Here is a 60,948-nt window from a genome sequence, read left to right on the forward strand (position 1 = left end):
GCCTAGCCACCTAAGTTTTTATTACCGTTTTTAATTACTGAGCCAATTGTAACAACTTCGATTTTACATAAAGAAGTAAGACCGACCGAGAATAGATGGCATAGGATGTGGAAGATTAGAGAATGAAATCAGTGGATTTTGGATTCCAATATATCCATCTACATAATTAAAGATACATTAACTTTAGACATCATCAACAAAAATTACAGTAAGAATTCAGTGAATTTTGTCCCAATAACACCTGTTTATGTCTCTAGCCACAAGCATGTGTTTAGCTATTGCATGTATGTTCTAAGTCTGACCTGTTTACATCTCCATTCACAAACATCATTTACTTGTGTTTGAGCATTGAAACATTAGATCTGTATACAAACCTTGAAGTCTTTTCTTGAATGGTCTTTTAGATACGAGGTCAATTTTGTCCTACAATTTATGTGGGTGAGTTATTCCTGAATTAATAGAAAGGTATGTTAGGAAATAAGATATATTGTTGATATCATAGCTAGGTTAGGTTTTACATTTTATTTTATTTTAAGTATTTTATTCTTTCTTTTATTTTTATTTTTATTTTTCATTTTGGTTTTCCCCCTTGTTCTAGCCGTTGGGAGTTCCAACGGCTCTTTTATGAGCCGTTGGAACCTCCAACGGCTAAAACAGCCCTCTCTTCTTTCTCTCCTTCGCTCTTATTTCTTGTATATATTCTTTAGCTGCCTATTGTACCAATTAGGTTGTGTTTTACAGCAATTCAATATTCAATCAAGATGATTTACATATTTTTCACTTGGCCTTAGTGCCTTTTCTATCATATGCTTCTTTAGTGACTATTATAGTCACATTTATATGGTATTAGAGCCATTGGGCTGCTTCTTGAAGATTTATTAGAAGCTGTTTTTCGCTGCTTATGCTGTTGGAGGAAAATTTCTGATGTGGTTATTGCTGCTGATCATCATTTCTTGAAGACCTTTTGCTGTTGCTCACCAACTGTTTGGTGAAATTTCTAGAAGGACTTTCTTTTTTATTTTCTTGGAGATTGTTACTTTAAATCTTACTCTCATGGAGGACTCCAAAGTTTCGATCGAAGGAGGAAGTTATCATGCTCCGTACAAGCTTGATGGAACCAACTACACATTGTGGGCAAAATGCTTGGAAATGCACATCAAAGGGAAATGTTTATGGGGTTTCATAAGAGGTACGTCCACTCCTCCTTCTTTCAAGTTAACCAAAATAGAAAATAGAGTTGAGAAAGACTTAAATGAAGAAGAAAGACAAAATGCCATGAATGAATACTATAAAATCTTAGATGATTGGGAGGCCAAAAATTCTAGGATTAAAGAATGGATTTATGGAAGTATTGAACCTAGGATTGCCCAAAATCTCATGTATTATGAAAGAGCAAGTGAAATTTGGGAATATCTCAAGGGGATGTTTACCCAAAAAGTATCTTTTGATTCAAAAAACCCAAAGTATCAAACAAGGTGAGAATAATGTTAGAGATTATTTTATGAAAATCTCTAGTGTACAGAATGAGTTGGATCAACTTACTCCCAAACTAGGATTGGATTGTAAGTGCCATGAGATTAGAAGGAATGAAGCCGATGAATTTAGGTTTTTTCAATTTCTTCAAGGCCTACGACCCGAATTTGAACAAAATAGGTCAGCCCTACTTTCTTTAGCCTCTCTTCCACCCATTCATGAACTTGTTACGAAGTTAAGTGGTGAAGAAACTAGAATGAAATTACCCAAAGAATTGGATAGTGTTCTTATTTCAAAACAAGAAGAAGAAAATGTTTTAGCTGCCTCTAGACCCTGGAACAACATCAAATCCTTTAGACCTCCTCACTTTAAAAATCAAAATAGAGGGGAATTTAAGGTTGTTTGTGACTTTTGTCATGAACCGGGTCACATAAGACCTAGTTGTCCAAAGTTGAATAATAATAAAGGACAATCATGAAACTATGGAGGAAATCCTTTCAAAGGAAGAGCTTCATATCCTTAAGGAGGGCCACACAACCATGAAACTTCATATTCGCAAGGTGGGCAATACAACAATAGACAATTTGATCAAAGGAATGTTGCAAGTGTTATAAATGGAGGATGTGATCTTTCATCAATGTCCACAACATTGAATCAAATCATGTCAGTCCTTCAACCCATGATCAAGGAGTCGAGTTCCGGAGTTCTAGCAACAACGACATCCACCTCCAACACTCCCGGTATATTTCCTTGGCTTCTAGACTCCGGTGCATCTTTTCATATGACACCAAATATATCACCTTTGACCAATTTTGAACAAACTAGAAAAGAACCCAATGTTGTTACCGCCAATGGAACATCTTTGAGTGTTAAAGGGATTGGGGATTTTGAAAAAGAATTTGGAAAACAAAAATTCTTTGTTCCAAAAGTTAGTTATGTCCCTAGACTTAATCTCAACTTGCTTTCTGTATCTCAAATTTCAGATCTTAGTTTTGATGTTGTTTTCTCATCAAATAAATATTTGGTGCAGGATCACCAAACCGGGAGATTGATTGGGGAAGGTTTTAGAAAAGGGGACCTTTACTACATGGACAGCTTATGTATCCCCAAAGAAAAGTTTTGTCAATATGTGAAAAATGTGGACATCAATGTTTGGCATCAAAGATTAGGTCATCCAAACATTAAGAAATTGTCTATGATGAGTCCTACCAAGCACGTTTGTATTGAAAACTTTAAATGTAATGATTGCATACATGAAAAAATGAAATCCTTATCTTGTGGACAAAGAAACTTTTTTTCCTCTTTTCCATTTGAACTTGTTCATTCCGACGTATGGGGACCCTCTCCTATCATGTCAAAAAGAAAACTATCGTATTACATGATATTTGATGATGATTTCACTAGATATTGTTGGATATATTTACAAATCTGAAGTTTTTGACGTTCAAAAATTTTCACAACCTAGTACAAACACAGTTTAATGCTAAATTAAAAATTATAAGGACTGATTCTGGGGGTGAATACATTTTAAATGAGTTTAAAAGATATTTGGAAAACCATGGAATAGTCCATCAAAAATCTTGTCCAAGAACACTTCAACAAAATGAACTTTTTCAAAAGGGCTGGTATTATTTAAAGCTTTTGGGCTGAAACAACCCTTGCTTCTGTTTATCTCATAAATAGAATGCCTTCAAAAGCTTTAAATAATACCAGCCCTTTTGAAAAACTATTCAAATATGAACCAGCTTTCAATAGGCTTCGTGTTTTTGGATGCAAATATTTTGTTCTTAATGACATGGCTGATAAATTAAGTTCAAAAGTTATTGAATATGCATTCATTGGTTATTCTGGGACGCAAAAGGGCTACAAATGTTATGGCCCAGTCAAAGACAAGATCATAGGTTTTAGGAACTTAAAGTTTTGTGAAGATGAAAATAGATTTAAAAATTGTGGAGAGTCACAACACAACAATGATTATTCCTTTTTATTTAAGTATCTCTCTCAATGTGATGATGAAATGCATGATGTTGATTATTATAACACTGATGATAATGATAATGGAGTAGCCAATGATATAATCACATATCATAGAAGAAACCGACAACAAGATGTTGTTGAAGAAGAACATCATGAGACTATTGATCTCCAACCAACTTCAAGTGAAGAGAACCTTAGAAGATCCACTAGAAATGTGAGACGACCCAATAGATTTGTGTCAAATGAAACTTTTATTTCAACACATAGATCTAGAATTAATGTCATTCACTCTCACTTTGAACCTTCTACTTTTAGTGAAGCCTCCAAATATATTGAGTGGAAGAATGCCATGTTAGAAGAATTGGATGCCTTGAGAAAAGCCCAAACTTGAGAAATACAAGATTTACCTATAGGAAAAAAGACTATTGGATGCTAGTGGGTATACAAGGTGAAAACTAAAAGTGATGGATCTCCAGAAATATATAAAGCAAGGCTTGTTGCCAAAGGATACACTCAAGAATATGGTATTGACTATGAGAAAACCTTTGCTCCTGTAGTTAGAATGACTACTGTTAGGACCCCTATTGCTTTAGCATCTATTAAAAAATAGAATATCTACCAAATGGATATTAAAAATGCCTTTTAAATGAAAATATTATGGAAGAGGTTTATATGGAAGTACTGAAAGGTTCTTAGACTTAAGAAGGCTCTTTATGGTCTCAAACAAGCTCCTAAAACTTGGTTTGACCGTTTTAATTCTGTTATTTCTGATTATGGATTTCATTCATGTTTAATTGACACTGCATTGTTTGTTAAGAATACTACCGCAGGTATTATAATCCTCCCACTGTATGTTGACGACATGATCATTACATGTAATGATAAGGAAGGTATTAGAGAATGTAAGAAATTGCTATAAAAAACTTTTGAAATGAAAGATTTAGGTTTTATAACGTATTTCTTGGGTATTGATGTTGCATATTCTACTAGAGGATATTTTTTGTCACAAACTAAGTTTGCTGCAGAGATCATTGCTAAATCAGACATAACAGATGATAAGGTCACAAAAACTTCTAAAGTAGTAGGAAACAAAATGAAGATTGATGATGAAGTTCTACTTACCAATCTCACTCCTTACCGACAGCTTGTGGATTCCTTAATGTATCTTAGCATCACTCGGCCTGACATTGCTCATGCAGTTCATACTGTGAGTCAATTTCAACATGTTCCATCAACTGTTCATATGGGAGCTGTTTTTTGTATCATTAGATACATTAAGGGAACAATAAATAAGAGAGTATTTATGTTCTTTCTCCTTAAACTTGATTGCTTATACTGATGTTGATTGGGGAGGATATCCAAATGATAGACACTCAACTACTGGTTTTTGTGTTTTTTTAGAAAAATCACTCATCTCATGGAAGTGCAAGAAGCAACAGAAAGTCTCTCTATCCTCTACTGAAGCTGAATATCGAGTCATGACTTCTACAACTATGGAAATTGTCTGGCTTCGTCAAATGCTCTTTGATATGGAAACAAGAATAGAAGAACCCACTTATTTGTGCTGCGACAATGAGAGTTCTATCTACATTGCCAAAAATCAAATATTCCATGAACGAACAAAGCATATAGAGTTGGATTGTCACTATGTTCGTGAAAATTTTTTGAAGAAGACTATCAAGCTTCCATATATCTCATCTGATTCCAACTGGTTGATTTCTTCACAAAGCCTCTATGTTCTCCCATATTCAACTTTCTTTTAGATAAACTTTCGGTGATAGCACCGTAAGTTTAAGGGGGGCTGTTAGGAAATAAGATATCTTGTTGATATAACTAGGTTAGGTTTTACATTTTTTACATTTTATTTTTTATGTATTTTATTATTTCTTTAATTTTTTTTTCTTTTTTGTTTTCCCCCTTGTTCTAGCCATTGGGAGTTCCAACGGCTCTTTTATGAGCCATTGGAACCTCCAACGGCTCTTTTATGAGCCATTGGAACCTCCAACGGCTAGAACAACCCTCTCTTCTTTCTCTCATTCACTCTTACAACCTCCAACGGCTAGAACAACCCTCTCTTCTTTCTCTCATTCACTCTTATTTCTTGTATATATTCTTGAGCTGCCTCTTGTATAGATTATGTTGTGTTTTACAACCATTCAATATTCAATCAAGAAGATTTTCATCTTTTTCACTTGGCCTTAGTGCCTTTTCTATCATATGCTTCTTTAGTGACTATTATAGTCATATTTATAAGGTAGACATCAAGATAATATATATATATATATATATATATATACATACACGCACACATATCCTACCTATGGCTGGATTTGTCATATATTTGGGCCGAATTAAATTGACGATCTGCCACCGAGGACTTTCACCCACTGATTAGTGTAAATGCTCTTTTGTGGTTTACATGTTCTTATCATTGTTTATTGGACAGTTGGATAGCAGGCACGATGCGTGGATGCAGGAAATTGGTTTAAGAACACCAACACTGCAGGTTGTTGTTTTCCTGCTTGATTCTGGTGCTTTAGAATTTTCATGGTGTCCTTTGTCCCTTCTTTGGCATGTTGTTCTTTGATTCTAGTGATGCAATATATACCTATTTGTCTCCCAACTTCTTTTGAGAAGAAATAGGAGAGCTTGTTTACGTTCAATTGGCCTGAATGAACTGATTCCATCCTACAAGACATAATCATGCCTTTGGTGTCTTCTTCTTTTTTTCCTGAAAATTTTCAAAAATACATGTTAGTTTTATCAATTGCAAATACATCTCTGTTTGTTAATCTCATTAGAAAATCAGTTTGCTTTGGACCACTATAAAATCACATTTCTTTTAATAACTAGGTCAGTTTGCTCTTGGCCTAGGATCAGTTTCTTGGTGGCCTTGGATCAACTGCAGTGCTTGAACTTTTTTGGTTCAATATGTGCAAATTTATTCATGTCTAGGTTTATGCTCATTTATCATGAATTGTGTCCTAGTTGTGCTCATTATTTGTAGTTAAGACTTAAATGCATTAAACTGGATATTATTGTCCATATAAATGATGACTAGCATTCTCATTATGCAGGAAATTGGTGAAATGTATGAAGCTGGTCAGGATCTTGAATAGGCAATTGCATACCTAGAAAAATCTGCTGACCTGTTCCAAAGTGAAGAAGTGTCAACTTCTGCAAACCAGGGAAAACGTCAGTTCTGTTAAAGCATAGAGCAAATTGAAAGACATGGAGAAATAGGACAATCTCACCTAATTCTTCTTTCCATGGCCTTTGCTTCTTGTGATCATAGGGCAAAAGATGTTGCATGGAGATGTTTGGAGGCAATCAACATTTATCATGATTGTATAATTTGTATCCTCAAATTTTAATTTTTGTGCTCAAGTTTAAACTTATGTAGTCACTCAATATATATCATGATTGCATAATGAGATGGCATCCTGATTCTAAAGAGGAATGCTTTATAACTTTTGGAACTAACTGTATACTACTATTGGTTGATGATACATATCACTATTAACTGAAAGTGGTTTTTAAAGCCACAATTAAAAACCAATTTTTTGTCATCCAAACTAAAACCAGGTTTGAAAAAGAAAACCTGGTTTTTGTGTTTGCATCCAAACACAAAAACTAAGTTTTGAGGGCCTGTCAACCAAACAAGGTCTTAGTTTCCTCTCTTTCATCTCCCTCTCTCCCCATGGCCATCAGCCACTGCCCATCATTCTCTCTCCTCTATCCTGTAGTCGTCATTGTGTTCCACCAATGCTTGATCAGCCACAGCACATGAGGTCAATAGTCTCACAGGGCCTCACGTCGCATGCTCTCTCTCTCTCTCTCTCTAGATGATGCTGAGGGGCTTCCAAAATGGAAACACTTGGCAACACCTATAAGCCTAGGCATCGGGCCGGCCCGGCCCAATAAGGAGTTGGGCTCGGGCCGGCCCGACACTTGAAACCTGGGTCTAGTCCAACAATTAAAACTTGAGCCTAATCCCAATCCGATTAAATTAAAAAAAATATTTTAAATATATAAATATAATTAATTATAATAAATATTATAATTATATATAAAAATTAATAAAATAAATATTAAAAAATTATCGGGCCCACCTGGGCCAGTCCGATGTGCCCTTTTTGGGCCTGGGCTTGGGCCCTAGTCAGGTCAGGTACCAGGTATCCACCGGCGGCCTGGCCGGATGCCCAAGCTTACACACCTAATGTTTTGTCCCCAGCATCGCATAGGCCTTTTTTAACGATCAGGTCGACACCATGCTTGAGCTTTACCGGCCTCATCCAATCTGATAAGTGGAATGAGCTGGACCGAGGCTGCCGTCTAGGATCAGCTGGGCTGACCTTTTCTGATGTTGTTGGGCTTGGGTAGGCTCGGGGTAACCCAATGCCCAGCCTTAAGTTTACTTAAAATGATGTGTAATGAAAAAAGGTGACGTTCTGGTGTCTTAAATCTCATACAAAGTGTCGAATATAATCCAATCATTGGTCTAATGCTGTCATGAATCATCAAAATCAAGTAGTTCCAACCCATCTCATAATTGGTGAAAAACAAAAACTAAGAAAACGGTCGAAGTATGTTTGACCTTCACACCATTTTGTGGCACTAATCCCAAGCCTCTTCTTACATCTGAATTGTTATGTATTTTATTCTTAATTCCTTGTTTTTGAGCTATTAAAAGTTTCAGGGAAAGTTGAGAAGTTTCTCAGCAGGCCATCTACCGGTTGGGACTTCAACTAAAAACTTAACGCAAAAAATGTGTCGTTTGACAAAGTTCAGTTTGTTATGAATATTATAAATACGAACATGAAAGGAAAAGAAATTGACAGTTCAAGTGACTGGGGTTTGACTAATCACTCAAAAAAGATTGGTTTATGCTCACAAGGCTTGATTTTAAGTAATATTTTTCTTTTAGACAACCCTTTCACCATGGAGCGGAAAAATCCATTATTCCGATCCCCTAGCCTGGAGACATTGTGCACGGGACCTCTGCTTCCAGAAAACTTCTTCTTCTTCAAGAGGCTTATGAAGATCAGACCTGTTCTCACACCACTGACCATCACCTCTGTCATCCGCCATTGATTCTACTCCACCTCCTTTCCCACCAAATGAACTGGTTGATCATGCCTCAAGATCAGGCTGATGCTCTTCTTGACCTTCATTGCGTAAGAACCAAAAACAAATTCTCCCTCTGGTTGGTTCCAGTATTGTGAGACCAACCAGTTTCTGTTTACGTTTCACCATCTTAACATGAGTCCCTCCATCGACTGGAGGAGGATCTACTGCAACAGGTGCCTCCAAGGAGCACAATCACTATCAATTATCAATTTTGCATGCATAAGTAACCAGAGAAAAAATAAGGGAACCGAAATCAAAATCCTAACGAATCCATAACTGGCACACGCTTTGGAGTGTTATTTGTTATGTGCTTCAACTTGCGCATCAGTGACAAAACTAATGGCCTGCTCACTCATCTCAATTTCATGCGCAATTCCGTATGCCAAGCCCCTTCAAAATAAGTTTTAGATAATGCTGAAAAGATGAAAGCTTTTGGGGTCTCACACGGAAAATTGCGGCCACCGGTTTAGCCGTCTTCTGAGACTAAAATGTACATAAGGGTCATTTATTTTTCTTTATATATACCGATAAAGTTAGGCGCCTAACCCCGACTTCATTTTCATATCAACAGTGCTGGATACTTCCGGTCGGCTCTGAATCTGACGCCCTAGGGGCATGCTTTTTTGCTTTGACGGTTTATGTGAAACTTTTCAGCGTCGTTCCGAAATATGTGGAAATGGAAGGACTGAGTCAGAAATTTTGACGTGAAGCTCCGGTCCCGTTTGGAAGACGTCCTTGAATTTAGGGAATTTATTTGAACTCACGAGATGTTTTTTCTTTACTCTGGCGTTGACGTCTACCTCCCTCCTCTCTCTTGCTCTCTGAGGTGGTTTCCCTCTCGAGCAGGGCACTCTCCTTTTAACCTCTCCTTCTGCTTCCCTTTAATTTGTTGTGAACAATGCGTTATTCACTTCTTGAATTTGTGAATTATATTGTTGATTTTGTTGGTTCTGTTCTGTAGGGGTCCATTGAATCCCAAGAGTTTCATTTCCGTTGGATTTCTTTGTCGTTGCAATTCGAGCTGAAACCTGGTCGAACTTGATCTAGGAAATCTCTGGTCGGAATTTTGTTTGGCTTTGTTGCTTTTTAAAATTTCTTTCTACGTGGTCGAATTAAATGCCGGGGATTCCTGTTTCATTGGTGTACTTTTGTTTTTCTTTCTTGACCGATTTGAATCGCGAGTTTGCTATCTAGGATCTAGTGGTTTCAGTTGTGAAGCAGTTGTTTGTTCGACCGGTTTTAATCCGTTGGCAACCATATTCATGAATTTGGTTGCATGAAGTAACAAGTTCTCCTTTTTCCTTCTTTTGATTTTTTCTATGTCAGGAATTTCTTGGTGCCAATCTTCCCCATAGTTTGATCGATTCCGTGAGGGGGATGCTGTATCTGTTAAGGAATGGGAGGGAAACCGTTGTTTCAGCCGTTCGTTGGATGATTTGTCCATGCAATCGGTAGGGATCTTTGGAAGTTTGTGCGTACCTGATGGGGAATTTGATTCCCTCAATGCCAAGAATGGTTAAGTCCCGAGTATCATAATTGTGAAGTGATTGAGTTGAAGAGTTCCAGAATGGTTGTTAATCGAGGCATTGGGCGCGTTTCGATGTTTCTGCTGGTGGTGGTGGTGTTGGGGTTCTTCTTTGCGTCTTATAACATGATCGCCATGGTCATTCACCACCGAAGAAAAGGAACGGATAAAGGCTTGCATACTGTGGCTGGCGGCCGGTCTTCAATGTTCATCGATGCTATCACTGAGATGCCAGATTCGTTGAAGAAACATGAGGGTGCGAAGGCTTTGTTTCATGTGGCGCTTACAGCCACTGATGCACCGTACAGCCAATGGCAATGTAGGATAATGTATTATTGGTATAAGAAGATGAAGGATGGACCTGGATCAGAGATGGGTGGATTTACTCGAGTTCTGCATTCAGGGAGCAAGGATGATCTGATGGACGAGATCCCAACTTTTATAGTTGATCCTCTTCCACCAGGTCAGGACAGGGTAAGAAATTGGTGAACATATCCTTTTCAAGTTTATCAAATTCACGCATGTGTTCACGGACTGTATTTTTATGTGTGTGGCTGTAGTTTGGTTGATTGGCACCAAATGTGGAATTCTGCAGTTTTTCACTTAAACCGTGACCAGTTGTTGCTTGAAATGACATTGTGTTTTTGTAGGGCTATGTGGTGTTAAATCGACCATGGGCATTTGTCCAATGGCTACAGAAGGCAACTATTGAGGAAGAGTAAGAGCTTATATAATCTGTCCCCAACTCTTGATGTTTTTTTTGCTGCTACTTCATAGCGACTGAAATTTTTTGAGTTCTTGACTTGAATTATGCAAAATGCAGCTATATAATGATGGCAGAGCCTGATCATATATTTGTTAATCCGCTGCCCAACTTAGCAAGAGGAGAATATCCTGCGGCATTTCCTTTTTTCTACATCAAGCCGAATGAGAATGAGAAGCTTATTCGGAAGTTTTACCCGGAAGAAAAGGGACCTATAACAGATATAGATCCTATTGGAAATTCTCCTGTAATCATTAAAAAGGTGAGTTTTCTTTCTGACCACTACCATGAAAGATTGCTTTTCAAATTATCTCCCTGATGGTTTCTCCATGTTGTTGACATTGTTGCTATATTTGTCAGCGATTCTGGAATTCTGTCCATCTTGACATTTACTTAAACCTTTTTTTTGCTACCTCAAATTATGAAATGTTTTGTTGAAGGTGCTAAGTTAGGTGGCTTTACTTTTCAGTCTCAATTGGAAAAGATTGCTCCTACTTGGATGAATATTTCACTAAGGATGAAGGAGGATGAAGAGACCGATAAAGCTTTTGGATGGGTTCTAGAAATGTATGGAAATATTTTTTCCTCTTTTTGATGAACTCTCATCACTATGCAATGATCTCGACTCTGTGTGCAGTTCATCATATATTTTCACAATTTCTCTGATGCTGCTTGTTAAAATTGTAGGTATGCTTATGCTGTTGCATCTGGTTTGAATGGTGTGACACATATTCTTCGGAAAGATTTCATGATACAGGTACTTTTGTTTATTATTCATTTTTTAAAATTATTGTGAATGATTTTTTTTTTCTTATTTGCTCTGGAAGGAACACTTATGCATAGTTTTCAATTCATTTGTTCAGCCACCTTGGGATTTGGAGATCGGAAAAAAATTTATTATACACTATACTTATGGTTGTGACTATAATATGAAGGTAATAACAATGTATTTTTCTATTTTCTGTTTGGAAATTTGAATGTCTTATTTGTGTGCTGGTGTTTCACATTGCCAAGGCATGATCTTATACTTGCAATTTGGAAGTATGCCATGTTCTTCATGCTCTCAGTTCAGTTATGTTAAATAGTGAAATTTGAGTTTTTTCTTATTCAGGGGGAGCTGACATATGGAAAAATTGGAGAATGGCGTTTTGACAAAAGATCATATCTTCGTGGTCCTCCACCGAAAAATTTATCCTTGCCTCCTCCTGGTGTTCCTGAAAGTGTGGTATGTCATAGACTTTCTTTTCTTCAGAAATGAGCAACCTTATCTTTTTTAGAATTTAATTAAATAAGATGATTTGAAAAATGAAATGGTTTGAGAATGAGTTACTTTCACATTCAAATCTTGAATTAAGTGCATCATATATATGTATGTATGTATATATATATATATATATATATATACACACACACACACACACACACAAACAACAAAATTAACAAATTAACATTATGTCTTTCTATCAATAATTCAACAAAAAAGAAAGCAAATTGTCTCTTGTAAGATCCCATATCTGAGTCGTATCGACCTGCAGATATCAATTTCTTGAAGAGTTCGTGTTACTTGGAAAGTTAGTTTACTCTGCTGTGTAGTAAATATTACTAGGTGAACTGATCATGTAGCTTGACATTCTGTCCTGTGATTCCCAATTCTTTTCTTGCAAGTGCCCCATTTTGCTGGGATTATTTTTAAACTGCTTTTGTTTTTGAAATGTCTTATGGCAGCTATTGGTCTTACTTGTGACTGGAGTTTGGTAGTGTTGACACTGAGATCTTTATTCAATAAATGCATTCTGCTGCATGATAATCTAGATGTGTACTTTATGTGATCCACAAACAAGCTGGTTTCTGTTGCAGTCATGAGAAATTAGTCATAAGAGTTGTAAATTTGCTGAATGGATTGTTTTTAGTTTTTACACTTCATAGGTCTATACCAGAATTAGTAGAATATAATGTAGGCATAATGAAAACTTGGAACAATTGAAACATATCTATTTCTATTTATCATTCTTATATATTTCTTCTGATAACAACCAGATGGATTTTGTTTGCAACACATGGCACAAAAAATAAGCTTGAAGACTTATGAGACATAATCTGAAAGCCTAATAAAAAATGTCACTTGAAACAACTGAACCATGTTTTTTTCTATTTTACTTTCACATATATTTATTTTGCTAGCAAGGGAATGAATATTGTTTGCAACATATGGCACAAAAAAGCTTGAAGGAAATAATGAAAGGAAAATTTTCCACAAACTTAACAGATGAGGTAGAGTAGAAATATGCAAAGGATAACTATGGCAGTGTTTCAAGATCCGGTCATGCTTATGTACAAAAGCAAGTTTGGGTATATTTGCTTGATGTTCAAGGATCTCTAAATTGGATTAGCTGATAGGTGACATTGCGATATCTCCTACAGATTGTCTCAAATTACCTTTTTTTTCAGTAGCATATAAAATCTTCAAGAAAAGAATATCCCAATATTTAAAAGTTTGTACTCCTCTGGTGGAAATCCCATGAAAATGGTTTGTGCATACGAGATGAAAAAAAACACAAAAACCCAAAAAGGATTACATACATCTGAATAATATTGTGACAAAAACATGGTATCTAATAATCATTAATTTTGTGAAAAGTGTCTCACATTTTGGCATTATATCAACCGCTAAAAACATGAGGTTAGAGATGGAATTATTGAGGAAAGGCTGATATTTATTACCATGGGTCTGTGTATGTTGATCAGGTTTGATAAGCCAGAAAGCTCAAAACTGTTTATTTTTAAGATCCTTGTAAAAGAATATAATCTTCACATTCTAGATACTTGACTCCTGGATCTTTGCTTTGTTTTGTGGAAATGTTACACCTTATGGTTAGTTTTATTAAAGCATTATTCCAATATGAGTTTAAGCTATAATGCAGGTTTGTAAGTTCAAGCTTAAAGGGTATCTTCTAAATATATATACATGTGTGCATGCGTGTACATGCACATAAGCAGGGATAGGAACCTGCATGTGCATTCGTACAACAAATTCACGTGCCTTATCTTCTCCGTGTATGTAGGTGTGGCGTGTGTGCGCATGTGCATTTGTGGTGTGTGTGCAACTGTGCATGCATACATGGTGTCTGTGTGTGTATGTTGTAAATTACCTATCATATGTTTAGCAATCTTCCTTTACCTTGTGGTCTGGTATGTTCACCGTAAGTGCAGGCATTTTATGTTGTTAAATTATAAAAATATGTAATGGATCAAAAGTGATCCTTTAGAAACACTGGACAGGTCTAGCAGATAGTTGCCAGTACTTATTTTCCAAACTTGCAAATAAACAAACTTATTTTCCTTTTCTCAGTCGCAGAGATTCTTTGTGTAGCAGTTTTCATATATCATATAAAGAGGTTAAATTTTAGCCGTTCTTTAGACCTTTTCTTTCTTTAAACGTGGTCTTACTTTGCATGGGCATCTTCGGAAGCTGGAAAGCTCAGATTAAGTAATGACTTTTATGGTAGTAGCTAGTGTTGGCCAGCAGTATAGGCAGTGCTGTCTGATTCTGTTAGGTGAAATTTACAGCAAATTCAGGTATTCAAATGTGTGTAATTCTTCTATTGGTTCTAACTTCTAAGCAATTGAATAAATGGAACTGTAGTTCGCCATTTCATGAACATGAGTTTTTTCTCACATTTCATATGAAGAGGTTAAACCTTAGCTGTTCTTTAGATTTCATTTTATACTCTCTTTATACTGATGGGCCTTATTTCGTTTTGCATCTTCAAATCCTGGGAGGTTGTAATTCAATCATAACTTTTGTGGTTAATTTGATGTTGGGAAGCAGTTGACTATGATATTTGGTCCTAGTTAGCTGAAATTTATAAAAGTTTCAGTTATCCAGATGGAAAAATGGTTTAATTGATTCTAAGCAATTCATGAATGAGAATCTATGATTCTACATTTAATGGAAAATGGGTAGTTAAATTCATGGTATTTCAGTCAACTCGGAGACATTGTTGATGAAAACATGCTTAACAGCTATGTGGTGCTTGTTTAACTATGTAGCATAAGTCTAGGGATATGATTCTTTGTTCCTTTTGCAGCAGCATTCTAATGGAATGCACCATTTTAAAATTATGAAAGGTCGATGAGTTTTATTTAACAAGTTTCTAGTCTTTGTAGTATTTTACTAATTGGTGGTAATCAGAGTCAATTACAAGCAAGTAGTGAACTCGTTTGGGTATACGAACAACTTTCAAATTGATTGTTTCTATCAGGGGACTTTCTTGATTATCGTTTTCTGTCACTGCAATTGCACTTGTCCATTCTGCCCTTATTGTTAAATTTTCCTCTTCAAACTTTATTAACTTTCTTTTGAAAAAAATTAGTAGAAAGCTTTGATTGTGCATATGTTTCACAAGTTAATTGTAACTGCTTTTCTATTTTAGTCTGCTGTTAGTGATGGTACCTCAAGTTTGTGACTTTGAGAAACTAAATTTTCCAATTTATAGCTATTTTGGGATTATGCATTCAGTTAACTATATTTACTTAACCCTGGTAATCAGAGTCGTTGCCAAGCTAGTGGTCAGCTCGTTTGGGTACATACTCATTGATTCTATTCAAAGATGATGTTGATCATCATTCTGTCATTTTATGGTCTTCCATGTGCTTCATAAGTTTTTAATCTATTCAAGCAAGTCTTTAGTTTCACAAAAATTGTTATTTGTTTCAAAATTTCTTGCTGATGCTGTGGGTGTATTGACAATAGCTTTGCAACAGGTGCTGTACTGCTATTTATATCTAATTCATATAATAGGTCTAAGGAATCTCTGTCTTCTCAGTGTGTATTGCATATTACTGAAAACCAACTGCAAAACGTAGCTACCAATATGTTCTCAGTGATTTCTCAATCATCCCTTTTCTGTTGATAATCTCTGGAAATGTTGAAAAATATATGTAATCTTGAAGATATGAAGTTGGAAAAATATAATTATATAAAAAAGATCTATCCAATGAACATAAATGAAACAAAAGCTAGATCTGGTCTGCAATCTGATTATTCTTAACTTCGGTTAGTTGATGTTTACTTTGAAGGTTATATATATCAAATTTCACGCTATACTTTTAAAGAATATTTTTTGTACACATGCTGTTTCTTATTTCAAGTTATTTAGGCCGCATGGTTCTCTTGAAACCAGTGTGCCTTTGAATGGATTATTAACTTTTTCACAGATCAATGAGTGCATAAACTTAGTTTGTATTTTCTTTGATAGGCTGCAGTTGCAGTCTTTTGTTATTTAAATATTTGTCTCTTCTTGCAAAATAACGTGTAGGTGACACTGGTGAAGATGGTGAATGAGGCTACAGCGAATATAGCTGATTGGGAGAAAGACAAATGATTGCTGATGGTGAACGAGGCTGCAGCCAATATCGGTGATTGGGACAAAGACAAATGATTGCTGAAGAAGTACGGGAAACATGGTTCATTTTTGCAGAATTTTTCACCAATAGAGGTCTCCAACTGTACAAGCTAGATAGATGTCTTGTTGCAATCGTGCAAGATGGAAATGAAAATATAAAAGTTTCGGCTTTGATACGACAGAGAAGGTTGAGAAATATTTCATGACTAAACTTTCTCGTTAATCAACCCTGGAGACCGTCCGATGCAATTCAGATCATCTTGGTTGTGTACAAAAGTAGTTTCCTGTTTAAACATATTTTAACAAATAAGAAGCTTTAGACAGGATGCCTTGTTTCTCTCTCGAGCTCTGCCAAAGTTGCATAGTGACATCCACTCTTTTGAGCCATTGGTGGTGGTTCTTTCTTAAAAACTTTTGTACTTTCAGGCGTCGGTTTGTTTGTATTGAAAGTAGTGATGTGTGACCTTTTCCTATGTTGTTCTCTTCACAAGAGAGTATCTTTTATAATTTGCAATTTTTGGCAACTTTTTCCTGAATTTTTTCACCTGCATCAATGGAAGTTGATTCAGACGGCTGGTTACTGGTCAGGGGCCAGTGAGTTGATCCGGCAAGTGAGGTCATAAATTCTTCATAGAGAGAGAGAGAGAGAGAGAGAAATGATTTACTCAACATTGCAAAAAACCACCCACCAACAAGTTGTTGGGCGACCCAAGAATGTCCCCATACAACACAAGAGAGAATAGAAAAATAAAACAGAGATAGAGAGAGAGGCCCTTGGAATCCAACGCCCTTTCCTTCAACTTAATTTGGCTAACTTGACCTATAGAAAAATTGTCGTAGTTCAGCAGCTCTTGCCCAAAGAAAGAGATAAAGAGAAAGGAGAGATTGGGGACAAAAGCTGAGATCAAAGTTGGCTCTAAAACATGGATCCAACTAAGCACCCTCTACCGGAAAAGAACAAAAAATCAACAAATGGGTTGTATCGTGGACTCCCCCACATAAAACTATCCCCGAGATCTATCACTGGAAAATTTTGAAAAATGTTGGAAATAACAAAGAATTTAATGGATAAGAAAAATAAATAAAAAAAATCCTACACTGCTTGTTGGGTGCCTCGCCGCAGTCGTGCGCGGGTGACCACAGGCCTGCCGGAGGCAGCCATGGCACTTTCTGTCTGAGAGGGAACTCAAAGAGGGACAGGGAAAGACGAGAGAGAAAAGACGAAGTAAAAGAAAAGAAAAAACAAAGGTAAAGCGGGTGATGCAGTTAGTCAAAGGGTTGGATTAAATTTTATAAGTCATTTCAGATCTGCCCCATCGTTTTCTGTATTTGCTAGAAACAGTGTTATAATAAAAAGATGTCAATGGCACATCGTTTTCTTAAAAAATAATTGCAAAAAGTGATCTACAAAACTTTTGAATGGTTCCAAGTTTTCATCGTGAAGCTTAACACTTCGCCTCGTTTCCCAGGCTTAGAACTGTGCTTAGCTTCGTCGCTTTTAACAAACATTGGCTTGATAGAGCGTGATTGTTAGTAGACATCTCTGACATTACGGTGGAGCAGCTATATTATGAAATGAAATACCATTTTTAAGTTGATTTAACTATAGTTTATTTATGTATGGTAGCTGTTAAAAATCAGTATTTAACAATCTCATCGGTGTTTCAATCAGAACAATCTCCGGTTCTTGTAAAACTCGGATGTATGTCTCAACTTTATTAAGCTTGGTTGAAATTGGTAGGAAACGAATACAAAGATATCTTGTGTCTAGTTTTAGATGGAGATATGGGCTTGTGCGTGGCTCCTTAGCGCTTCTTTATTTTCACATAAGCTTCAGATGTGAAAATATGTGAATGATTGCCTCCTGCCACTGCGTCTCATCATGATAATAACACTGCTCTGCTTCTTGAAGCTAACAAGTCGAACCCTTTAGCTAGTTACACGAATGTTTCAGAACTAAAAGAGTTTGGATCCGCAATAATTAAAGTTGAAGTTGAACTTTTATCAAAATTTGTCCTCACATTCAATTTCAAATTTATGGTCTTTTTCTTGTTTGCAATTGTTTAATTTTCTATTTTATCTTTAGATTTTTGTAGCCTGCATGTTTTTAGTTGGACGTACATGTTATGTAACTTTTCTTTTTTTTCAATCCTTAATGTAGGTCTATGTTTGTAGTCAATGAATTTGAAATACTTGGTTGGTTTAAGTTTGCCTTCAAATTTTAGATATTTGAAACTTAAGAATTTTTAAAAATTTAAAGTTTGTACTTATTTACATTCCTTTTTTCCTGTTCAAGGTTTGAACAGCAATTTCAACATTAGATTCGAGTTTCCTTTATGTAAATGAAAATTTCATCTTATATTGCTACATGGTCTTTTATTTCTCATGTTTCCTTCACGTAAAATTTTCCATTCTTGTATTTTATTTTTTTCTTCAATTTTTGAAGGTTCTTGCTTTAATATTTTCATCCTTGTAATCGAAAAACTCATGTTAAATAAACTGTTTTATCCATTTCATTTTTTAGTTTAAGTTTACATTTCAAAGAAACGTAAATTATCTATATTTTTAACTTTGATTTAAATGTAATTTCACATTTTAATGCATATTTTGAATTTTGGGCCTTCTTGTATGTTGGACTTTTATCATTATCTATACAAACTTTAACTTTTGAACTTTGCTTCAAGTTTTTGTTTTATGTTTCTTATTTTTAGATTACAATTGTAACAATTTTGTTAAAATTATGACTTTTTTCAAATTGCATATTGAGATTTCAATTTTCAGTTACTTATTGTCTCTACTTCTGGTTTTTTTCTTCAACTGTTTAATTTTTTCTTCAACCGTGTGTGAATAGGACGGACAAATGTCTATGGTAATATCTTACTGTATGTGATTGTAGCATGGATAAAAAAGGGATTCACAAAAAATGTTACCGTTAGAAAACATGTCTATAGTAATCCCACAAAAACATGTCATACAGTAAAATAATCATGTTCACCCATCATCGTTAAGCTCAAGATGATAATTAGCATCAGGCCAAGGAGATGCCAGAAATAAAAACAAATGCAAACCTGAGAAGATAATTGGACCCAGTTTTGTAAAAGGCATACGCTTCACCATTGAATTAATTCCATTCCCAAGCATCTCCTGTTCCTAAGCTTATGTAGACAACCCCTAAGCAAAAAGCCTTCCAAGGGAAGGAAATTGTTTTCATTATTAAAGCCTCAGGTTAATGATAGACCTGAGGTAGGACTAGAATAGCCTTTGAAGATCCCCACAGAAAATTAACTTAGACTGCATCTGATTTTGCTGCTGCACGAGAGCTAGCATGCTATTTTAATGGCTCCACAGTCGTAGAGTCGCTAATCTAATTCTTGCATGTTAACTAGTCCCTTTTGAGTTGACATAATAATCTACATTTATTCGCAGTCAAGAAGTTATATTTTATCAGTTATAGGTCTAATTGGGTTAGCTTAAACTAAAAAAAGTTTCACATAATCTGATGTTATGAGCAGTAAATCCTGATCATTTAGTGTCATTTAGCCTTTCTTTGATATTCTCTAGATTCTCTTTCAGTTAAGTTGGACCTGCAATTGAATGAAGAAAAACAAAGGAAGCAGCAAGGGCTCCAACTAACCCTCTGATCGATCTTGTATGATGATCAATATCATTTTCAATGGTTATTAATTGTTGATTCAGTGATGTTAAACTTCAATCAGCATTTCCTGATGTTATTTCAGATTTCAGAAATGTTGTCTTTTTTGTTTTTTAGATTTTACGATGATTGCAATTTGTTTAGCGTTATATGTTTAGGCCTTAAATACACATTCTAGGATATGGTTTGATAATACTGGCCATCAATTCTTTTGCTTGGATTACCTAATATGTTCTTACTTTGTTTTTTTTTTTTCAAATGTCTTGTTATGTTTATAGTCATGATATAATTTACAAATTTGGCCATGAAGCTTACGCTTCAGCCAACGCCTCACCTCATGAGAAGCTCAATGCCTCGCCTCGCTTTTTTGCCATTTACAACATTGATCGGACCTAACAACATCATCAAAGCTAACAAATGAAAATAATGCAAAGCTCAAATGCCCATCAGAGGAGAAACTAACAAGATAATTGGAGGAGAAGTTAACAAGATAATCTAACCTAACAAGTAACAACATAATCAAAGGAACAAATGAAACTGTTGAGAAATCAAATTCCCAAAATCGCCGTACGCTGAGCCAAATGGAAAGAAACTCTGAACTATTGCACCCTTACCTTCCGCGTTTGTTTAGCGCAAAGAATTTCTGTATGGAAAAGATATAAATCTGCCCACTACAGTGTCGTCCACAAACAAACACCTCCTTATATATTGTAAAAAGTGAGATTACAACACTCAAGTTGAAAGGTGTACTGTATTTCACTCAGGTCTCGACACAACCCAAAGTCCTAGAGGTAGGAGAAATGTGGGGAAGAGGGGGAGGGAGCTTCGGGCCTCACTCTGGGGTCTAACCTCACACTCACTCAAAAGACAAAAATGTATGGGGTAGTGGGAATCTATTTCAATGAATTGGTGGCAGGTAAAGATAAATAAAGAAACTCTATCTTCAAGCATCTTTACAGAATATGTTTTGTAACCAAGAGGTCAATGTTTCAGTTGTCATGAACATTAGACTCCTTATAAGATAATTTAGCTTTTCTTGACACAAAGGCTGAATTGGTGCCTGGTGAGGAGATAGTTAACCATCAACATAATACCACACTCCACCCTATAAGAAATAACTGATACACATTTCTTCTCATCCTACTAACCTAACCAGCTACACTATGCCCACTTTGACAATCTTATGTCATGTTAAATTGCATGAAGACATATGAATTTTGACATAATTTCTTCAGCTAAAAAATGGGTGTCTTATACATTACTCAAAAAGAGGACATCATATTTGTTCTTCTTAGATGATACATTAACTCGTTGAAATGTAAATAACACAATATTTGAGACCAAGGTCAAAAGTTGGCTCCTTAGATGAAATTTCCTGTAAAGAATAAGAAGAAACTAAAAAAATGCAAGGAAGAAAAAGTATTTTAAGTAATTGGAAGGATGCTTATAATGCAAATTGGAGACCAAAATTGTTTACCATCATTCCATAAGGAAAAAATGTATTTTAAGTAATTGGAAGGATGCTTATAATACAAATTGGAGACCAAAACTGTATACCATCATTCCATAATGGATTAGGATGGGCATTTCCCCCATCCAATATTAGTGGATGAAGCTTTTTAAAGACCTCCAACGTTACGGTACCAAGTGTTGTGGTTTCCTATTCTTTTTATCAAAGATGAACATTTAAAGTTTTTTAATGTTGAATCTTTTGAAATTAAGGGGTGCTTGATTGATTGTCCAAATATTATCTTCAAAGATGTCATCTAACATGGGGCTCACCTTAAATTTATGACTTCAACAAACTGTAGATCATTTGAAAACGACAAACTTATGATCCTCATTGTCCCTCAAGTTCATGAATCTCTATTGGAAGGAAGCAAAATCCACTTGAGGTCCACAATGCACCTTTCAAATAAAGATTGAAGATTCTTGTTAAAATTCAAGTATCTATTAATATCTATGATCCAAACCTCATATCAAGTTAAATCGGGAGTACGAAGTAATCAAACGCCTTCTTCACACATACATATATAAAATTGACTGCAGTACTACTACATGCAAAAAAACTAGTACACATGCATCTCGTGAACAACAAAGGCTTCCATGTTTAGGTTCAATGACACTTAGCATGCAAAAGCACTAGTAGCAGACATATAAAGGGGCTGGTGTGGGTCATTGTCTACCACAGCCCATCAAAAAATTCATCAAAAGAATTCAAAATTTACATTGTGAGAGATCTATTCCATGCATAAGGGTGTGCATGCAACAAGTATACACTCCAAGAGAAAATGAAGGGGCTTTTAGGTATTTTTTGAAATTTTTTATAAAGATATGTACATTTTAAAATTTTAACATTTTTATAATCTCTCTTTATCGTTCTAAAAATCTCTATTTTTTTACTTGATCAAAGGTATTTTGGTCATTACACACCCTTGTACATGCACAAGGGTGTGCACATAACTAGTCTCAAAATTATGATGACTTAACCATTACATTGAGCACCCTGTTGGGAAAAACAACGACAAACCAAATGAATGAGCTGCACAATTGTTGACGATGGCTCACAACAACATGTAAATATGCACTTCTATCATGTGCACAAGAAAAAACTTGAAATTGCTTCCTTTTCAACTATTATGTGGAGGATCTCGCCAAAAATCGAGCTCCAAAAATAAAACTCTTATAATCAAAGAGATCTTCGAATATATATATATATATATATATATATATATATATATATATATATATATATATATATATATATACATTGATGTACAAGAATAAAACAAACAATGAAATGAGAAGCTCAAACAAGATAAATGAAACACCAATTTTAATGTAGAAAACCCTCTCAAAATGAAAAGTAAAACCATGGGGTTGACGGCAACCCAACAACCAGGGGCGGAGCCAAAATTTTCCACAAGGGCGGGCCAAATGGGAACTAGGTTTTGTGGATTGAATTTGGGTAGGGCCAAATTGAACTTATATTCAAAAAATACATTGAAACAAAAAAAAATCAATTTTTACACTAGATTTTTTTAAAAAAAAATTGATTGGGGTGGGGCCATGGCCTAGGCGGGCCCTCCCCTCCCTCCGCCCCTGCCAACAACCAATCCACTACATAATTAGAGGAGGAAGTGGAAGAACATCACCTATTGAGAGTGATGACCTCTCACAAAGGCCCTCTTTCTTTTATCCTAATCTTCACTAAACAAAGAAAAAATAGTGAAAGAAAAGCGCCAAACAACAATTGAATTTTCTCTCTTCTCAATCTCTCACTTTGTTTCTTTTTAATTTTTCTAATGGCTTCAAATAAGTGGAGAACAAGAACTCTTTATCTCTTTATCTCTTCTTTCTTCAAGAATGACTCACAAAGAAGAAAAGAAGAAAGCTCGGCCCAAACAAAATCATGTCCTCTTTTATTTAGGCCCTCATTTTGAAACTTTTTAATTTTAGTCTATAATTACTTGAAATTGCTTCCTTTTCAAGTTTTCTTCAAGTACGAGTGATGCTTTTCCTATTTTCCTTTTTGGCTTGTACCTAGATCATCCACATGGAGGGGATCCAATCCAACACATCCCCCCTCAACGATTATGTGGAGGATCTCGCTAAACCAGCAATGGAGAAACACACTTGACAATTCTTTGGTCATCATATCAGTATCATTATTATCCATATGAATCTTTTCAAGCTCAAATTGCTTTGCTTCTAACATATGTATCCAATTATACTACTGTTTAGGTGCTTACTTTAAACCATACAAGCTCTTCCTCAACTTGCAGACATAGTCTTCCTTTCCTTTTTTCAAACTCTTCAGGATGCATTATATATATTTCTTCTTAAAGATCACCAAGGAGAAAAGTTGTTTTTGCATCAATCTGTTCAATTTCTAATTTAGACTACCAAACTCAAGACAACTCTAATGGAAGACATTTAACAATGGGTGAATAATTTATTCAAAGTTAACACATTTCTTTTAAGTAAAGCATCTCACAACCAACCTAGCTTTATATTGTTGGTGTGAAAAGTTTTCACCATAGTTTACTTTTAAAACCCCATGATTTTTCAAAGTCATTTTACTTTTAAGAAACTACATAAGCTAAAAGGCATAAAAGCATGGTTGTCATATAAATGTTGCATCTTATTTCTTATGGCTTTAATCCACTTCTCTTTTTGCACATCTTGTATAGTTTTTTTATAGCTCTCAAGTCCTCCACCATTTGACAACAAAACTTACTCATGTGTTAGATATCCAGTATTTGAAGAACAAACTTCAAACTACTTGCTATCATCAACATCAAACATGTATGATTGGTCAACATTTTATTATAAATCTTTAACATTAGCATGTGTGTCATCTTCAACTGAAATTGGATAATAATATAATGGAACATGATCTACATCAACTTCTGTGTCTTTACACTTGAATGTTTTATCAATATATTCAATAGTTTGATTCTCAACAAAAACTACATTTATGCTTTTTACAAGTTTATTCTCAATAAGAAAATACAATTTGTATCCAAACTCCTCACTGTCTTCCAAAAACATATACTGACATGCCCTTGCTTCTAACTTAAATCTTTAATCCTTTGAAACATTGATTGTATCCCAAAAATACATATTGATGTATCTTTGCTTATAACTTGGACTTTTTTTTATCTTTTAAAACATGAACAAATACTTTGCATCTTAAAATATGTAAATGATCATATGACACCTTTTTACTAAACCAAATTTTATTTGGAACATCATTATTCAAAGAGGCATAAAAAGACAAATTAACTATATGTGGAGCAATGTATAAAGCTTTACCTCAAAAAAAAAAAAAAACCCACAGAAGTGTGCTTCAGACAACATATATTTAACTCTTTTAATAAGGGTTTTATCCATCCTCTCAACTATACGATTCAACTGAGGAGTCTTAGGAAGAGTTTTTTTATGTTTTATGTCATGCATCTTGCAGTACTCATCAAAGGGACACAAATACTCACATTCATTGTACTACATATGCACTTCAAATTTTTTGTCTATATCTCAACAAGAACATGAAATTGCTTGAATATATCAAACATTTAGTCCTTTGTTTTCAAAATATAGACCAACATCTTCTTGAATGTCAATGAAAGTGACAAAATAAAAGTGAATCACCATGTATATTAACCTTTAGTGGACCACAAACATCTGAGTGAAAAAGCTTTAACAATTTCTTCTTTTTTGAAGATGAATGATTTTTAAGTAAAACTTTCATTTTCTTCCCAGCTAAACAATGTGTACATCTTTCTAGCTTATATTTTATGTTTCAGGAAGTAAATTTTTTTAGTCAAACAATCAACACTTTTCTCATTCATATGACCCAACTTCTTGTACCACAACTTGATAGATTTCTTATTTTTTGTCACTTGTACTACATGTTTTGTAATTGATACCTACATAACATACAAGTTACACTTTTTGTCTCGAACCATAATAAGTGAGCCTCTAATAAACTTCTACTATTTATCACTGGAGGTATTACATAAGCCACCATTGTCAAACTTTCCAGTTGAAATCAAATTCAAGCGTATATCTGGCACACATTTAACATCCTTGAGTTTTAGCATAGTTTCGTAGTTGGTTTGCAAATTTATACCACCAAACTAACAGCCTATGACAAACCATCATTATCCATTTTCAACACTCTATAATCACTAAAAGTATAAGCATAAAGAATTTTTTATTTGAGGTAACAAAGAGAGAAGCACCACGATCAATCGCCTAGCTCGTATCATGACTTGTCAAGTTCACAACATCTCATCATAAACAACAAATAAGCCATTGAAACTTATTCAAGTGGTCGGCTATAGAATTTTTTTTTTCTTACACTTAAACTGCATCATCCATTTAAACAACTACAATTTGTTTTGTTGGTCTTTAAAGCATACAAGTTTACAAAATTGGACCACAATGTGTTCGCATGAGTCTCATGTTGAATATGAATATAAACATTTTCATCAACAAATTGTCTAATGAAACCATGCACTTGCTCATGCTCAAATTCTCATTTTTTATCACTCTTAGATTTGAGCTTTTGAGTAGCAAACACCAAAAGATACATAACCTTTACAAATAAGAGATCATTTCATTTTGTTCTTCCACAAATTATAATTTGTGTCATTCAAACTAATCATATGACTTGTGCTAAAATTCATTTTTGAACTAAGAGTTCTAATACTACTTATGTTGGGAGAAGCAACCACAAACTGAATGATTGAACTACACAATTGGAGTTGATGACTCACAACAATTTGTAAATACACACTTCTATCTCATGCATAAGCAAAACAAGAGACTTCTCTCACCCAAACCCAAAAAATAAAACTTTTATCATCAAAGGAATCTCACAATATATATATTTTGATGCACAAGAATGAAACTAACAATGAAATGATAAACACAAACAAGATAGACAGACAGCAATTTTAATATAGAAATCCATCTCAAAATGAGAGGCAAACCCCACAAGATTGAGATCCCAACCACAAATCCACTATGTAATATGGAAATGGCTACAAGAGAGCAATATATAATAACTACACTCAGAAGGCCGAACAATCGCCAAAATAGAGAAAAACAATATTGCAAATGAAGAGGAGAAAGTGGAAGAATATCACCTAATTGAAATCAATGGCATTTCCACAACAAAAGTCGTATTTCTTTTGTCCTAATCTTCACTTAACAAAGAGAAAAGAATGAAAGAAAAAAAAACTCAAACAACAAGAGAATCTTCCCCCCTTCTCAATCTTTCACTTTCTCTCTCTTTTTAATATTTATAGTGACTTCAAAAGAGCATAGAACAAGACTTCTCTTTCTCTCTTCTCTCTTCAAGAACAACTCACAAAGAAGAAGAAGCCCCAAAGCTCTACCCTCCCCAAAAAAAAGAAATCAGGTTCTTATCTTTAAGTCATCATTTTGAAACTTTTCAATTTTAATCCATAAAATTGCTTGAAGTTGCTTCTTTTCAAGTTTTCTTCAAGTATAAGTGAACTTTACCCCATTTTCCTTCTTGGCTTGGACTTGGATCCTCCACATGGAGGGCATCCAACCCAACACACCTTATCTAACCAGAGCTGGTGGCTAGCTACCTCTCAACTAAAACATCTTAGCTATGCCACTGATAAGTAACCAATATGTACGTAATAGTAGCACATGTTCAGCTTTCAATTTTAAATTTTACACGTTGAAACAACTGCTGACACTCTCGAGACTTTGCATTGGATTGGGCAACCGTCAACTTCGGGACTCAGACAAGATAGATGAGTGACTTAGCCATGTCTGCACTTGCTATTTTCATTGTGAAAAAACAAATAACAGGTTACACAATTCTTGCTATGCATAAGCTCCACATATAGCATATATTGTAGCATATAATAATAATATATCTAATAAAAGCTCATGTGGAAATTATATTAAATTAAATTAAATTTGTGCCTCACAACCATTTGCATACTTCTATACAAAGAAAAATAAATACTCAATGAAGTAGTAATGAAGGCATCTTTATAGTTATCAATTTTCAACATCACAAAGAAAAATTTTTGTACAAAATACTTTTTTTTTTTTTTTGAGGTCAAGAAACAAGTTAAATTACTTTTGTGTTGAGAGACCCGATTCGCCAATTGGGTTTTATCTGTCAAAAATAATAAAAGATCTATTATTTCTTAAAGAATAAATGACTAATTATTTACAAAATTATTAAAATATTAGGCACTCGGAATCAGCCACTGGTTAGAACACACGAGCAGCTTGGTTAAGAATTAGGTTTCTTTGAAAGCTTAAATTATATATATATATATATATATATATATACTTTTAAATGAAAATAAAATAGAACTAAAATAGTACGATATATGTCGACGCCATATTAGTGAGGAATTTCTAAAAGACACCGAGTCTCATGCTGATAACGTGGTGCCAATACTCATCTGACTAGTTAGCTTCTAAAGGTATCCAGCAACCGTGGAAATGCCAGTAAATTTGATTTGAATCCAGTATTTGATCAAAATGCTTTAAAAAAAATCAGATATAGAAAAAGCTTTTAACATTCGGTCAAGAAATCAGATTAGATTCAGATTTAAGAAATGTCATCCAATTAGATTCGGACTTACATTTCGAAAGACAGTTCTTAATACGGTAAGGATTCGGGTGAAATGTCGGATTTTGATTTGGTTATGAATTTAAAAAATCAAATTCACGTCAGATTAAAATTTAGATTTGGATATGGTAAGAACCTTTATTAATTTTTATTTGAATCCAAGTACGTGAATGTTCGAAAAAGCATATATGATAAAAGAATACTTCCCACATTGACACCCTGGCTAAAATGAACTATTTACAAATACAAGCTCAAGTTGTGATGAAATATAGATATATATATATATTTCCTTCTTAACTGCTTGTTCTTCATAAAACCTAAGGTTATTAATCCATAATTCTGTAAATTAAATGTTTAAAGAAAACGAGCCAGATCAGGGGTCAGAGACACTTGGCCTTATATACATAGTAATATTCATGAGGAGCATTTAATAACAAAAACTACAAGGTCGCAAATTAATCTCCATTCAGGTGAAAAAAGTCATAGCGTCAAACCAGGTTTACGTTAAAATCGGCATTATTTAAGCAATTCCTGAAACATTAATTGAAACGCATCCTTCTCTTCTGAGCATTAGATGCTGCTGAAACCGTCGTCACCAACAATGAAGAAATCGGCAGCTATCCTTCGGCCCTCGATCGATCCTGCAGTACTCTATATAAAAGGGGGCGCTTTCTCAGATTGACGACCTTCAAGGTGGTGGTGGCAACGGGGTAAGGGAGGGACCAGAATAGGAGCAGAGGAAGAAGAGAATGGCTACCTTCATAGTTCCTGATCCGGTTCCTTCAGCAACAGAGGATGCCGAGAGGCTTCGGAAGGCTTGCCAAGGTTTCTTCACCGCCATGGCTCTCTTTTTCTTCTTCTTCCTACGCTTCCGCAACAGCATGTTTCACCCTCTCCTGCATGTTTTCCAATTTGTTTTCCCGTTCTGAGGTCTCCGTGATTTTCGTTGCTCATGCAAACTGGATATCTAAAAGAGCCAAACTTTTTCTTTACGATGTTTAGTCCCCTGAAAAGACCCCGAGGCCGAGGGTCGACGCTGTCGAGCAGCTGGCTGCCGTGGTTAATTCAAGAAATTTCACGGCGGCTCCCAAGATCCGACTTGTTTGCCGGGAAAAAGAAAAAAAGAAACTAACTGATTCACGTTTATACCTACAATTTAGATTTGGTGATCATGAATTCTTGCTTGTCATGCTTTTCTTTTTCTTCTTTGTCGTTCTATGATATTGTACATAACATTTTCTTTGATCCCATGCTTTCTCTCGTTCAATGGGACAGCACAGTATTTATTTATTAGTGTCATAGTGGACTACTATATATAGTTCGTCATTCTTCTTGAGCTTTTGTAAACTTAATTAGGTCCTTTAACAAAATTTGTTGCACAACTTTAACAAAGTGGATTATTTGTTACATGGCATTTCACCAGCGACCATTAAATAGCTCATCCACGACAATAACAACATATAACACATGTCGAATTGGCGCCGGTGAGCTCGAATCCTCCCCTTGCACGCCGACGGCTACGGTTGACTTCCAACAGCCGAATGACCACGTTGCCCTTGGAGACTTGAATCGGGACTTTGATGGCCTGAGGGCAGGCTTGTCTTCTTCGTCTGAAGTTGCAGCGGTAGCCGGAATAGTAGCAGTGGCCACTGAAAAGCTGAGATTTCGACCAATGGCCGAAAATGACTTGTAGCGGTCCGATTAAGCTTAAAATTTGATATTTTGATCATTTCTTCTTGGGGATGCTTCTGGTATGATTTGGTTGGTCATGTAATCGAGTCATTTTACTATGAAAGATCGGGGGCAGAGTTAAGGTAGGGCTCACTTGGGCTCTGGCGCCATCTTAAAATAAAAAAAAAATTACATGTAAATTTTTAAAAAAAAATCATTTTTTTATATAAAAATTTTGAAAAATGATATTTTGAACCTAGTTAAAATTTAAAAACTTTAATTTAGTCCATCTCATCAAAATTTTATGGCTCCACCCTCATAAAAAAGTCCATAACACTCAAGTCACACTCCAGCTTTATCTGCAAAAATATGAAAAGCATGCATCACTATTAATTTAATTGATAGATCCGCCGATGCATACAGGGTGGGGCACGGACGAGAAAGCCATCATATCGGTGCTTGCTCACAGAACCGCCGCACAGCGCAGCCTCATCAGGCAACTTTACCAGCAACTCTACGGCGAGGACCTCATCAAACTCGTGCAATCAGAACTCTCCGGCCCCTTTGAGGTTAAACCTAAGCTTCCTCCTTCTCAACTATATCTACACCACAAAGTGTGTCACCGAAAGTCCTGCCACTGAACCCTTCGTCAGTAATTAAGAACTAAGGTGCAGATGCAGAACATTGCAGCACTGTTGATTTTAGTGCAGGACTCATTATAACCGTTTAAGGGCAGTTTGGCATTAGGAATATCATGTGCATATACTTCAAAATTGAAATAGATTCTTGAGAATCTGTTTCGAAATTAGAGTAATTCATGAAACCATCGAACAAATGGTCCATGAAATGGATTTAGAGAACACACGCACCACGTTCCTAATGCCAAACAAGGCCTTGGATTAACTAAAAGGTTATTCGGACAGCTAAGTGAGCCGTTGTTCGTAATAAAAAGTGCATGAACAACGTTGACCTGAATCATTGCTTGACTTAATGCTTGCTGTTGTGTATGGTTCGACAGAGAGCTGTTTCTCAGTGGATATTGGAACCATATGATAGAGAAGCAGTGATGGCAAATGTAGCGATTGTTCAGAAGGAGATTGATTTCAGAGTGATAGTGGAGATTGCTGCCAGTCGCTCGTCGTCGGAGCTGCTAAAGATAAAACAGGCTTATCTAGCCCGCTACAACCGATCCCTGGAAGAAGATGTTGCTGCTCTCTCCTCAGGCGACTTTAGAAAGGCATGACTACTTTCCTACCATCCATGATATATATATATATATATATAGAGAGAGAGAGAGAGAGAATTAAAATGACCTGTTTTTTTTTCCAAATTTTGTGTCACTAAAAAACATCTTAAAAGGTGCATTTGGTGATGACTAATTACTCTATAGTTTCCAGCAACAAAATGCACATTTTGCAACTGATTTGATAACACAAAATAAAAAACAAACAACCATAAAATTTTTTGGTTGATTTATATATATATATATATATATATGCTTACTTATAATACCAACAAAAAATAAATAGCGGAAATTCCTACTCACCGACTTTTAAAATTAATTATATTTTTTCAACCAAATATTTTAGTTGTTCTTTAGAAAGCTATGACGTTCTATCTTCCTTTTTAGAAAACAGACATAAATATTGAAATCTTAACTATATGAAGTTTGAACGTCGATCCCAACTAGAAGTGAGATTTGCATGATTAAAGCTAGAAATCAGTATTTTCCATGTTATGGAGCTACTAACATGGGGAAGATATGTTCCCTCCTTCTATCAGAGGGGCGTTTTGGTAATTATATAAAAAAATGAGTTCTACTTTTACCCATGTCGGAAGGAGGAACTTCATGTAAGGGTATTTTGGTCATTTCAAACTCATAACATATGGACCAGAGAAAATCACCCATATCAGTTGGTCTAACTTAAATAAAGCAACATTAATCAAGTATAAATTTTTTGGAAGGGGAGCAAACTTAAGGGTTTGATACCCGAAGACTTACGGCTAAGTCCAGATCTGGGTCCATGAATCCGATTGAATGAACCAGGTCAGATTTGGTAATGAATAAAGGAAATACTGAAATTTGGAGAGCTGTGGATTATTGGCAGCTGTTGGTGGGGCTGGTGAGCTCGTATAGGTATGAAGGGCGAGAAGTGGAGCTGAACCTGGCGAAATCGGAGGCGAAGATGCTCAAGGATGCGATCGAGGGGAAGGCGTGGAGCGATGAGGACCTCATCCGTATCTTTACCACCAGGAGCAAGGCGCAGCTCAAAGCCACCGTCAACAAATACAACGATGATTATAACACCTTCCTAACCAAGGTCTCTCTCTCTCTCTCTCAACAAAATAAACAATCTTTTGAATATAAAAAAGCACGAAATTAAATGTATTGATATTCACCTACTGTCAATATAGTTGAGTGACTCATACATGGCACATGCATAGGTCATAATTAAGAGAAAACGAGGAAAAGGTATTTTCATAATTTATTAAAAAAAATGTCCTTAATAGTTTATAAAAAAAATTCTTTTTTAGTGTGAATTACGAGTATTTTAGTCATTAACCATACTTTTGCACGAAAATTTATGTACAGTATGGCGCATATAACTAGGTAGGGTCATAGTTGCCAGTACCATGGTTTTACCCATTTGAAAGTCATTTCACTTTACTCACCAAATAGTTTGTTGATATTTCTAAAATGAAAGATCCACAAGGAGAAAAATGCGACCAAAGATTTCAGTCATCTAGCATTAATTAATTATAACTTTCTCTCTTTCATTATATATATATATATATATATATACACACACACACGTGGCCTTTATGTAAAATCTTTGTAATAAATTATTTTGGTTGTTGATCTTTCTAAAATGAAAGAATGGAAGAAAATCAAAGAGAAAAATGAGACTCAAATATTTCAGTCATCTAGCATTAATTAATTATGACTTTCTCTCTTTCATTTTTTCTGAGTTTTTCATTTTTTAAATATCATCGACTAAGATTATTTCTTAAAAGTCATGCACATGGGAGTCTTGTACCTACCAATTTTTATCTTGAAAATATCAAGAGCCAAGATGATTCATTGTAGATCATGGACCTAAGGGTCATGGACCTACCAATAGAAAAATTGGTAGGCAGTTGACCCTTAGGTATATGACCTGTATGGAATCATCTTAGTTGTTGATGTTTTAAAGATGTAAAACTGAAACAAAATTAATGAGAAAAATGAAATATAATATTTTAATCATCTAACATTATTAGCCATTTTTTTCCTTGAATTCATGTTCTTACGTTTCTTCTTCTTACATGTTTTGATTTTCTGTGATCACTCTCACACTTCATATCACACAATTTTTTGTCTTTCTTTCGTGCTAAGGACTACCGACCCCACGTATCTGTAACTGCTCTATTTGATTCAATCTGGCATTTTTCCATGCCAATAGGATTTCTTGGTGGAAATTAAGAAAAAACTGCAGCGATTGATATTGTCCTATGCACCTGATTATTATTTCAGGACTTGAAGGAAAACCCAGATGATAAATTTCTCTACGCATTGCGGGCAGTGATCAAATCCATCTATGACCCTCACAAGTATTTCGCAAAGGTATGTGTTCCTTCCTCTTCTTCCCATTGCCATACGTATACATGTTTAGCCGTTCAATCTTCAGATTTCATGTCATGAAGGCCAACGTTCTTAACTAAATGTAAGGATAACTTCAAATCAAGCAGGAAACTCAAAAATCAATTTTGAAGTTTAATATGGCTCACGACATAGATTGCACGTATTCATCTCTCATGTCAAGGGTCTGTGTAGATTGCTTCTTTATACTTTGCAACATATATATGTACATGCATATACATAGACAAATACATCCCAGGCAAAGGAGTCTAAAAATTTTTCTTCAAGAGGACAAACTATCTTTTTTCCAAAATTTTTTGTGGGGCTAAATAATAAGTTTACAAAAATTTTACGTTAGTCAAACTCATAATTTTAAAAATTGTAGCATGTATTTTTCTTTTTTCCAAATTTCAGTTCATTTACCCCGGCATACACCGAATGCAAAGAGCCTGATAAACTTGAGTATAAGTGTGTGTGCGTGTGTGTGTATATATAAGAAAATTGAATGGTGATTCTAGTTTTTTAAAGTCACTCAGTCATCTAATGTACACTGTCTAATCCAACATAATGGATAGCTAAGAGGAAAATAAAATGAAAAATGTGATAAACATTTTTATCATTTAATATTAGTTCACATATTTTTCTCCTGGTTTTTTCTCTCAATCATCCATTTGCATTAGATGAATGATCTTGGTTAGATGACTTTGTGATATAAATATATATATATATATATATTATGTATTCACTTTCATCACCTTCCACGTGTTAGTCATTCGTTACCCCATGTGCGTGAGACCGAATAACATTCTTGTTCCGCAAAGCTAAGGTGCTTTATTTGCCTTTGGGCTTAATATGTCAATATTCACGACCAATTAGATACATATCAATCAGCAAAACCTTTAGACACTTTGATTATATGCACTAATAATATGTGCGCCTATATTAGTTTCTTCTATTGGAACTGTTTGATTCTTATCGGGTTCATGAGCTGCATCAAACAGTGACTCTCTCTCTCTCTTTGTTCATCGGAACATAGGTGCTGCGACAAGCAATACACCAGAAAGGAACTGATGAAGATGCACTGACGCGGGTGATAGTGACGCGTGCCGAGTTCGATCTCAAGGAGATACAAGAAGAGTTCTTCAAGAGAAACAGTGTCACTGTTGATGAAGCCATTGGAAAGGTTACCTCTGGTGATTACAAGGACTTCATCCTTGCCTTGCTAGGAACTGGCAATTACTAGTTCTAAGAAGCATTGTCACAAGCTCAAACGATACTTCTGTGTTTCTTTTGATGGTTATAACTATATTAGGGTTTCGGACTTTTTGTTGGGCAGTAAGATGAATTGCTATTTTTGCTATATCTTTCTTTTTGCTGTATCTTTCCAAGTATTTGTAACCATTGGTAGTCATGTATGAGCTTTAGCGTAATATTATTGAACACATTGTTCCCAGCACAAAAGTTGATGCTTAAACTCAAGCGTCCGATCATCATATTGTATTTATCCAATCTGCAGTACGGTCGTCTGATCTCTCCAGATCGGATGGCTTGGATAGGTGGATGCATCGGGATGATTTCACCATCGGGCAAAATCGATTCCACATATATATATATTTATATATATGGTTTAATTTGAATGGAAATTGATCTTGGAAATAATTTGATGGACAAATGGTTTAAGACGATTCACAGATGCGTGGTCAAATTTGTCTGACGTACAAACGGTTCTACACAAGTTCGTGGGTAAAGTTTGTACGTAATTCCAACAACAGAGTTTGAGGGCCTTCAAGCACTTCGAAAATGGATATGGTCTTCGGACGTGTTTGATTGCCCAATAACATACCCATTCAAACGCATATATCATGAGTATATCCTGTAAGATTACGCTTGGCGCATAACGTGTGCAAACTTTCTAAATCAAGCCTTGTTCAAGAGGACTGAACACGTAGAATTTTAGCCATGAATAATTCATGCATTTGAAATCAATTACACATGCTTCAAGCAGTGGTGGAACCAAAACATTTAACTAGAGGGGCACTCGTTTAAAAATACTCATATCTGGTAGTCACACACACACATATATATATACATAAACACGTATAATTTTAGCCATGAATAATTCACGCATTTGAAATCAATTACACATGCTTCAAGCAGTGGCGGAACCAAAACATTTAACTAGAGGGGCACTCGTTTAAAAATACTTATATCTGGTAGTCATATATATAGATACTTATTTAAAAATAAAAAAAAATTAAAAGACTGATGTGGACAACTGCTCTCCACTGGCTTCAAGAATTTAGTTCTTTGTGACTGATGACATGGCAAGCAGGTGGTAGGAAGAACATGTGAAGCATATCTCTTGAGGAGGCATAGCAGTAGAAAAAAGCATGAGTGGGGAAGCCAGTTGTCCATGCACAAGTCTTGTAAAATGTGTTTATTTATATTGGTTTGTGTTTTATTCTTTTGAAACCAATACAATTTTAGAATCATTATTTTCATTTTTAAAAGTTGGGAATCGCATTATCAAACAAACAATTTTGATTTTGGAATTATAAGCTCATTCCAAAATCAGAATTCGAAATAATGATCCCATCATGGAGCCCCTTCCTACCAACCACTGACCCTTCGTCATATTCGAAAAGTAATTTTTGTTACCATTATTCTTTTTATTGTTTATGTTCAAGATTTTAGTTACGGTAATAAGTCACATTTTTTTTTTCAAAGAAACTAGTGAAAATACAATTTTTATTGACCCGTTTTAAAGGGCCAAACCACAAAAGAAGGTGCAAATGAAGGGCTTAGTAATGTCAAGGTTTTATGTTGTTTTCTTGTATCAAAAGGTATCTTTTTATGTTAAGAGGCACAACATGGCCGGATTGCGTACATTACCCAGTGGTGACATTATCTTTTTGTGCTTAAAATGCAATAGGAATTCTATATTAACTAACATATATTGGGTTCATATCAGATATAAAGATTGATCCATAGTTGGTTAAAACTCGATCAAATCTTTTTTAAAAGTTTTTCACAATGGAAAAACAGAAAAAAAAAAAAGTGTGGTACATGAAGTTCTAATTTAAAAGATATGAGACAAATATAATTGGCTTACCATCCAAGTTAATTAGTTTATTTATGCTAATAAAAGGTCTGATATATTTTATTGAGAAGCTAAAGAAAGAACTTGGTGCCATTAATTTATGGCGGAATTATCATGCATATTTTAAAATTTATTGAAAATGGTCATTGACAAAGTGATGAACTACTAAAAAAAAACAATGCTTATGAAGAAACATAATACTTAAGTTGTTTGACTCTATAAAACAAAAACTAATGCCGGCAAAGAAACGTTATTCTTAAATTACTATGAAATCCACGAAACAATTAGGAACGGAAGAATTGCCAACGGTCTACCTCACTCGTAAGAGAACGACCTGTATAATCAGTCGAGCAAATTCAAACTTGCTCGGTTAAATTTAAGTCAGCTCGACTTTTTGTTAAACAAATCGAATTCGAGTTTAACTGAAAACTCAAACTTATAAACAAGTCGAGCTCGAGTTGGCGTGACCGGTTATAAAACCTTACTTTTCAGGTGGCACTGTCGATTAAACTCAATTATGAATTATTTTTTCTCTTTTATAATTTTCAAACTTAAAATGAAAAAAAGGTAGAGAGATTAGGTCGAATGGGAAGTTAATAAAAAAGTCGAGCTCGAGTTGCAATTCTGTCTATGAAGTCAAGCTCAGGTTGATTGACTCGAATTTGAGGCGAGCTCGAGCTAAGTAAGATCAGAACAAGATACGAGTCGAGTCAAGTTTAAGAAGTTCGGTTAGGCTCGTATAATGGGGACTTTCGGAGGAACGGAAATTTGAAGAAAACGGAACACTGTTTTGGTAAAATCGTGCGGCCAGAATATTCGATGAGGTATTCGGTAATCTTATTTTTTGTGCGGGAGAAAGAGAAACAAGAGGCGCAAAAGAGAAAGGGGGACTACCGCTGCTTGTCCGTCTCCATAAATTTTCTTCTCCATTTTCGTTTTAATTATCAAAATAAATAAATAGGAAAAAGAAATAGAGGCGGTAGTTTATAAAGGAGATGTCCTTTCCTCTCATGGTCGCCAATACCTCTCTGGTTTGGCCAACCCCTAAACGCTCTCTCTCTCTTGCTCTTCCTTTCCCTCTCCCTCTCTCTTCGGTTGATGGGCAGGGACTGAATCTCCCTCTCTCTCTCTCCACCTCTCTCGTCTGTTGATGGGCAAGGACTGAACAGAAGAGCGTGAACAGCGGAATAGACCTAGTATCGCTTCCCCTTTATTTGGTCCATTTCTATACCCTGTTGCCCTATCCTTAATGGAGCTCATCACCGAAGGAATCTCTCTTCTCACCGTAGACGAGGTAAGATTTCGATCGCAATCACAGCATTCCCTTCTATTTCTCTAGCTTTCTTTCTTTCTTTTTGGGGCTAGGTTGGCGTATTTCTTGGTCCATTGGTTGGTGCAGAAAATGAAACTTGATTTGCAAGATTTGTGTATGGAGAGAGAGTTTTAGTGGCATACTTTGGGCAGAATTTGGTGAAATACATGAATGGTGGTGTCGGATGTTGAAAGATCCTAAAGCATATGAATTCGCAAATTAGTTGTAGACCTATGAGCTTGCGTGGGAACCCACACGAATTGGGTTTTTCCTTTTCTTGTGTCTTACCTTGAAGAAATTCGTGTTATGATCTTGCTAGGACGATTTATTGGCTTTTTATCAGGGGATTCTTCCTCTTTCCTCGGAGTTACATCTCATGTGTGGTAAAAGAACACATTATCTCATGGTATTCCTCATGCACCCTGAAGATCTTTACATGGAATAGATCGACGGCACAAGATTTTCTCTTTCTGAATTATTTGAATATTATGAAGATCAGCATTGGTAGAAAGGGAAACTTAGGAAGCGTGGTTGTTTCAGTCTTATGTGAGACGAGGTGAAAAGATTTCGAGAAATGAAAACAGGGACGAATGTTAAACCATAAGGGACCTTGCTGTTTTGAGTATTAAAAGGTTTAAAATTTAACATTTTTTTCTCAGCTTATCCACTTAATATATATTTCAGAAAAAGTTTGTTTTGGAAAATTTTAGACCTCAATGAGAACTCCGTATATACAAGAGTATCAATTTGCACAAACTGTGCTTGGTTAACATCATTACAACTTGTACACATCATTAGATGAACTTTTTGACAAAATAGGTGGCTACAATGCATATAACCTTCTAAAAGAAGCTCAGCGCTAGCCATGTATCATGAACTTTAATACGCCAAGGAGTTGATTCTATGAAATTCATAAGCAAACAAACAAAATTCTTTGATGTAAAATTAAGTTTTTAGGTTTGATATAGAGATAATAGATGATGGACAGAAATAGATGCACGGGCATGCATGAATTCTATCAAACACATGCATCAGATGCATGCAACTAACAAGAATCAGGTGAAATGAGTCGGCTGAAAATTAAGACATTAGGGTGTGGGACAGAGATCAGGGATGCAAGATATATGCAATGATCCTGTGGTTACTTAGTGAAAAACCGCTCTTCTTCATCTATAATGTTATGTCCTCTTTTAAGACTAAAATAGCATGCACACACACACTCATATCAGCAACACACGTACAGAAACAATGATGCATACTACGGTAATGTGTGTAAGCGTGGTTTATTCCATTCTTTGTCTAAAGAAAACTTTAACTTTAAAAAGAGAAAATAACTTTAGCTCATGTTGAATAGGTTTTCTGATATTTTCATGAAGGGAATTATAATATTATTAGCTGACTCTTGGAAAGCTACTTTGTATGTATCCATCTAAGAGTAATCTGATCAAATGTTTTTCATCAGTTAAACATGTGAGCATTAGTGTGTGTGTATATGTGTGAATGAGAGAGAGAGAGAGAAAGAGGTGTGGTAAAATGGAAAGGTGAGCATAGGTTTGTGTTTAAGGCAATCTTATCAAAGGCGTATCATAACGCGTATCGGTCGGGCCAACCTCTACACCATACCATAAAGTATTATAACGTATCATGAACATATCATAAACTTATTTTTTAATTCATAAAAAAGAAAAATAGAAAAATTTAAATAAAATATAAAAAATCATGAAAAATGTGATCTGCATGAAAAACTCATGACATGTGCAATGAACATTCATGATTCATCATTTGTAAGCCATAATATGTTAACAACACATTAAGAAAATAAAACAAATACCTTCATAAAGTAAATAAAAACTTATGGTGACTTTAGAAGACAATAGAAATATACATAAAACTTGAAATTGGGAGATTTATGCCTTTTCCAGAAGAAAAAACAGAAAAGCGTTTTTTCCCAAAAATGATTAAGTTTCCCACAAGCAAATCTCCCTTCAAACGGATGATTTCTCTATCAAAATGATGATTTATTTGGCAATTTCTCTCCAAAGCCTGCAAAAACTCTCCATTTCATAGCTCTTTATGTAAACATAGAATGTTTCATTTGGTAGTTTTTATTGATAGCATTTTACCATGGTTTGTCTCTACCACTTTTCCATTTGTGATCCTAACCTCTGCTTGTAATTCTTCTATACTATGGTGACTCATTTTTTGTTCAATTCCGACTCCTAATGATGTTCTCTGTTTTGTGTTGTTAATTGTGGTCTTTCATATGGTACTGTTTTGTGGCTGAGTTGTTGTTTCCCTTTTGCTGGCTGCTATTGCAGTCTTAGAGTTTGCTTGTGATTGTTCCAGTGTGCTTTCTCTAACAATGGCATGACTATATTATCTAAGTGTGCTTCCTAAGTGTAATGGAGAAAAAGGATGTTCCTAGTTTCTCTACATGCCTTATGAGTGGACGTGTGCATATGGTTTCTTGAATTTATCATTTGATAGCTTATCCATCACTAAGGCGTCTGCAATTAGTTTATCAAGGGGGTTGATCTACAGTCATCATGTTTTCTACATCAAAGAGCTAATGTACACAACATAATTATTAGAACAATTTGATAACTTTTATTAACTTTTTGTAAACCAAGAAATATGTTTATTGTTCACTTGTCTAATGTTCAAAAGCTTTATGAAGTTGGGACCTGAACGTGCTTTATGTTTTGCATAAATATTGATCAATACTTTTGGGATTTCATTTCAAATTTATCAGGTATCAGAAGGAACATTAGCCACTGTGAGCCATGCTTCGTCCAAAGTCTACTGTGGAACTTGTGCAATTTGTTTGGAAGAGATATTGCTCGAAGAAATGGCTCACGTAAAAGGTTGTGAGCATGCTTATTGGTTTGTCTCCACATCTCAACCCCACTAAGCTTATGTTATCCTATATTTATGTATTTCTCTTGTTTAACAATGTTTCTTAAAAATGGAAGGTAGAGGTATAGCAGGACTAACCATGGACATGGTCAATGCTGTGTTGGCTGTGGTCCATACACCTATAGCTAGAAGAATTGAATAATGAACTTGGTCAACTTTGACCAAGTAACATTTCCATATATCTTTAAGTTTAAATTGGAAGAGTTTATGTTAATTTGGGCATGTTTATTACTTGGTCAGTTTGTGATTGTGATTGTATCACTTGCTATTTTGCTTGCTTAAAATTTTTGAAGCCATAATTTTATTTGTTATAATATCTATAGGCTATAGCCGTTTCTTCACAACCATGTGACAGAGAAATTTAGGAGGATCTGTCATTGTATAAATATTTGTGTTTCTAGTGAAAAAGAATATTACATGTAATTTCTGTTGTCTGAACATGAGTCTTTAGAATTTGATCGATATGGCCTTCTGTGTAGAAGGCAAAATCAGAGATCTGGGTGTAATAATTTTCCAGATTGTCTTATTTTTCTTAAGTCTTCTTTTATGGTTTCCAACGTTTTTGTGCTCACAAAGCTTTAGTTGGATGTGAGATGTAAATTTTTTGCCTTTCATCCTTTGGTGAGTAGAACTAGGTTGGCTTATTTTTGCCCTCTTCTTACATGTGCATTTGTCTTGTACACCTTCATCTCTTCTAACCTGAGCATGCGTAGAATGTAATCTCATTTTTCAGACATTACCATGCATACAGAAACACTTATGTAGATCGTACTATTGAAGCCCCTTGGCTTATTCTGATGGTTGGTTGAAATGATCAAACTGGTATATGGTAAGTAAAAAAGATATTCGAGATCACACCCACCCAGTAACTTTTAGTCTTTAGACTGTTCGGTAATTGTATTTTATTTCATCTGCATACTTATGTTTGAATCTTTGATGGATAATTTTTTTTATTCAGATGCACCAGTGTTTAGCATAAATTAGAGTCAGAGGATTAACTGGCCGCTTCTTATTTGTACTTGGTCAGCTTTCACAAACATGAATACAGTTTTGCTACTGCATCTGAGTAAAAACAGGAATTGGTCTCAATATGAAATTTTGTGGCAAGTGATACATGTCATTTTCTCTGCAACTGGACACAGGAGTAAACTGGGGGAGGCTTTTTTCTTGACTCGATTTCACTTTTCCTCTTCCTCTATACAGTGTGACTTGCATTTTGAGGTGGGCATCATATAACGCAGTACCCTGTTGTCCACAGTGCAAGATGCCTTTCTCTTCTCTAGGTGTCCACAGGTCCCTTGATGGCTGGTAAGTGTGGCTGCTATTTTTGCTTTTCTTTTTTGTTGTTTTACCTTTTGTGAATGGACAAGGTTTGGGTTGATTGTTCCCTCTGTTGCATGATGTTCATTCTTCGAGTCTTTTGTTCTTATCCTGCTATGCAGTGTCCATGACTATCTCGTCGAGGAAAGTGTTTGTCTGTTGCTACGTGCACATTGGTTTATGCCCTTGGCCATTGAATCACCACATGAGGTTGTTGAACAAGAGGATGTCGGGCCATATGAATATGATGATGATGAAGATGATGATCATGATGATTACGAGGAAGCTTATTTTGGTCGTTCATCTAATTTACGAATTGGAAACAGAAGATGGGGGGATAGCGGTTATGTTAGAGGCGGACGAAAAGAAGCAAGGCCTATTCAAGATGTTGGGGCTGGTTCATCTCGTGGGCCTCGTAAGAAAGAAGGACCAAAGGGTAAGGCTGGTAGACGGGCTAGGAGAGCCTAAACAAATGGCAAGTTCAGCCTGAACAAAGACAGGGAACAGTTGATCTTTCCGCAACTTGCAGATTTATGAACTTACTTCATTACTCGATAACACCATTGTACATATAGTTACTGCATTTTCGTTTCTGTTACTTCTTCTTCATGGAGTTCATTAAGAGCCCATTTTCCTTCAGCTTTGTGCTTATTGTTGGTAGCTTAGAACTAGGAAGTAGAGCAGTTGTAACTTGTCTATGGCAGAATGGTCGTTGGAGTTTCATGCATGTGGACCTGCTCACTGCAAGTTGCTTATGAACTTTTACGGTCAGGATGCTGAATAATGCAAATGCTTTCTTGTAGATTGTTGGTACTTGTTCAATACCTTCCTGTGCTTAAATGGCTGAGCGAGTTACGACATTGACATGTTTTCTGCATCAATATTGCACGGCGTTAAATACTCTGCACGTCCGACTCCTGGATTGACTCTTTCCCTGCTTAATTCGTGTGATATATAAGTTGTTGGGGCTCATCGTAACAATAAAAGAAACCAACACAGGTCAATAATCAGTACAGTTTTTATAAAACCTCTGGCTTTATACAGCAAACCTCAATGACAAAATAATGTTATAAATTCGGAATCCATTTCTAAGCTGCGACTTCGGCTGCCCACTTCTAAATTGCGTCGTGGGCTTTAAACTTTCAAACCAGAATTCATAGTGAAACCATTCTGCTTACGGTTGCTTTTGCAAACCCGAAAGGCAAGTGCTATCCTCGGCCGTCACAGTATCATTCTATCGTTCGGCGTTGTTGCTGCCGCCATCCTGCTCATTGCCTGTCAAAGCAACACGTCACCGCCTGTCGCAGCTGAAACTCCATTTGTGCTATTGCAAGGCTAAAGCCTTGAGCAAATTGATCCATGTACAGCTTGCTTTACATACTCACCGCTTCAAGAGCTGCTTATCACCGTCTGCATCATTGAAGCCTTGCCTCCACAATTGCTTTGGGGCTTTTGCCCGTTATATTCTTCGAAGTCTTTTAATAATTGTTAATCGTTGCCCCTTTCACCTGCTCGCCCGTCTGCCGGAGCAGTCCATGACGTCCGCCATACCCAAAGCGTCATGTTCCGCTTCTGCCTTTGCATTGTTGAAGCCCTGAATAGACAGATACACGTTGTTGCTGCTACTCGCCTCACCTGCGTAATGCCTGCGGTAGTAGCCGGTCACCGTATGCCGCAGCTAAAGCATCTCCCTCTATCTCAATAGCTGCCAAAGCAGAAGTCGGAACATGGCGATGCCTCCCCTCCCTGCTGCCATCCGCCCAGCTAGATTATCTCTATCCATTTAACCGCCTGTCTAGCAAAATTCCAACTGATTTTGCTGGTTATAACGACTCCCGTTCACTTTCCATATCAAATCAAGAGGCTTTATCCTGACAGTAAAAGATCAATCTACTTGTCTTGGTCAGGATCTTGTCATCTTGCGTATCTTTGTATACATCTCTTCCAGTATTTCGGCGGAAAATTAGACTAGAAAAACTTAACTGCTCCAGATAATGGAAGGGAGGAGGAAGCATGACTAGATTTGAATTCATATAATAGTGTAAATTAATAGACTGTTGATTTTTGAACTTCTCTTCGATTCTGAAATATAGATCCGCCCATGATACGCAAGACTGTTCAGACGCCCCTCAGTCGGTGGGAGCGGTTACATGTGGAAACAGCCCATGTTTATCCATATCTGAGCTTTTCTTTCGACTTTCTCTTTATAAGCAAACCAAGAATGAAGAGATTGTAGGCTGCTTTTCGTTGAGCGAGATGGATATACAGGAATAGGCTGTACGCACATAAAGGGAGGAGGAGGAGGAGGAGGAGAAGTGGTTTTAGCAGTAAGCTTCCGTTGATTTCCTCCTCGGTGCGTTGCTCAAACCAGAATCGTGGAACTCCGGCGGTGTTTCTATTTCTAACGCCGTTTTCCGGTCGACCTACAAGAGTAGCGCGCCCATTTCATTATGTTGTATGATCAAGAAGGTATGTTCCCACAACCTAACAATGGAATCAACGCAAGGTTATGCGATCTTGCGGCGGTTAACTCCTCCTGATCCTCCCATCATGGTTTTGCTGAACAGTGTTGGATGGAGGATAGCTTTCTTGTATGAAACTCAGGGAGTACTTCATGGGCAACCTGCTCTGGGTGAGAGAAAATCTGCAGCCATCCCCTTCATTTCCTTCAATTGAGCCAAGATTTGTCTACTTGGTGCTTCAATTGAGCCAACATTTGTCTAATTGGTTTACCCTGCCACGTCTTGGTATTAGGTGTATCGCCTCTAGTCCAACTTCAGTTCTTTCCACTTTTCATACCTCGCCGTGATCTGCCGCTTATGTCCTCTGGTCTGGCCATGTGGGCCGTCCTATTCTATTCTTCTTCTTTCCCTGCTATGCTTTGCTGCTTTTATTTTTGACTTTTTCCGGAGTGAAGTTCTTGCGTTGTAGCATGATATTCATTGTTTGAGTTTCTCGTTCTTATCCTGTTGTATGGTGTCCATGACTATCTCATCTAGGAAGGTGTTTTGCTGCTACAGGCATTTTAGTTTATGCTCTTGGCCATTGAATCACAGGTTGTTTAATAAGACGATGTTCTGCCGTTGTGGTATGAATGTGATGATGATAAAGATGATGACCGTGATGATTATGAGGAGGCTTATCTTGATTGTTCATTTGATTTGCAAATTGGAAACAGAAGGTTGGGGGACAATGGTTATATTAGAGGTGGATAAGAAGAAGTACGACTTATTTATTGTCAAGCTGTCGGGCTAGTTCATCTCGGGAGTTTAATGAGAAAGAAGAATCAAAAAGTAAACATGGTAGACGAGCAAGGAATGATCAAAAAGTGAACTTGGTAGATGGGCAAGGAATGAGTCTTAACAAGGACGTGGAACAGTTGATCGTCGTGCAAGTTGTAGATTTTAGGTTGTTTCCTTTTATGAAGTTCATTATGAGCCCACTAGTGGTGCTTAGCTTCAGACTTATCCTTAGTAACTTAGTAAGTAGAGGAATTACTTGTCTATGGCAAAAAGCTTGTTAAAATTTCATGTAAGCGCAGGACATGATATAGGGATGAGTCTCTCAAACCAGCTTCACACCTGCCCCTAAATTGCAACTTGGGCTTTAAATTCACGAACCCAAATTTCATGATGAAGCAACTGGTGCTCACTTCCGCCCTTGCAAACCCAAACCTCATGGGTCAGACATGCAAGTGCTTACCAAAAAGCAATGCAATTTTGACATAAAAACTATGACAATGTGTAACCTACTCAACTACTTAAGTGCAGAAAGATATCTAGACAAAAGTATACATGACATCATTAGCATGGTTGGACATCTTGCCGATAGTGGATAAGAAACTTGCAGTTAGCATCGGACTACTTATTCCAATGAGCATTTTGCCATAGACAAGTTACACTTGTTCTACTTCCTAAGTTGTAAGCTACAGAGAGTTAAGTCCAAAGCCAAGCACCACTCAACAAACATGGGCTCTTAATGAACTCCATGAAAAAAAAAATTAACATAAACGAAACTGCAGTAACAATATGTACAAAGGTGTCACTGAGTAAATAAGATGTGGAACTTCCAAAATGATAATTGTTCCATGCCCTTGCTTGCTTAGGCCCTCCTTGTCCATCTGTCAGTCTTACCCATTTGACAGTACTTTCTTTCAAGACCCACAAAATGAACTGGCCCAACATCTTAAATAAAACAGACCTTTTCATCTTTACAATCACCTCTAACACAACCACTATCCCCCCACCTTCTGTTTCCAATTTGTAAACTAGATGAACGACCAAAATAAGCCTCCGCACAATCATCATGATCATCATCTTCATCATCATCATATTCGTAAGGCAGGATATCCTCTTGTTCAACAACCCCATATGTTGTGATTCAATGGTCAATGCAATAAAACAATGTGCATGTAGAAGCAAACAAACACTTTCCTCAATGAGTAAGTCATGGACATTTCATAGCAGGATAATGGCAAGAAACTTAAATAGAGAATACCATGCAATAGAAGACGAAACGGGTCACACTATATAGAAGAAGAGGTGAAGTAACAAGGAAGGGAAAATACCTTTCTCCAGTTTATTCTTATATCTAGTGCAGAAAAACAGCATATATCATTTGGCATAAAATGTTAAATGGGGATAATTCTTGGTGAAGTGACTACTTTTTATGATTTCCTAAAAGAAACTATATTTTCATGAAAATTTTCAAAAAGCAAGACATATTAACTAAAACGATAAGAATGTCATATAGCGATAAAAGGTACATTTAGCCCTCATTTGGCACTTCTCATGAAGAGATAGCAATCGGATGTGGATATATATAATATAGTACTGTTTTTCTTAACTAATTTGATAAGTGGATCCAAACTTGGTATGTAGATCAGTAGCTCGAAACTGAAATTCTGGATTGGGTACTGAACCAGCTTGATATCGAGGATTTCTCATGTGGGTTCATCAGTTCCAACAGATTCAAATGGCTGAGCCGGCTGGAGTGTAAACTAAATGGTAGATCTACCTTGGGGCCGGCAGCTGTTACAACCACGCAGGGGCTGTTTGGTAATAGGGATATCATGTGAGTGTTGAGTGTTACGCGAATCTACATTTAAATTTGGGGTAGATTCATGGAACACTTGTTCCAGCATTATGTGAATTTACCTTAATTTTGAGGCAGATTCATAAAACAAATACACCTTATTCCCAAGCCTTTGGAGCGAACTGATATATTGTGCTTGTGGTGATATTTATTATTATATGAATATATTGGTCCAGATGAAGTGTAAATTAATCAGCCGTCATATGTGTTTGATCTAGCCAATATGGAACAATGATGTCAATAGATCAGGTTCTAGTTAGATGTATTTTATAACATATCTGCTTTTTTAAATGTTCATATATTCAAACAAAACAGCAAAAGCCACTTTTAAAAATGGCCATCAACCATTGTTAAAAAAATATAGGTGACCCTTCTCAAAAATAATTAGCAATGGTTACTTCTCTATTCTTATAGGTCCTATGGCAAAGTACCTTTAAGAGCAATTGTTTTTTATCGGACCCGTTTAACAAATGAAACAATTTGTTACTATTCCATAAATTTCTTCTAAAACTTGGGTTAGATTCATAGAACACTTTTTAATGGGTTTCATGAATATACCTCAATTTTTAGACCATATAAACAGAATAGTTACATGAACAGTTACATACTGTTTCATATACCAAACTGACCCAATATAATAACTTGTTTGAAACACTATAAATTTTATTTCTAAAAGTTCAGATTTGTATGAATATTTTATACTACATATGGGAACAACTTTTGTGGACGTTTTCTAATACTTTTATTATTTATAGAACAGTTTTTGGTGACCATCTCTCTCTCTCTCTCTCTCTCTCTCTCTCTATATATATATATATATATATATATATATATATATATATATATATATATATATATATATATATATATATATATAGTTTGTATTATAAAATCCATTTTTACAAAATAAAAAATTACCCAAAAAAAAAACAGTGATTGTTTCAATAGATCACAAAAAACTAAAAGCAATGGTGGTTACTACACTGGCAACTGATTTCCTAGGAGCTTCCCTACAAATTAAAACAACTTGCTGGAAAATTTTGAATTCCTGCGTGGATATTGTTGCTCATGGTCAGCTGGAACCAATTGAAGCTCGAGCTCTACCCATGCTCATATTGAAGTGTTGTCAGTTATGTTTTAAAGCTGTAAGGTGGAAACTGGAAAGGGCTAGAGGTAGAGCTACTCAATATTTGGCTTTCTTCAGGTTTAGTATATGAAGATAGTTATCATTCAGCTTACTCCTCTCTTCTGTTTGTGGTGGCATTTTTTAGTATAGGAAACAACAGAATGATCTCAGGACAAGAGGTGGAGGTTATATGTGGGAGGATTAAAGAGCAGGACCACGGGGCTCGGCTTGATCAGCCACTGCTTGAGTGGGGAATAAAAGAAATCAGAAGTAATGACCACCTTCATGTGATTCCCGGCGCGGTGGAAGAGAAGGCTTAAAGGTATGGACGGAAGAAGAAGATAGGTGGCCAGGTGGTCGGTGGTGGCTGCCAACTGTGGTATTCCAGTGTTTGCACTACAAAAAACTGACTTATTACTGACGGTAAGAGAAGATGCTGTCAGTGAAGATTTTAGTTTCACTGCCATTCTCTACGTTGACGGATGGATACATCTGTTAGTAATACTTATGCTGGTGACTTGTTATCCTATGCTGATGCCTTCTGCCCATCAGTAAAGATCATATTTTCATAGTGCTAGGTGGGTAGAGTGGCAGAGCCAGAATATTTTGGCTGAAGAGAACTTGAGTCACCAGCACAGGTTTGATTTGGGCGTTTCCTGCCATCAAACTTGGGATGAAAAAACTTACTATTGGGTCTGTTTTAAGAAACTTTTTTTCCGGAAATTTTGTCTCACTCCAAGGGATGGAAAAAAAATTTTGGGACGAAAAAATAACTGTTGCCTTCTTCAAACTAGAGCTTAATCTCCAACAATTTTGTTTCTCATCTTTCATTCCTATCAAACTGAGAAAAATTTATTACCTGGAACATAAACCTATGTACAACAAACACAAAGCGTTGGAAATCTAGATTTTCTTTCCATTTCCTCAATTTCAAAAATAAGTTTCTAAAAACTTATTTCCAATTTCATATTTCCAATGCGTCAAAGGATCCCTTAATGAAACTTGTGACACCAAACCCCATGATTCTTTGCCACTGGGCAGGTCGGCTACTATATTGTAATTTGTACTTACAGAGAGGCAGATGGTAGATATGAATAAGGGTGATTTGTTTTGTCATATTTAGGCAAAAGAATAGGCTTTTTTATGGATCTTTGAAAGGTTTCTGTCTTGTTTTGTTAGTTGCAGCACTTTCTTAATTAGCTGCTTGTGTTTTCCAGTTTTGGCGGTGATGAATCCGTTGCATTTCCTTTATTCCCTTTTGTATTTAATAATAGGGCAGGGGGCCTTCTTCCAGCACCCGTTCATTAGAAGTCCAACTGAGTGAAGTTGCACGCAACACAATAGTCGTATGTAACTTTGAATCAAAACAAAGTTGCAGAGGAAAACAAAAGCATGTGATTTTCATTTTCAATATATAAATGGATAAAATTAAGAAAAAAGAAAAAAGTTGTATGAAAGGTTCATTTCCATTTGATGCTTACAACAGAAAACTGTTTGCCTCTTCCCCAAGTTTAACTAACATACTCATCCAAGGCTAAAACCCTGGCTTGTGCATTGAGCTTTCTTTGTCCTACTATGCTTGAGGGAGAACATCAAAGATTAAATAGTTGCACCATGACTCCTAGAGAGATATAAACTGCATACAATTCTACAATGTTAGTGCTTCACCAAATGCAGTAGCAATGGACAAACCATCAAGTTACCCATTGTTGAGGTGTAAATGCAAAGCTCGTGTAATGCTCTTGGATCTAAGGCCAGCTCAACCAGCTGATCTGTTGATCAAAAGTAAAACGAGATAAAGTTGGCAAGAAGGTCCTCTTTAAAGCTCAAAGGAATAAACAAAAACTACAAATATAACTAATAAATTGATCATTGTAATATATGTATATGAAATCTAGTAGCCACCTGACCCTTATATTCCAAATTAGGTGGGAATCTTATTGTCAGTCAAGTTTAAGAAGATGAGATGGTAAACATTAAGTTGTAAAAATTAGAAACCAAACTGTATTTTCAAGAGACAGAAATGTAAGTTCAAATGAGGGATATATCTATCTCTTCAAAATGCAGCTTGGTTTCTATTTTTTTCATTTAATTTCCACCTGTTGATCTTTGTAAAATTTTAAAGGACTATGCGATCCCCATCCAGTTTATCAATAAAGGTCAGAAAAACACTGGTTTTTCCCTATCATTAAGATATACAATTGAACAATTCCATAAGAAAATCAAGAAAATGAATGAAAAAAAATTGCTAAAATTTAACTAATAAGTAGGACTCAGATTACACTCTTCATTTTGCTATTCAATATATATGCAATTTACAACCCACTGAACGGTAGGAAGAGAACTTGAAGTATTAAAGATTACATGGTACGACAAAGAAACTTCCCCAAGTACTTTCAATTGAAATGTGAAGAACAATTTTGAGAAAGAAATAGCACCTAATTTTGGTAAGGTGGACTATGCTTCACCAAACTCAAACCAAACAGCTACATGTTCCACAATTTTGGTAAAACTATTGACGAAATGGAATTTGCAACACAATGAATACTCAAATGCATGATAACTTTGAGTTCCTAGAAGCTCAATCTTTGGCTTCACTAGTGGCAGGAAGACCAAAGTCTGACAGTTGCATACAGGGATAATAATAGAAAATGAGAACATCTAAGGGCATCAATTAATAAAGGTAGTATATACTTGCTCAATTATAAACCTCAAAATTTAAGTTGGAATCTGGAATCAAGTAACAAATTAGTAATGTTGGTAGGCTTCATATGATGGTGAATCAACAGGATTAGTGTTCATACAAATACTTTCTTTCATCGCATAGAAGATGAGAAAAAATGGCATGTACAGCCTTGCTGCATCAAGACAGATCTTCCTCCTAATATGCCAACTCAGTGAGGATCCATATGATGGCCCTAAAAGAACAGAATACAAGCGAATCAAAACACTAATGTAGCTGAAATCTACATTACGATCTACTGGAAAGAAATGTGACCACAAAGAAGATGATATTGTTTGCAAACCATAACAGAATTGTCAATTTGACAGAAACCCTACTAACACAGGTCCATTATTTTTCTTTTTGAATCTGTTAGCAGCACTCTACAAAGATATAATAACATCTTACATCTTTGTCACAAGTATATTAAAACAATCATTAATATATTACACAAGTACTCTATTGGCAAGAGGAAGGGACATAGGAGGCCAACACCTCACTCTCCCTTTGTGAAGGGAGGCATCGAAGCCTCCCATTGTTTTCTTCTTCTAATGAAAGTAATTGACATTTCTTTGACACACCTTCCTATCTACCATGAACTGTCAACCTATATGTAGTATTCAATAAATAAGGTAGAGAACATATTTTTATAGATTACATGAAATTTCACTTGGCATTCATAAAAGAGGCAAGAGAGAAAATTAAAAAAGGTAAGCGCAAGTTAAAAAACAGCATAACTATGTAGTCGATACACCTTAGGTTGAAATGCTCAATTGGTTGCTTTCTCCCCTACAATCTATGTGGTTAAACACCAAGAATTTATATACATAGCTTTGCTAGGAATGTCTTCCTCCCTTAAGGCAAGCCAAACACAGTTTGTTGCAATTTTCTACAAATAAACAAGAATTTAAGTTACCTGAACACCATCAAAAGCCACAACAAACAAAACAGGAAAAAAGTGGCAGAGCACCCTCCATTAGTAATTAACTTCATGTCATGCTTCTGAAAATAGTTACAAATAACTGCTATTAGTTATTAAGGTAAGTAACCATATGGTGTCAATGTATGAAGATCATGACTAGTTGTCATCAGTGCTTGAACAATTGTCAACAATGCATGGAAAATGAGGTGAGAGCCAAACGGTTCAAAAAGAAATTCAATGAATTAAAAATCAAATATTGGACACATGTTATATTGGCTAAGGGTTTATATGTGCTGGAACAAGAAAGCAAAGCCATGTTTGCTAGACTTGATAGCTCGTTGTGGCACAAAAGATTAGGCCACTCTTCTAACTATAAACTGAATTGTTTATTTCCTACATATTATTATGATTGTCAAACATGTGATGTGTGTCGCTATGCTAAAATGAGTAGACTTTCCTTTCTTAAGTCTGATATACTAATACTGAAAATTCCTTTGATTTGATTCATCCTGACGTGTGTTGCCCATCCCCTGTGGTTTCATATTCTATTTTCGGTATTATGTCACATTTATAGACGATTTCTCAAAGGTTACATGGATCTATTTGCTCAAATCTAAAGATAAAGTTTTCGATAAATTTCAAACGTTTTATAATATGGTGAAAAATCAATATGAAAATGAAATTAAAATATAATTGTGCCACAATCAAATGCATATTGAGATACATTCGATTCACTACTAACTACAGATTATTGTTATGTCCTACATAAAATTTTTTGTTCATTGCCTTTACTGATGTTGACTATTCTAGCAACACCAATGATAGAAAGTTGACTGGTGGATATGCAATTTTTTTTTTTGTCATTCGCCTATTTCTTGGTTAGCCAAAAGGAACCATAGATTGCATGCTCGAGTCCAAAAGCCAAAATCAAGCTCTTGCTAGTGATGCTGCTGAATTTTATCACTTATACATTTTCCTAAGGAATTGTGCATCCCATGCCAATCTCCTCCTCGCATCCTTTGTGATAACATGGGTGCTACTTAATTCGATTGAAGGAAATAAAAATGATTTGGTAACATGGTCTTAACAAGAGATGGAACTAGTGTGACAAGGCGACATGCTTACCTGAACTACTGATCATCTAATGCATGCCACAAAACGGACATCAAATGATTAGGAAAGAAGAAATTAATTACTTGCATGCATCACAATATCATGTGGTAAGAAGAAAATGATTGGTGAGCATGTAAATAATGTAACTGCATTCCCTATTTATTCATGCATCTAGAAAAGAATTGATAATCATGAGTAGTTAGACATTTAGGACAAGATCATGATGTGTGGATATGATAGGCTCATGCAGTACTATATAGTGAGCCTTCTCTTTGTCTCTCTCTCACTCACATGCGTACATGCAAGTGTATATAGAATTTCATATGTCTTGCCCCTCTATGCACAAATGTAGATAAATATGCCATGGATCTCAGTTACCATATTTAATTATTTACGTGCACACATATATAAGACATGGATGCATCGAACTGCAGGTGAGGATCTGATAGCTTCTTTGACAACGGATGATATATATATACATAAAGGAGGCAGGCACCGTGACGTGACGTAATGGGGGAGGAATCCCCCTCCTCCTTTCCTTCTACATGTTTGGCAGCTGAAGAGGAGTATTCGTTCACGCCCCCCCCCCCCCCTCCGCCACCGTTTGACAGTGGCTCCCGTGCCGTTGGCCGGTGCAGGAGGGGTTTTTCCTCCCCCTCTACCGTCCACCGTTATGCAGTCTATATTACATGATGGAAATAAAAAAATGCAAAATATTGAAAAAAATGACGAGGCTTAATGGACGGTCCATATTTGGTGTCCATATATATATATATATAGATATATATATATATATATATATATATATATATATATATATATATATATATATATATATATATATCAACCAACTGTGATCCACTACCTGTGTCATTCGATCCCACTCAAAATGTGCGGTCTAAATCGACTCAAACATTACATGGCGGCAAAACTCATGCATCGCGTAGAACGTCCTTCATTCCATCTCCACATACTCTCTCTCCTTCAGAACCCTCTTCTGCTGCCCTGCTCCATGCAACACCCGACCCTCGCGACCCGCATCGTGAACGCCCTCCCTCGCATCCCCTCCCCTCATCAGGCAGTTCCACAGCTTCTTCCCCGACGGCCCTTGGTTCCCCTCCCCCTTGCTTCCCCACCTCTCATGTCCCCCTCGCTCGCCGACCACCCTCACTTTCTCATGCTCCATTCCTCTACTTCCTCTCAAACATCATGCCAATGGAGACTTCACCAACACCGCTGGAATGGAATGCCTCCCTACCCAGACAGACACCATCAACGGCTCCATGATTTGGTCATTTCAGAAATTGACCTCCTCACCGTTAGGCAAAATCCTCAACTAATTGTTTCCAACTCTTCTTTGGTATACCGATATCTGATTTCAGGGGACCTATTTTGCATCGTTTTGTTGCCTTTGAGTTTTTTTTTTGTGTTGCTTGTTGGTTATTGTGTATCACTTTGTTTTGTTTGCCTTAAAATTCATTTTTTAGTTACTTGGTTCCCTACCGACAGCGAAGAACATTAAAACAAGAAGACACTGTTGTCAAATTTTCTCAAGAAATTAAGACCATGCCAATATGAGTAAACTTCTTGAAGTTCCTCCTACATACACATGCCAATATGAGTTACGAAAGAATTGGACCTTAATTTTTTAAATATAGAGTTTGTTGTAGCTTTCATAATTAACCCTTATATAAGCATTCAAACCGTTTATGAGTTAATAACTTGAATATTTCACATAGAAAAGTAAACTCAGCTTCAAGCCAAAGACTCTATACTTTTTTAGTTTTAACTTATAACTTCCTCACATACTTCAAAAAGCACAATTGGTGTTGTTTGTGACATGCCAAATGAGGTTCTTTGCCTATGACCATTTGCAATTGTGAACTGAAAATTGTGTTTTTGAAGGTTGTCCTTCAACGCATCCTCAATTTTTCATTGTTGCCTGAGAACTGGCTTGAATAACTTTAATGCATCCTCATTTTGCCCTACGAGAAGAATCTAAAGGAAAAGCCTACATTATCTGTTAGTTCCTTTTCATGCTTAATATGAGAGCGATGTAATGTCTGTTACTCTAATTGTTTGCATGATCTTCAAGTTGACTGCTAGTTACATAGAGCTGAACATGGTTCCAGAATTGGATAATTTTGTTCTCTAGGCAATGTATTTCCCCTTTTTTTAGGGCTCTTTGTTGCCTTTGCCTTTAGATTCTTCTTATTTTCTTCAATGTTGTTTGTCGTGAATATGAATGATGTTCAAGTGTAGGTTCAATAGTGGGTGCCTCTGCTTATCGAACTTGTAGGTGTAATTGTAGATCCATTTCGCTGATTTGTATAGTTAGACGTAGTCCAAATTCTAGGAAACTTTTGTATATCTTTTCATAGTTCTTCAAATGTATAGGCATGTATGGCATTTCCTTCACTCAATGTTTTGTTTCTCTTGCAGCAGAAAAATAAGTTTTGCCATTTTTTCCGAAGGTTTCGTAAAATGGATGGTTCATATGTGATATGAAGGAAGACAACTTGCATTTTTTACTCAACAAACTGGAGGATGCACGGAAGGAATTTTCTGTACGTGATTGTGAAGTGAATGTATGAAGCTATGATGATGAAATAACGGAGTGCATACATAGTTCAAATGTTCTAAATATCAATGTACATATGAATAGATGAGGATGTTTAAATATCAATGCGCAGAGCTTTTAATGTACCTTCATGTATGCTTAAGACCAATTTAAGTTGAATTTGATCAAGTACTTGCATGTTAAATGTTGTTTATAAAATAGTTCATACATCTGATACGTTTGTCTAATCAATTTTTGTACTTTAAAGTTTAAAGTAATGGTCTAGCTAAATATGGTTAATTTGTTGTTTGATTCATTGCCTTTACAGCCACTAACATTGAAATAAGTTTGGCCTCGTAATTCTTCCTTTTGTCAAACTTCTTTGAAAAGATTACCTTATCAAAACTAAAGTGGTATTTTTTCACATGTTATTGGCATAGACTCCTTCCAAACTTGACTGCAAGAGACAACAGAATTGAATTATTATTGTGAATGTTATCATTTACATGTGCCATTTTCTTTCTATACCTTAATGCTGAATTCAGGTTGAATCATTTGATCCTAATGCAATGGGTAGAGTTCGTGGTTCAAACTTTTTGTTGTGCAGTGAACACGTTGATTGAAGCCTAAGATTCTAAGATGTATTGCTTTTAACTTTAATGTAGGAATTCCATTTGATTGAGAAAGGAGAACTTCCTCCTCTGCATGATTTCATCATTCTTTCTCATTAAAATCTTCTAAACGTGCTCAAAATTCCATGTTGCAAGCTTATCACCAAGCTTTTATGTGCAATGTAACTCCATAAGCCTTAAAATGTAAGTTGGATACAAAGAAAGATTTGTGGTTTGTGGCTTTATTGCAAAAAGAGAAGAAACCTAAAACTAGAACATGAGGTAGACAAAAGCAGATCAGTGATATTTACCAATAGATCGGTGCAGGTTTCTAGGTAACATCATTCAACAAAGTATCAGGAGTACTTGAAGACTACAATAAGAATCCATGGCAAATTAAGGATACTATACATTACTTAAAAACTTTTCGAAATATTACTTCCACCATCACATGAGACGATAATTAATCAGTCTATCAAAGTACTTAATTTAGAAATTTCAGCATCACCATGATATACAAAGTTCATGCCCAAAGATGACAAAGCCTTAACAAAGTCATCACAAAGTGATGGTTTCTTCAGCTTCAAAAGAAAGATAACAAGTAGGAGTGATCCCACCAACAGACAACATGCAAAGGCCATGATTTTCACCACTTGGCACAAAGAATATTTGAGTGATAAAACTCAAAGAATATACATAACATGAGAAGCTACAAACCAATAATAGCAAGGTTCTTTTGACATATGCGTTTAACACTTTCAACATACACTTTTAACACTTTCTTCCAACAATAGAAACTACAAACGAAGAATGCATCAACATCAACTAAAGGTTCCTAGAACACATCTGAAAGCTCCTCTAATGCTTACCATTGTACCTAAAAAACATAATAAATTATCAGGATTTGATGTAATGCACAAGTAAACATTGAAGCTTGTGTAATGCGACCTATAAAGCAAAAAAATAACACCTTTAGTTTATGTTACAACACTACATGAAAGTGTTCTCTATTTGAAAAAATGCGGCGACAAAAACAAGCTTAGTGTATAAGCAATCTAGTTGCACTTTTTAATTTTAGTTTTCTTCCTAAATTTAATCCAGTGAATTACATGTTTCACTGAAGTTTAGTTTTTAAATCACTTGAAATACTACATGAACTAAGAATGATGCAGAAATTTGCCAAAAATCAACTCACATTGCCATTGCTGAGAAAAGAAATAAGTCATGTTGTCTGTTTAGTGCCTTAACAAAATCTTAATTCTCCAAATGAAGCAACCCCATTTGTCAATTGACATTAAAGAAATGAGCCTAAAAGAGAAAAATAAAGATCAAATGACATGTTTTAACAAGTGAATGAGTCTCCAACATATACTTCAAAAACAAAATGAGCTCTAAATTATAACTATAGTGAAACAGTTGATGCCAAAAGAGAAGAAAAAGAAGAGGCAAATGATGCCCAAAGAATTTACCAGAAGAAATATCAAAGAAGTTGGTGAAATGGAACTGACCTTAGTGTGAACAAGTTAATAGAGCAATATCAAAGTAATGTATGACCACTCGCCCCTGTAAATGAATACACATGTTTTCATGTAAATGACAAACTAATTGTGCTAGTGTATGAAACATGTGCTAATGTCAATTGGAAGTACATGTTCCATATTGGTTACTTGCATTTCCTACATTTGTAGACATGTTAGTACAAATAATTGATTTCATCTTTGGCAATATCTTTTATCGTGGTCAATTCCTCTACAAGAATGACATGCTCGTTGTTTCGTAAGCTCCATATCAACTGAAGTAGACCTACAAAGACATCAAATAAGTCAAAGCAATCAAATGTATAATGTTTATATATATGTGAAGTAAGTAACTTAACCTTGACTTCATTCTTTAATGACATGTACGAGAATCATGGCCAGTACGATTACAAGTTGCACAATGTTTGTGCAATTTACTTTTATGGATAACTGATTGAATTCACTTTGAATTTCCTTTCACATGTGCCTGTGCAGGTTTTTGCATTTTATTCATGCTTTCATCACTTTGTGCACCCATAGCACTGACATGACCCTCTTCTCATTCATTATGAACTGAATCTAGGCAAGGTTTAATTGTACATCTTTTTTATATATATAAGGGATCCTCCAAATACTCTTCATTTATATATTTTTTAGATGTGCAAACAATATGTCCAATCCAACCAATGCTTCTTCATAACACTCATCACATAACAATGCTTTAGCAATGCACCTATTTGCTTTCCAATGAAGGATATTTTTCTGCATTATTAAAGATGGCTTTGCATCTACCAATGCACGGCCAGTGAACTTTTAATACTCTTTTTCACATCTCTATCTTTTGAGTGTATACATAGGTGGCAGTTTGTATATCTTTTCAGCAATGAGTGTTGTAAGCATGTGACGACAAACAACGACTACATATTATCATAGTTTACAGTGACAACTAGTGAAACGTTGAGCTTTTGGATCATATGATATTTTATACTCCTTAATTGGGTCTCTTCCATCCATGTATTCACCTTCCATCGCTTGCGTAACAATGTAAACTTTAAGTTTGCCATCAAGTTGTGAAAGTGAAGCAATGCAATAAACAATTTCCATAAAATTCACTTGAAAATGTTTTTTAAAGAATTCTAGCGTTAATATATCTCATAGATGACGTTCCATCAAATGGTGTGTCTTCATTGGTATAATTTCATTGTTCATAAGTCCAACTTTTTTTCATTATACTAGTGGCTACCAATTGCTTCATCATATTTTATAACATATTTATTCAAAGTTGTTAGTTCATTCACCCAATTCTTAAAGTAGTTATTCATGTTTTCACTTTGTTGGGTCGTAGACATTCATGCCATGAAAACATCTCTAGAATATGCTTTAGCCCATGTATCTCTTTCTTTCCCTAGGTTCATAGGCCAATCAATATTTTCAACTCCAGATACAAACTTATGAACTCATTTCATATACTTTCAAAATCTTCAATTGATTCTGACTTCATAAATCATGTATCCTATAACTCCTTGAAATTACGGTTCTATTTATATAGGTCGTCAATATAGTTGGCATTTTCTCAAATATATGTCAATTGCAACAACAATACACTGTAGTTGAAAAATTTTCCTTTACTTGCACTTCATTTGTTCATGATGAGACAAATATGAAAATAAGGAGGTTGTAGATTAAGAATGTCAGCAAGTATTAAACATGACTCTAATGCAAAGCTGTAATTTGGGTGCCATCTTAGATCAGATTCATGAAAAATTGTTGCTTCCTTGATCTATAAAGGTACTTGAAAATGATTGCAAATGCATTAACATAATAAAAGGTTGAAACTGTCGATTAATTTAGTCGGTGATTAATTAATTCACATGTTAAAGTTGAGCACCCAAAGCAGCGTTTATTATAAGTCTAAAATAATGTGCACTTATCAATAGTCAACTAGATCAGCTTACAGAATTCATTAGTTTTACATCACCATTGAAAACCAAGTGTAAATTTAATTGACTGCACAAAGCCCTTTGATTCTTAACTTTTGACATCAATGATGAGCCAAGTTGTTCATGTTTTAATCTATAAAGGTTTAAGTTCACAAATAAATTGTTTTTTGGCAATAAGAACACTCTATGTCATACCATGAATCTGCCCCACGGATTGGGCAAATTCATGGAACACGAGAACTATTGTCCCTGTAGTATGTCATATTCAAAATGTGATTCCAAATGAATTGTCTGAATTGATACCTAATCAAGACATTGAGTTTGCTATCGAGCTTACCTGAGGAACAACCCATTGTGAATGCCACTTATAGGATGGCCCTTGTAGAATTATAGAATTGAAAGTCTAATTGTAAGTTGGTGGATAGAAAGTTTATGCAGCACATTACATCACCATGGAGTGCGAGTTTTATTTGTGAAGAAGAAATATGATAGTCTCACATTGAATTGTGTGGCAAAACGGAACAAGTAAGCCCTGCCACGTATTGGCAATTTGTTTAACCAACTTAAATGTGCTTGTGCATTCCCTAATATCAATGTGAGATTTGAGTATCGTCAATTGAAGATTAAGGAAACAAATGTACTTGAAACAATGTATCAAACTCAATATTGGCTTTACAAATTATTTGTGATGTTAAACCACCCTAGCAGCTTTAATGGACTTAATGAATAGAATTTTCAATCCATATATGGAACAATTTATTATTGTTTTCATTGAAGATATTATGATTTGCTGGAAAAGTAAAGAAGATGAAGAACATCTCAGGTTGAGATTGTTTCTACTAAGAATAAATAAGGAGTATGCTAAGCTCTCTAAATGTGAACTCTAGTTGGAAAAAGTTGCATTTGTAGGACACTTTTTTTTCAAGTGAACGTATCAGTATGGACCTATCAAATGTAGAGGCAGCACTTAATTGGGAGCTACCCACTTCTCCTATGGACATTTGCATCTTCTTACGATTAGCGAGGTTGTAGAAGATTTGTCAAAGACTTTTCAGTCATTGTTTCTCTATTAACCTACTTGACTAAAAAAGGAACTCACGATTACCCTGTCAAAGATTGTTGGTTTTATTACAGATTATGATAATGCAACATGACAAAGTGATAGCATATGCTTCTCGGGAAGTAAAAAAGACATGAGGAAAACTATACCACGCATGATTTAGAATTGACCGCCATAGGTTTTGCTCTGAAGGTATGAAGACACTAATCGTAGGAGCATGTGATATTTACTTAGTCAAGAGAGTTAAATATGGGACAGAAAAGATGGTTAAAATTGGTTAAGA

General features: G+C 35.6%; 3 protein-coding genes across 4 annotated transcripts; all 3 read left to right on the forward strand.

The window, feature by feature from the left end:
* Nucleotides 1-9,255: 9,255 nt before the first annotated feature.
* On the forward strand, nucleotides 9,256-16,797 carry LOC116248022 (hydroxyproline O-arabinosyltransferase NOD3-like). 2 transcript variants are annotated; one of them, XM_031620579.2, is made up of 9 exons: nucleotides 9,256-9,406; nucleotides 9,907-10,579; nucleotides 10,756-10,823; nucleotides 10,929-11,130; nucleotides 11,338-11,435; nucleotides 11,556-11,625; nucleotides 11,732-11,803; nucleotides 11,980-12,093; nucleotides 16,187-16,797. In XM_031620579.2, the coding sequence occupies exons 2-9, from the start codon at nucleotides 10,148-10,150 to the stop codon at nucleotides 16,250-16,252; spliced, it is 1,122 nt and encodes a 373-aa protein (XP_031476439.1). In that variant the 5' UTR covers nucleotides 9,256-9,406; nucleotides 9,907-10,147; the 3' UTR covers nucleotides 16,253-16,797. The 2 variants fall into 2 exon arrangements, with proteins under 2 accessions (XP_031476439.1, XP_031476440.1); XM_031620580.2 differs by lacking the exon at nucleotides 9,256-9,406 and adding an exon at nucleotides 9,417-9,637.
* Nucleotides 16,798-28,648: 11,851 nt separating this feature from the next.
* Nucleotides 28,649-34,680, forward strand: LOC116248670 (annexin-like protein RJ4). The gene is made up of 6 exons (XM_031621594.1): nucleotides 28,649-28,887; nucleotides 30,157-30,302; nucleotides 30,752-30,970; nucleotides 31,842-32,054; nucleotides 33,248-33,337; nucleotides 34,389-34,680. The coding sequence occupies exons 1-6, from the start codon at nucleotides 28,812-28,814 to the stop codon at nucleotides 34,593-34,595; spliced, it is 951 nt and encodes a 316-aa protein (XP_031477454.1). The 5' UTR covers nucleotides 28,649-28,811; the 3' UTR covers nucleotides 34,596-34,680.
* A 2,773-nt stretch (nucleotides 34,681-37,453) lies between these two features.
* On the forward strand, nucleotides 37,454-42,802 carry LOC116248997 (uncharacterized). Its single transcript, XM_031622079.2, has 4 exons — nucleotides 37,454-37,746; nucleotides 40,517-40,647; nucleotides 41,884-41,988; nucleotides 42,123-42,802. Exons 1-4 carry the CDS (start codon nucleotides 37,702-37,704, stop codon nucleotides 42,466-42,468), a joined length of 627 nt encoding a protein of 208 aa, XP_031477939.1. The 5' UTR covers nucleotides 37,454-37,701; the 3' UTR covers nucleotides 42,469-42,802.
* Nucleotides 42,803-60,948: the final 18,146 nt, after the last annotated feature.

This window comes from Nymphaea colorata, chromosome 2 (assembly GCF_008831285.2).
Source record: "Nymphaea colorata isolate Beijing-Zhang1983 chromosome 2, ASM883128v2, whole genome shotgun sequence".
NCBI lineage: Eukaryota > Viridiplantae > Streptophyta > Magnoliopsida > Nymphaeales > Nymphaeaceae > Nymphaea > Nymphaea colorata.

Coding starts and splice junctions, on each gene's coding strand:
- LOC116248022 (XM_031620579.2), top strand. CDS start 10,148: ATGGTTGTTAATCGAGGCATTGGGCGCGTTTCGATGTTTCTGCTGGTG. Junction 10,824..10,928: donor AAGGCAACTATTGAGGAAGA/GTAAGAGCTTAT, acceptor TGCAAAATGCAG/CTATATAATGATGGCAGAGC. Junction 11,626..11,731: donor GGAAAGATTTCATGATACAG/GTACTTTTGTTT, acceptor TCATTTGTTCAG/CCACCTTGGGATTTGGAGAT.
- LOC116248670 (XM_031621594.1), top strand. CDS start 28,812: ATGGCTACCTTCATAGTTCCTGATCCGGTTCCTTCAGCAACAGAGGAT. Junction 28,888..30,156: donor GCTTCGGAAGGCTTGCCAAG/GTTTCTTCACCG, acceptor CGATGCATACAG/GGTGGGGCACGGACGAGAAA. Junction 32,055..33,247: donor ATAACACCTTCCTAACCAAG/GTCTCTCTCTCT, acceptor TTATTATTTCAG/GACTTGAAGGAAAACCCAGA.
- LOC116248997 (XM_031622079.2), top strand. CDS start 37,702: ATGGAGCTCATCACCGAAGGAATCTCTCTTCTCACCGTAGACGAG. Junction 40,648..41,883: donor GGTTGTGAGCATGCTTATTG/GTTTGTCTCCAC, acceptor TCCTCTATACAG/TGTGACTTGCATTTTGAGGT. Junction 41,989..42,122: donor CACAGGTCCCTTGATGGCTG/GTAAGTGTGGCT, acceptor CCTGCTATGCAG/TGTCCATGACTATCTCGTCG.